This window comes from Amborella trichopoda, chromosome 5, assembly GCF_054954075.1.
Source record: "Amborella trichopoda isolate Santa Cruz 75 chromosome 5, AtrichopodaSantaCruz75HAP2 v2.0, whole genome shotgun sequence".
Lineage (NCBI taxonomy): Eukaryota > Viridiplantae > Streptophyta > Magnoliopsida > Amborellales > Amborellaceae > Amborella > Amborella trichopoda.
In genome coordinates, this window is record NC_142340.1 from 9,184,764 (window position 1) to 9,256,852 (window position 72,089).

At 34.3% G+C, this 72,089-nt stretch overlaps 3 protein-coding genes across 3 annotated transcripts; 1 reads left to right on the forward strand and 2 right to left on the reverse strand.

The window, feature by feature from the left end:
* Positions 1–7,190: 7,190 nt before the first annotated feature.
* LOC18443711 (uncharacterized) lies at positions 7,191–20,226 on the reverse strand. The gene is given in 9 exon segments (XM_020673227.2): positions 7,191–8,516; positions 8,518–9,072; positions 12,146–12,237; positions 12,452–12,538; positions 13,657–14,232; positions 14,342–15,637; positions 15,760–16,032; positions 16,191–17,304; positions 19,678–20,226. Coding segments are annotated over 9 exon segments (4,953 nt in total). The 5' UTR covers positions 20,133–20,226; the 3' UTR covers positions 7,191–8,011.
* Positions 20,227–27,574: 7,348 nt separating this feature from the next.
* On the reverse strand, positions 27,575–36,721 carry LOC18443710 (TMV resistance protein N). Its single transcript, XM_020673150.2, is given in 6 exon segments — positions 27,575–28,026; positions 28,843–29,394; positions 29,501–30,740; positions 30,864–31,145; positions 31,297–31,751; positions 31,754–36,721. Coding segments are annotated over 4 exon segments (2,382 nt in total). The 5' UTR covers positions 32,253–36,721; the 3' UTR covers positions 27,575–28,026; positions 28,843–29,394; positions 29,501–29,594.
* Positions 36,722–55,807: 19,086 nt separating this feature from the next.
* Positions 55,808–61,205, forward strand: LOC18443709 (protein NRT1/ PTR FAMILY 5.2). The gene is made up of 4 exons (XM_006853891.4): positions 55,808–56,270; positions 56,766–56,983; positions 59,120–59,697; positions 60,142–61,205. Exons 1-4 carry the CDS (start codon positions 56,132–56,134, stop codon positions 61,028–61,030), a joined length of 1,824 nt encoding a protein of 607 aa, XP_006853953.1. The 5' UTR covers positions 55,808–56,131; the 3' UTR covers positions 61,031–61,205.
* The last annotated feature ends 10,884 nt before the right edge of the window (positions 61,206–72,089 follow it).

Here is a 72,089-nt window from a genome sequence, read left to right on the forward strand (position 1 = left end):
TCAAAGACCGGGACAAGGACACACGGAACTTTCTTTTCTTTTGGGCTTTTCTTTTTCTTATTCATCCTTTTTTTTATTTCTTTTTTGTTTTTGGTTGTTTCGCTACAAAAGTTCCATGGAAGTGCTATCAGTTGAAAGGAAGTAAAGGTCGTGAAGGGTGGCTAGTAAAGCGACTGAGAAGATAAGCAAGTGCATCGAGGGCGTATATGGGCATAAACCAAGGTGTGACATACAAGGCTTGCTCTGAGTGCAGATTGGACATGAGAAAAAGACTGTTCTTGAAGGATGTGTGGATAAACGTGGCACCACTGAAAGAGCAGTTCCCGAGACTATTCACCATCGCACATGACCAAAATGTGGTAGCTGCTGATGTTATTCAAAATTTTGGTAAGAGCCTGGTGTGGTGCCATACTTTACTAGAGGGTTTAAAGCAGTAGGAAATCCATGACTTACTGCACTTGATATCAGTTTTACAGGGGTTATTTACAGATTCAGAAGAGAGGACCCAACGGTCCCCAACAGCAAAGATGAGTTTACAGTCCAAGTGTTTTCAATGGGAGCCTGAATCAATTGCTGACCTGGTAAGGCAATGCCTTACGAGCTACCACAGCTTGGGCTTATACTTTTGAGAGTCTAATCGCCTTCATGTGGGAAGGCCAGCTCTAACTCTATAGAAGGCTTTCTGAAGGCAAAAGACATAGTATCATAAGGCTGAAAGAGAAAATTAAGCCCATGATTATCTCATGGGCCATGAAGAGAAAGTTAATAGGGGCCAATGATTACATAACCAACATAAACGAGAAGTACCTCAGTTTGATGAGTATAAGGACAGTTAAATCATGTGGTCTATGTCTCAGGGCCCTATATGTAATTATTATATTTAATATGGTGGTGGAACAGGATGCTAATGGTATTTTAGTAATTTCTAAACTCTAACTTATACATAGGAGTTCACACAATCAACTTTTTACAGGTAGTTACAGCGGTAGGATTTGGACTTGGGATGCAGTTTTGCAATCATTAAGACAGCAACCAATCAAGCCCAAGCCTAACTCCATTCTTCAACCTGTCATGGGAATCAGTTTCACAGCTTCTATTATATTCTAAAGTCTAGCTTTAAACCCTAGGCATTATAAGCCATAATGCCATTTACTAAAGATCTATTAGTGATCAGTTGGAGCTGAAAATTATAGATCTAAATGGCCAGTTCACTGATCTCCTTCGGTGCAAGCAGTCATCAAGTTCAATTTTGATGCTTGCTTTCTTGGCAACCAGGGCCAGTAGGGATAGGACTATTTTGAGCAGCCAATCATGGGTATTGCTCACCTTTTCAAGTCCCACAAACCCTGTGACTGCTCAGGCCTAAGCACTGCTAGAAGGTCTAAAATTGTTTGATAACAATTGGGGTACTCTATTTTAGTGGAGGGGGGATGCTAGAAATGTTAATCTTGGCCTGAATTCCGATTTTGGCTTCCTGACAACTTCAACCCCTTCCAACTGAATCCTAGCAATCATCAGCCCAGTGCATGTCTCTTTTAAACACGTTAGATAGAGGCTAACAGGAACACGGACGGTTTGGCAAACAGGCTGTGGTAAGTTCTCAGATCGAAGTCCGAAGGCCTCACTTGGAGGCCCAAAGCTGAGCCTTTCTTCTTCATGGGATCTTGGCAAAAGCATAAGGCGGGATCCAAAAGCTGGGTGCAGTGGGCATGGCAGATGGCACCTCATTGATTCCAGCGTCTCTCTCTCTCTCTCTCTCATACATGCAAACAGCTCCACCAAGTGATGTGTTCAGGGAACGTGTAAAAGCAGGGTATGTTAGGGAATACAGATGGTTGTTTCATGGTTTACATTACAACCAGAAGATCCAAATGTGTTCCCAACTGCCCCTCTTCCCCCATCATATGCACCCCATTGTCTCTCTTATTCGTACTCCCTCTCACTTTCTCTCCTCAAACAACATCTCGCTAAGATTTGTTTCAGGGTAGTGTGAAAAGAGTTCTCATAGTTTTGTGTAGGAATCACTGAATCGATAAATCCCCTATCTCTCTGTTTAGAACTACCTCCTAACCCAACTCTCGGTCCTTACTTTTCTCTTACATGTCATTGTTAACAGCATGCATCTCTGCCAAAGCATTTGTACAAACAGCAGCATTTTGTAAGCAGTAACTTTCAATATTAATTAAATACAATGCAATCAGCTATTCTCCATAAATTAGGAAAAAAATATCTCTATGTCCTATCTATTTTGACAAGAAGTATCTGACAATAAAGGTATGCAATTTATGTAGTCACACAAAGACCTCAAACACCTAAATGAAGTTAGGGTTTTATTACTTCACTTATGATGAATCAGTTTTTACCCAGTTTGATCACTTCGACACCAACATACCAAGGTTTTTTGGAAACCTCTACTTGGTAGAAATCTTCACACAGTCCATGGAACATGTACGACAGCAACGAAACATGCACAAAGAGGTTGATCTCATTAGTCTTCCCCATTGAAGCCGTACAATTATATCTTGGGCATAGAAAGTACTTATCTTATTTTGTCTATTAACAAAAGGTTTTCCCAGCCCTAATCCTCATTTGATGCAGTTATGGTTGCACCAATAACATCTTGTTGAGTCCAAAGGTTATATTATATTCAGTTTCCACAAGTTATTTGTGTTCTGGATTGCTCCGGAATACAAATTTCATAGTTTTTTGGGTAACTTACATGTTTCAAGTTTTTGAACTTGTTCAGTGGATCTATTTCTGTGGAGCCAACCCACCCTCAAGCTGAATGGTGCTTTTACATGTGCCCAACAGAAATTTTATCATGTCCATGTTGATCATACATATGTCTCTAACTGGCACGGAATCCTAGTGTGAAAATATATTTTTCATGTGCCCAACATTTTTCAACTTGCACCTTTCTCTATCCCCCTTTCAATAATTTGCAAACTTTTGAATCCTGACACAATTCACTTTTGAAAGTGAAAAGAAGTAACATGTTGTTCACTGGCATGCAATACCAAAGCATGTAGACAATGTGTGAACATTTATTAGTAATAATACCATGTCCATGCAATACTTAAAAGACTTGTGCTAGATCTAGGTTGTTACTGACAGTCGCAGGTGAAGACCAGATCTACACACTGCTCCATGTACCCTTCATGGATGCCACAATGAGGGAAACAAGAATTGCACCTCCAATCCAACTAAGTGCCATGATACAACTCCTGCATATCTCTGAAAGCAGTAAGGTTATGGGGAAAGACGAGCTCAGTTCCACGTTTTGGGAAACCTGAAATAGATGCCATTAAAATTCACAGCCATAAAAGCCCCATAACAGGATACCCGCACTTAACAAAAACCAAACTCGTAAGGCATTAAAATGCTGCACCATTTGCATCAATTGTTGATCACAACTGTAAGGCTCTTCAAAATGGTTGTCGAATATCCTAAAATCACAATACCTACAAGGGGTTATCTATGCAAGGGGTTATCTATGCAAGGCATAGATAACCCCTTGTTCATCATTCTCGAGTAGCTCAGATGGATTACAAAATTGCTTCCCACAAAGAATCCATAACTCTCTCAAGGCTAATTCCTAGGTCAATTCAAGGCTTTGTGCACTACAATCTAAACTTTCTGCAGACCTGTATGCAAGGAGCAGATCCAGGTCTTTATTCTTAACAATATGTTGATTATTTTCGATAGGAACCTAGAAATTCAAAAATAACAAGCATACTAATTGCTACGATAAATGCACATCATTCTATCAACAATCTTCACATATGAGGTATTTAGATGGAAATTACTCGATTTATCAACTACATATAACGAAGACGAAAATTAGGAACTTGTGAGATTTTTACATATTTGCAGAGAAAATCTACTGGTGGATGAAAACAAAAGAAAGCCTCCTTTTTACTTTTTAATGATTTTTAACTCCTTTTTCCCAACTGTTTTACTTTTGATTTTGATTTCTTAACATTTTCTGGGGTGTATATTACTCAATCGAGTCCACTCAGACTCATTCAGAGTTACACGGGTATGGCCAGGGCTAAGAACCTAGCTGGAAGTGACTAAAAAAACATCGGTTTGGGAAATAGGGTTGTGCATGGACAAGGTTTTACTGCGCCAGAATTTGAATTTAGCAGAAAAACTCTATTTGAATGCCGGAAAAAAAAACGTCGACCTTAATGTTTTGCACTTCCATGATGCCATGACAAATTCAAGTTCATGTATGATGGATCGGCGTCCTTCTATGGCCAACTAACTCTAGTCTCCCTTATCACTCCTCTGTTCTTCCTTTCCTCAACTTATTGGCTTCCTCCCACATCCCATCCCTACAATACACAGTAAACATAAGCGTGAATGTTGCATTGTCTAAAGGCTGCAACTCTAAGGCAGGGTCCATGGCATACATTGTCATCTTCACATCCCCATGCAAGTGGCATGCCCACATGAAACTCCTCCATATGGACACAAAGTTCAATAGGCATGCCATCCATGAATCTCTTGGCCTTATGTAACATCCCAGTCCTACTATATATATCAACCATGAGTGGATAATGGTTGTTCCAAGGTAACATTCCATGTGCATGGACCATCCATTCGAAGATGCGTTCACCATTATCTACCATTCTAGCGTGGAGACAGGTCAATAATAAAGACGTGGGTGTCGCATAATTAGGCATGAGCCCACATCTCTTCATACCACCCTATAGATGCAAGGCATCTCTGCCATGACCACGTTGAGCATACCCATGCATCATGGCGTTCCAGGAGATCAAATCTTAACCCCTATTCTCTCAAACACCCTGTAACAAGATTCTATAACTTGGATCGAGCCCTGGATTTGGCCCTGGCCCGAGCCAAGTTACTCAGCCATGTCCGATCCTCCATTCTCTCAAACATTCTATAACAAGATCCTGTAACTCGGCTCAGGCCCTTGACTCAGCCCTGGCCAGAGCTGAGTTACTCGGCCGAGCCCCACATGAGCGCAAATCATGCCCAAATATCCAAAAATTAAAACTGTAAATATTTGTAGCAATAATGAAAATCAACAAAAACTAAAATAAGTAATAAAAATTATTAAAGGACTATAAAATATGAAAAAAAAAGTATATAGAAAATGCATACTTGAAAAAATTGATTATGGCTTGAATATTATAGAAAAAAAAAAAATTAGAGCCTATTATAAGAAAAGTTCACAAATTGTCACAGAAAAACATAAAGCTCATATAGAAACATATTTCCAAATCATTTATTACTATTCTTTTAACCAATTTTTTGAGCTTTTAATGGTATATAAGTAGGGGGAGTTGGACCCAGAAACTTGCATCAGCAGGGTGTCAAGATCCAGCTACTCAGCCAAGTCCAAGTGGACATGGCCGAGCTTTAAAACGCTACTCTGTAACTATCCTCAAGAGCCACATATCTAGCATACATGTCCGAAAGAGGGCTAACACAGGCTCATGCATGATCACATTCTTTATGTCATATCCATTGGTCCATCTCCCTTGCCTAAGTGAAGCTAAGCCTGCACATGCGCTCAAAATGCTGGACATGTTTTCTTCCCTATCATTTGCATCTCTAAAAAACTCCAATGCCTTTTTATTGAAACCCAAATGAGAGAAACCCGCTATCATTTGTTACATTTCATGCATCATCTCAAAAACTATTTCTGCGTCTATTTTACCTCCACCTTTAATCAAGGCATCTATAAGAGCGATTTGTAGCATTAGATCCAATCCAAACCCTATTTAATCACTTGGACATACACCACTTTCATTTTTTTATGTAAACCCTTAAGAATTACAAGCATTCAAGAAAGCCATCAAGGTGCCCTGATAGGGTTTAAGGCCCTTGTATGCATATTCTGATAGTGAAAAAGCCTCTCTAGGGTCTCCTCCCTTAACTAACCAACCCATTACCCTTAGATCCGATCCAAACCCATGTTTGATCACTTGGACATGGACCAGTTTCATTTTTCTGTAAACCCTTAAAAACTACAAGCATTCAAGAGAGCCATCAAGGTGCCCAGATAAGGTTTAAGGCCCTTGTATGCATATTCTGATTGTGTAAAAGCCTCTCTAGGGTCCCCTTCCTTAACTAACCTACCCATTATTGAATTACATGATACTGCATTTTTCTCGGTCATTTAATTAGGAAGACTTTCTTGAACAATCCCACATTTTATATACACATCAATCAATAAGAGATGTGCAGGCAATTACATCTGAGTTCAACTCTAGTTTCACAATCAACCCATGATGTGATCCTCCAAAGTTAGATAGCTTGAAGCCACTGCAATCTCTAAGAAAGCCCCAAATGTCGCTCCATTAGGAGCAAACCGAACACCACTCTCTTTCTGAAGAACTGAATCAACGCATTACACAAGGCAATGTCAAGGCCTGAAATTAAAGCCCCATCGAGGGACTTTCTCATGCTCAACATGTCCACAAATTTAATACACACATTGAGAAGAGACCTCCTATAAATCCATTAGAATCCAACCCAATTTAAAATTCAGAAAACTCTGAACCAGTTCCCCTGGTTCTCTTAGCTCGTCAAAGCCCTTTAAGAATTGAACTCAGTGGGCCATAGCACAATCCTTAGAGCCTCCACAAAGAGTAGAAGAGTTCTATCTCCATGAACCAAGTTAAAAAACCAGAATCATGGCATTATATAGCACAATATCACATCTTGAAAATTATTAAAAAACCAAATTTGCGCTCTCCCCAATTTTGAAGTATAAATCAACCATGGATTTTTGCAAAAATAAGTCTGAACTAGAAGTAGAGAAGATCCCCTGTGTGTGAATTTACTTGCCTAGATTTGCAGCTTTGAGGCTTGAACAAGCTATCAAATGGCTCGAGAAGCCAAATTCATATGGTGAGAAGCCATGAATTTGCAACTGGGTTACTAGGATTAAGCAGTTTTGAGGTTGGGTTGAGTGAGAATAAGCAGAAATGATGGTTGAAAATGAGACCAAACTTGGTTCTTGAATTTCATGAAACAACCGTTTGGCATTGTCAACAGGGCCACATTTCACATAACCATCAATTTGATGGTTATATGAGGAGGTTTCAAAGAAATCTTCTCAGAAGGCGATGGATGGTTTTTATAGCTAGTAAAGACCTTTATTCAGCAACAAGTTAAGATCCTAATTTCTGATCCAATAGAAGAGATATGTAAATAGAAGAAGATGATCCTTTCTATATGAAATTTGCTTTCACAAAAATAGTTATTGAATTTGTCAATCACATTATTCTGCCCAAACAAGGAAATAACCAAAAGCATCATGAAAAGTGACAGCTCAACCTCATGCACATACATGTGGGAAACTCATCATCTTTTGCCATATCCAAAAGAACAGCATATTTAAGCAAAACATATTTCTACAAAAATCTTCAGCTATATCAAACCTTAAAAGACTGATAGCAGCTGGCAAGCCCTCTGGCACACGCATGGGAGGAAAGTGAAAGAGAGAGAGAGCTCTAGATTTTTTAGTCCAAGTATAAATCAAGCTGTGCTGCTCAAGATTAAATATTAGCAAGTCTTTGTTCATAGGAGGCATTTGGGAATCAAAAGAGTGAAAGGAAGGAGGCAAAAGAACGTATTTAATTGTAAATCATTGAAGGCCCTCTTCATATGAAAACCTTGGCACTGTGTACGACACAGTTTGCTTCATGTACCAATCTGGACTCTCGATATCCTCAATCGTCCACTTATACATGAACCAATTTGGAACCTTGCTTCCAGGAACACATAACTGTCTCAAGTGTGTAAACATTTCCTTCATATACAAAACAATAAAAAGAAGAAAGAAATTAGCAGTCACAGAGATAGAGGTACCTAGAAAACCAAACAGCAGGAATTCGCGTGGGAAGGAAGCAAGGCACCTTTTGTAGCCTCTGACGCCTCAAAGCCGGAGGGATGCAACCACTCCAAGTGTAACATATTCACGGATTTCAACCCACTGAGGCCCTGTATCTCACTCAGTGGGATTCAATCTTCAAAGTTGAGAAAGGAGAGACAAGTTGAGTATAACTTGCAGCAATGGGCAGTTAGAAGTATCTAAATTCTCCAAAGTGGCCTGGAGATCCTTGATAGCTAACAGCTCACCGCAATCTCTAACCTTCAATGTTTGTAGTTTAGAAAGGTGAGATACCATGGGTAAGGTTTGCAAACTTTTCCATTTGGAAGCATCCAGATGTATCAAGTTGGTGGGAAGATCAGGCATAGCAACCAAATGCTTACCAGTACTTAAAAACAGTTCTGTTAATCTAGAAAGGAGAGATAGCTTGGGCAACGTTTGCAAACTTTTGCAACCGTGAGCAGACAGATATTTCAAACTCTTGGGGAGCTCAGGAATAACTATCAGCTTCTTACAGTGACCTAAATTCACGCTTTCTAGTTGAGAAAGTTGAGATAGCTTGGGCAAGGTTTGCAAACTTTTGCAACCGTGCGCAGACACATATTTCAAACTCGTGGGGAGCTCAGGAATAACTATCAGCTTCTTACAGTGACCTAAATCCACGCTTTCTGTTACTAGCATTTAGGTGTACCAAACTAGTGGGGAGCTCAGGGATAGCTACCAGCAGCTTACAATGACTGATATCCATCTCTTTTAATTGAGAAAGGCCCCTCATGCTACTGGGCAGGCCATGGAAATTGTTCCCACTGAAATCCAATCTTCTCAATGAGGACAACTTTTTAAAGTCATCTGGGATCATCCCCTGCAGGTTACAATAACTTGCATACAATTTCTCCAAGGAGCAAAGACCTGAGAAAGTAGATGGGCGCCTCGACAAACTAGTATTGAATCCTATTTTGAGAGTCCTTAAACTTGTAAGACTTCCCAAGCTTTCTGGGAGCTCTTTCAACTGTCCAAAGATGAACTCAGCCTCCTCGATGCCACAATTCACATCCAACTCCTTGCGTTTCACTAGTGATCCCAACAAATCTCGCAGTTTCTTGAGGCTGGAGCAATGTCGGAGATTGAGATAACTACATCTCGGGTCGGGCCCTTGACTTGGCCCTGGCCTGAACTGAGTGACCCATAAAAGTGCAAATCATGGCCAAACAACCTAAAAATAAAAATGTAAAAGTTTGTAAAAAATTAATGAAAATAAAATAAGTAATAGAAATTATTAAAGGCTTACGAAATATGAAAAAAAAGAGTATATAAAAAATGAATACTTGAAAAAATTGATTCATGGCTTGAATATTACAGAAAAATAAAAAAAATAAAAAACTAGAGCATATAATAAGAAAAATTCACAAATCGTCACAAAAAAACATAAAACTCATATAGAAACATATTTCCAGAGCTATTATTAGCATTCTTTTAACCAAATTTTTTAGTTTTTAATGGTATATAAGAAGGGGGAGTTGGACCCAAAACTTCGCCTCGTTGAAGTCGAGTTACACACTTGAGTCCAAGTGGACACAGCCAAATTTTAAAACACTACCATGTAACTATCCTCAAGAACCTCATATCTAGCCTACATGTCCAGAAGAGGTCTATCTTGAAAGAAATACCTATGTGATTTTTTACGGGAGAGTAATAATTTTTTTTATATTTATTTCACCCCTTTCTTTTTGACAAAAGATCACTTACAGGTGGTCTTTATTACAACAAGATAAATTTTAAAATAAATTCAATATAACAATAAAACCAAGATGTTAACAACTTGATGCCATTGAAAAAACTATACACTATGCTTGAGAATAAAAGATAAGATTGTAAGAACAAAAGGAAGAGTGTCGGAGATTACCTTAATTGGGCTTATTACATCCTATACCGAGTCACCACCATTCGATGGCACGGGATCAACGTTCTAGCTTCAATCTCGAACCGAAAAAGCAAATTTCGGTCAAGCCACACCAATGGAACATGAACCCCTTTGATCACAAACTCAAACCCTAGGTAAATTCTCTTAAGAACCTAGTTCGAGAGAGATGGATTATCTTTTTGCTAACCCTAAAAGCCCTTAGCCATAAATCCATAGTTGAGAGATGAGAGAGAGAAGAACTCTATAACCTAAACCCTTATAGGTTCATTCACAATGTGGGAGAGAGAGAACCTTTTCTTAAGAGAGAGAGAGAGAAATTCTAAGTGGGATATGAGAGAAATATGGAATTAGGTACAAGAGATAAGATTTTGAGTAGAGACAATCTTTTTTTTACATGCTTGAACAATATGAGGGTTTTTTAGGGTTTTCCTTGGCTTGCCTTTTCTTGTAAGATTGAACATGGACCGTCGATCAAGGGTGACTTGTGGGGTGAGAGATTTGAGCCATCCATTCCATAAATGGGTCATCAACATTACAGAATATGCATGGACCATTATCCCCTTTTCTTAACCATTTTTCCATCAATAGAAATTAGATAAATTAAATCTAATTAAAATATTATGCTTTCCATAATCTTTCATAAAATATTCCAAAAATATATCAAGTCAATATACACTTTCAATAGTTGGTCAAAATATTCCATATCTTATTTGACCGCATGTCATAATATAATATTACCAAAACATGAAATAACTTAAACTCCAAGAAAGAATCCAATGAGTGGGGCGTGCCACCCATGTGTGGCACATGTGGGCCCCACCTTCTTGATGCATGGTGGACCCATATGCACAATGGGCCCCCACGATATTTTTTATACATTTTAAATTGATAAAATAATTTTTAAAATATTATTTGAATTTTATACTTTTATAAAATAGATATATTTTTATAAGTCCAAAAGTTCTAAATAAAATATCAAAAGACTCATAAAAATTCAAATAATAATTCTAAAATAATTTCTATCATAAAACAAACATAATTAAATTAACTTGATGGGAAATGGATCACTATGGTTTAAGAATTTAATCTGCAATCATGGGGCACTCCACCTTCAACTGTAGACTACAGACCACACTTGCTTTATCGAACCAACCCAGTATTTCTCATGACCCACAGACCAAGTAAAGACTCATTAGCAGGTCACCAAAGTCTGGTCGATGAGCTAAGGGATCGTAATCCCAGTCTGTGGATCACATGTCCTCCCCTAGAGACAAATCAAGATCACCAAGACCTTATGCGATCATAACTCAATAACGCATAAGGGTATCTCTCGCACATACAAACACTTCACCCTAAAAGGTAGATTTCTGACTTTCCCGAATGATCTATTGATATGCATGTGATGTGATGGTACATGGATGAGGTTTTGGCCCATGTCTCTGTAGGCCACCACCACACACAAAGGTCACACAGTCCCTCTGCTAACTCATCAAAGGCTAACCCATAAACCCTCATCGGTTTGTTCTTCATGCCCAAGTAACATGGGTTTTTTCCAACCGACTGGCCTAGATCGTCAAGCAAGATCGGTATCAGCAAACCATCATTTGCTTAGTATAGTCCACGAAAAACCACACCCCCACTGAGTTCATTTTCCACTATATCATTTCATTTTACAAGCACTCATAAGGCCTTTAAGGGCCACATAAACCCAACATATCTAACATAGGTTCATGCATGATCACACTCTTTATGTCATATCCATAGATACATCTCCCTTGCCTAAGTGAAGCTAAGCCTGCATATGCCCTCAAAATGCTGGACATCATGAAATAGTTCTTTTTCACGCTAACCATTTGCATCTCTAAAAAACTCCAATGCCTTTTTATCAAAATCTGCTATCATTGTTGTCTATGATACAATGCTTCTCTGATGCATCACTTCATAACTATTTCTGCATCTATTTTACTCCACCTTTGATCAAGGCATCTATCAAAGCTATTTGTACCATTAGATCCAATCCAAACCCCTGTTGGATCACTTGGACATGCACTAGTTCCATTTTTTCTGTGAACCCCAAAGAACGACAAACATTCAAGAGAGCCATAAAGCTTTCTGATTGGGTTTAAGGCCCTTGTATGCATATTTTGATAGTGTAAAAGCCTCTCTAGGGTCCCCTTACTTAACTAACCGACCCATTAATTAATTACATGATACTGCATCTTTCTCAGTCATTTAGTTAGGAAGACTTTTTTCAACAATCCCACATTTTATATATGCATCAATCACTAAGAGAAATGCAGGCAATTATATTTGAGTTCCAATGTAGTTTCACAATCAACCCATGATGTGACCTTTCAAAGTTCAATAGCTTGAAGCCACTGCAATCTCTAAGAACAACCCCAAATGTCATTCCATTGGGAGCAAACCGACCACCATTCTCTTTCTGAAGAACTCTCGGGCAAATTCAAAGAGGCCAGTATGAGAGTACCCCAACAATCAACGGATTCCACTAGGCCATGTCAAGGCCTAAGTCCAATTCCCGTTGAGGAACTTTCTCATGCTGGAAATGTCCACATAGTTACTATACATATTGAGAGGAGCACCCCCTGTAAATCCATTAAAATCCAACACAATTTAAAAATTAGAAAACTTTGAACCAGTTCCCCTGGTTCTCTTAGCTCATCAAAGACCTCTAACAGACAAACAAATGTGAACTCAATGGGCCTCAGCACAATCCTTAGAGCCTACACAAAGAGTAGAAGAATTCTATCTCCATGAATAAAGTTCAAAAACCCCACAGTCATGGGCATTATATAGTATAATATCACATCTTGGAAAACCATAAACAACCATTTTGGAGTACAAATCAACCAAGGCCTTTTGGACAAAGGGGTACGAACTAGAAGTAGAGAAGATCATCTGTGTAAATTTACTTGCCTAGATTCGCAGCTTTGAGGCTTGAACAAGCCATCAAATGGCTTGAGAAGCCAAAATCATGCGGTGGAAGCCATGAATTTGCACCTGGGTTACTAGAATTAAGCAGTTTTGAGGTTGGGTTGAGTGAGAATAAGCAAAAATGATGGTTGTAAATGAGACCAAACATGGTTCTAGAATTTCATTGAACAACTGTTAGGCATTATGAACAGGACCACATTTCACATAAGTATAACCATTAATTTAATGGTTATACGAAGAGGTTTCTGAGAGGAATCCTGGTTTTATCAGAAGGTGATGGATGGTTTTTATAGCTAGTAAAGACCTTTATCCTGCAACAAGTTAAGATGCTAATATCTGATCTAATGGAACAGACATGTAAATAGAAGAAGAATGTCCTTTCTATCTGAAATTTCTTTTCACTAAAATAGCTGTTGAATTTCTCAATCACATTACTCTACCCAAACAAGGAAATAACCAAAACTATCATAAAAAGTGACATCTCAACCTTCTGTACATGTGGCAAACACATCATCTTTGCCATACCCAAAAGAACAACAGCGTCTAATGAACTCATATATCTATAAAATTCTTCAGCTATATCAAGCCTTAAAGGACTGATAGCAGCTGGCTCGCCCCCAGGAACACACATGGGAGGAGAGAGAGAACTCTAGATTTTTTTTAGTCCAAGTATAAATCAAGCTGTGCTGGTCAAGATTATATATAAAATTTTTTAGCAAGTCTTTGTTTATAGGAGGCATTTGGGAATCAATAGAATGGAAGGAAGGAGGCAAAAGCGTGCATTTCATTATTGATAAAAAAACAGCTGACATTGAAGTCATTTGTGAATCCATCTGTTAAATAAAAAGAAATTACAGTTTAGTAATCGAAAGTTCTAAACCAAAAATTCTGAGGCTGCAAATTTTCATTGAAGGTACAATGAATTGATGAAATCAGCCAGTTTTTCTGAAATGGAGTCCTTGGTGTCTTCTGGTTTGTATACAAAATGGATCCCTGCCTCCTTCAAAAGAAAGCACAGAGATGTCATCGATGGCCCTAATTCATTTTTGGCTTCAATTTTACCCTTCCAATTTTCCGATTCATTAACGAGTTCAATTTGATCTCCCCCTACCATAGGGTCCAGGAGAGGCATATCACCCCGGCCAAGTTCAACAAGGTGAAAATACATATGATTTCCGTGGCTCCCTGTAAAATTTGTAAACGAAACTCTATAAACTTCTGTACCTTCCCTCTTGAGCGATAACGTAACACGATGCGACGGGTGAGTGAAACGAAAATCACTGGAATAAACAACAAGGCACACCATTATTTGTCTAAAATGAAGGCCTCCTTCTTCTGAAACCCTTGGCACTATGCACGACACAGTTTGCTTCATGTACCAATCTGGATTCTCGGTGGTATCCTGCATCGTCCACTTATGCGTGAACCAATTTGGAACCTTGCTTCCAGGAACACATAACGATCGCAAGGGTGTAAACATTTCCTGTATATACGAAAGAAAAAAGAAAAAAGAACTTAGCGGTCACAGAGGTGAAGGTACCTCAAAAACCAAAGAGCAGAGCAGGAGTTTTCTTGCAAAGGAAGTAACGCACCTTTTCTAGCCTCTGACGCCTCAAAACCTGGGGGTTGCACCCACTCAAGTGCAATGTACTCAAGGATTTCAACCCACTGAGGCCATGTATCTCACTCAGTCTCTTACAGTTTATGAGTTTCAACATATGAAGTTGAGAAAGGTGAGAGAGGTTGGGTATAGTTTGCAGCGATGGGCAGTAGGAAGCATCTAAAGTCTCCAAAGCGATCGGAAGATCCTCGATAGTTAACAGCTCACCACAATCAAAAACTTGTAAACATTTTAAATTAGAAATGTGAGATAGCCTGGGTAAAGTTTGCAAGCATTTCCATTTGATAACACCCAGATACCACAAGTTGGTGGGAAGATCAGGGAAAGCAACTAGATGATTACTAGTACTTAATTGCAGGTCTACTAGTTTAGAAAGGTGAGATAGCTTGGGCAAGGTTTGTAAACGTTTGCAGCCAAAAGCACGCATAATCGTCAAACTAGTTGGAAGCTCAGGGATAGCTATCAATTGCTCACAGTTACATATGACCAGTGCTCTTAATTTAGAAAGATGAGATAGCTTGGGCATGGTTTTCAGATTCACACAACCACTAGCTTCCAGATATTCCACACTGGTGGGGAGCTCAGGGATAGCTACCAATTGCAGACAATTAGATATCCACAGTGTGTGTAATTTAGAAAGATGAGATAGCTTGGGCATGCTTTGCAGATTCACGCAACCAAAAGCATCCAGATGTACCAAACTAGTGGGGAGCTCAGGGATAGTTACCAGCAGTTTACAACCACTTATATCCATGTTTTCTAATTGAGAATGGTCCCTCATCAAGACATTCTCACTGACATTCAAGTTTCTCAATGAGGATAACTTTTCAAAGTCATCTGGGATCATCCCCTGCAGGTTACAAGGTCTTGCATCCAATTCCTCCAAGGAGCAAAGACCTGAGAAAGTAGATGGGAGCCTTGTCAAACTAGTATTGAATCCTATTTTGAGAGTCCTTAAACTTATAAGACTTCCCAAGTTTTTTGGGAGCTCTTTCAACTGTCCATAGTTGTTGCTGTCAAAACTCACATCCAACTCCTCGAGTTTCGTTAGTGAGCCCAACGAATCTGGCAGTTTCTTGAGGCTGGAGCAGTGTTGAAGATTCAGAGAAACTAAATTCCTTAGAACACCTATGGAATCAGGAATCTCAACCAACTTCGAGCAAAATTCGAGAATCATCTTCTCCAAGTTTGGATATAGAGAACAATTGGGAATTCTCTTCAAGTTACGGCAACTTGTAAGTTTAAGAATCTTCAATTTTGGGAAAAGCTGTCCAAAAAAATTGGTTGGCAAGGAAGATATTAGCCATGATAGTTTTTCAATTATGCAAGATAAAAAATAGAGAAAAGAAACAGTACAAGACGATGTTAAATACAAGTTAAGCCCCACACCTGCTTGTTGTTGCCATTTGACAAGTCAAAGACAGCATCACTTTTTGATAAGTCAAGGTAAATAAGCTTTTCAAGCCTAAAATCATCTGGGAGGGACCTCAAAGGACATTTTAGCCACATCAATTCTGATGAAAGATATTTCAAACTTCCAATAAGACATGCGTCACTGATGCTAAGTAGCTTCAGATTGGTCATAGATTTAAATGCTTCAGTTTCCAAACTCTGCTCCTGTCCGTTCCCCTTGAGCATTAGGCTTCGAACTTTACTAGTTCCCTAAGTGACAGCCAAAAATAAAAGTTAGACAAATTCTAAGATGCTAAAATAATGATGTATCTAAATTAATCGCCATTGATAAAATAGAGTCCAATCGTATAATTTGCTAGAAGTTCTACCCAAGAAGAGAAAAATGAGCTTGGTTAGGAAATCCTCACCTTATGATTCTTCAACATATCAAAGATTACATCTTGATCCCACAACCTACTCCGGCTTCCAGGATCATCGAGATTTTCTAGTTCAACAATACATCTGCCCATAGCGTGGATTTGGTCATGCATCCGCAAGCACTTCCCACCATCAATTTTTATAAGACACCTTTGCAAGAGCCTGTTTATGGAATTTGAAGCAGGGAGTCTACAACCTTTCCATATATCGATTGCATAATCTTTGTTCTCTCCAATGAAGAAGCATGCAATATCTAGAAATATTTGCTTCTCTTTTTCATTCAAACCATCATAACTTATTTTAAGCTTTAGCATGACATCATTATTAGGAACTTTTTTCAAATCAGTAACTGTATCTTCCCATGCTTGAATAGTTGTCTGGTCCCATAAGTAACTCCCCAACACTTCAAGAGCCAAGGGAAGCCCACCAAGAGTGGATACCACATCTATTGAGAGCTTGACATATTGCTGCATGGGTTCATCCCTCCTAAATGCATGCCAACTGAAAAGTTGAAGAGATTCTGTGTCATTCAATCCCTCGAGCTTGTAGATATGATGATTACGTACTCTATCATGCACATTCAATACATGCTCATCCCTGGTGGTGATGATGATCCGACTTCCTTGACAGTGCCAATCACGTTTACCAACTAATTTTTCAAGCTGGTTGTGGTCACTGACATCATCCAATACCACAAGTATTTTCTTAGATCCAATTCTACTCTTTATAACATTGATGCCTTTATGAACATCGTTTATGTTTGTATCTTCTTCATTAAACAGATCATTGAGAAGTTGTTTCTGCAAGGTGACAACTCCAGAAATATTTTCTGATTTTTCTCTGATATCTGAGAGGAAACAGCTGCTTGTGAAGCTCGATTTAATATGGTTGAAAACTGCCTTGGCAAGAGTGGTCTTGCCGATGCCACCCATGCCATGGATCCCAATCATTTGAGTATCATTGGTATTAAGATCTAAGAGTCTCATCACATCAGCAACCCGGGAATCAAGCCCAATAGGGTGATCAGCGACATGTAGTGGTGTTTTGCGCACTACCTCCATAGAAACATGCTTAACAATTTTGTTTACCAATTTTGCTTCAGTCCTATAGAATATCCTTCCTCATCAGGCAATTTAGAAAAAAAAAAAAATTTGAAAGGGCTCTTTTATGAAAAGTAATTGAGCAAAAGATATTTAATGCAACATAGACATTGATAACCATGTTCCCTAACAATATTTCCTAGCTAATAAGATGGATGTATTTAAGTCCAAAGAAGTTTTCATGTTAATGAAGTCCAAACAGCACATCAGTCCCCATTTCATATATATAAATAATTGAAACAACTCATTTCAACGGCTCAGTACCATGAATGCTTTCCGTGCGATATCTAATCGGTAAAACCAAATAAATGGTACTCAAAACCGGACCAGTTGACTGGTCAAAGCACCGACCGTGCTTTGGCCAATCCACTCTAAAGCAAAACCTATGGTCTAACGCCAATCAAAATTAATACTCGACCGGTTTTGGCCCGTCTGTCTGCGCTTCTACTCCATATGTTTAGAATTAAATGTCGTAGAAGGCATCTATCATGAAATATTCTTTTACATTATTTGAAATAACAAATATTTCATATAAAAATACGATATAAATCCTCTATCAATTTAATATTGCATTTTATAAATTTATAACTTCTTTAAAATTAGAAAACTTCAAGTAAAGTGTGCTTCTAAATTTTTTTGGAAGTAAGTTTTTGGGGTAAAAAACCATGCGATGGCTTGAAAGTCCATGTTCAAACCTAAATTCAAATTTTAAATTCTAAAAATGGGACAAATTGAGCATATTATAAACATTTTAAAATCTTGAAAATACAAGGTTTGGAATACTTGTTACAAGATAAATAATTTTTAGGACTTTAAATTCTTTTTCTTTTTTCTTTATAACATACATCTTGGAACTTCAAAACACTCTTTTCTTATGGATATTTGATGCGCAACTTACTTCTATAGTATTAAGTTACAACGTTATATAAACGTTTCTCTTTCTTAAAAGGGTAACGCATGTATAAGTTGCCCACCTCTATACAAGTAAGGCGCATCTCTACATTTTGTCGAAAGATGTATATCTAATTCAAAAAACATACAAGGGCTTTAAACTCCACGTCAAACCGGAATTATGAAATTTAAAAATCTAAAAAAGATACAGATTAGGCAAATCAATAAATATTTGAAAATATTGAAAAATAGAAAGTATAGATAACTTGTTACAATATGTATTTAAAATTATCTTTTTCCTTTATGTCGGCAATAAACCTTGTATAAAAGTTTTCCTTAAAAGGTTTAAATCGTATAAAAGTTTTCCTTAATAGGTTTAAATTGCATAATGAAACAACATATCCAAATTAGGCAAAACATTTCCCAATCCCATGGGAGTATACTGTCCATCTACACCCCAGGAAAAACTCATGCTAGGAATATTTTCTAAATCCCTAATTTTGGAGATGTAACCTTTAGAACCAATTAAACCATCGTCAAATGGGGGGAAAATTAAATAAATAAATAAATAAATGTAACTCTCCCCCTTTACATGCCTAAAAACAAATGACATCCCAAGATGCCACATGAACTGTCCAAATTTTGGAAGGAAAGATATAGATGTTTAGGAATTCAAGATCCAAATCTTTTCTCTTTGAAAATAGTTATCTAGCTATATTTAAATAGATCCCAAAATTTCTTATTAAAAACAATTCCCAAGTAAATGCTTTTCTCAAGGGAGTAAATATAGAGTATGGTGTATCTGCTCTCTAATATATTTAATTAGAAAAATTTCAACTAATGTGTTTAGATGTCAACTCTTAACAGATTTTTCAACTAATAGGTTTAAATGTCAGTGTGCATCAGACTGCTCAATGAATAAATAAATAAATAAACAGAGAAACAAAAATTAACAAGTGATCGAATTTTTGAAATACTAGGCTGGGACCTAGTTTCTATGCGGCCAAGCCCGCGCATATGAAGAAATACAGGATTATTAATAAATCTATTTTTGAGGTTGATTTTTTGACTTAATTTTTTAGCACATGTAATCCCTGACTTGGAGATCATGAATATGAAAAAATAAATAAATTTTAAAAACTAAAAATAATAATTCTAGTAAAAAAACATTTTGATCCTTGGTTTTCATTGTTTTTTTTGACGGATGCTTTGCATTTTTTTTTGGACCGCATATGTAGTCATGCGGTACACGAGACAATTTTCCTTTTTATAATACATACATATGTCTGTATTTTTTATTTTTCTTCCTTTAAGTTCTATAGGCTGTGGTGCACGAGACAATTTTCCTTTTTATAATGCATACATATGTCTGTATTTTTTATATTTCTTCCTTTAGGTTCTATAGGCTGTGCAGAGAGAGAGAGAGAGAGAGAGATTTCTTTCTTTCTTTCTTTTTACTCAAGAAATCCATGATAATTGGTTGTACCTGAAGTCCTTCATATTCCAACCATTAAAATCCGCAACTTCTTTCAAAGAACTTCTCCACTTCTGCATTATCTCCTCAGCTAACCCACTCTTAATTTTGTGATCTACAAAAGCTTCCTCGAAGGGCCCCATTTGCCAGCGGACATGCGAAGGCTCCACGGTATAGAACACAGGAAGGATAAGCCTCTCTCTCTTAGACAAACTGAGTAAATAAGAGAGGTGGTCAAGGCAGAAGAAAGAGGAAGCATAGTTGCGGGAAAAGACGGCTATAAAAACATCGCACCCTTCAATGGCTCTCTGTATATCACTAGGCTGATGTTGTTGCTGTGTGGGTAAGAAGGTGGAGATACCGGAATCAGTGAGAGCTTTGTTGAGATGGCCTGTGAAGTTCTTTCCTGTGCCTTCATCACAGAAGTTCAGGAAAACTTCCATGGATTTATTGTCAAAAACTGCCATGGATTTGATTTGGGTTCTCTCTCTCTCTCTCTCTCTCTCTCTCTAGCAGGTGAGGCAAGTGGTACTGAGTTTATACAATGTTTTTCAGCAACACTGTGTGGTCACAACAATTTGCTTACTTTTGACCCATGAAGTTTAGTCTTTAAGAGATTTCGTAAGAGGGAGTGTTTTCCATGCTCCCGCTGGATCATTTTGTTCACTTAGTTCCTCATTCAAAAGGGACCGACCTTCGGTATTTTTTTTCAATATAGTTTTAAATTAAGATATGATTTTGGATTTTGAAGTTTTGAGTGCTTAGATAAGACCATCCAAAAAATTGATAATTTCCATTTAATCAGACTTTGTAATTTGTTTCAAGCACGTAAGGAGTGCTTTAAAATTTAATTTTCTTTTTTTGTGTTTTTTCACTAGGTTGAAAAGGCTACCCCTCAAAATTTAAGGGACTGAAAGTACTCTTAGAGTGGAATTTTTTTGAAATCAGTTACTATGTTTTAAAGCAATTTTATGAGGAAAGTACTCTTAGAGTGGATTTTGCACGAGAGAATTTATGGCGGATTATAAAATCTTTTTCGAAAAAAATTAAAGGTTAAAAAAAGATTAAGGGTCTAAAAGCGTACTCCTCGATTGGATTTTACTAGTGGGCGAATGGAGCAAATGGCGAATCCCCGATCATATAATATTTCCAGCTAGAAACAAAAAAAAAATAATTTCTGATGACATGCGAAGAACCAAAATGATGGTTGAAAAAAATAAAATACATGATTTTCAGAGTGAAATTTCAATTTTCTTCCTGTGCCTAGTCATTGATGATAGAGATTATGGACTTGTGAAAGTTTATATCCAAAATCGGTGTAGGTGCAATAATAAGATGCAAACTCATAAGAATAGAGTGGTTCAGCAGAGTCACATAAACGTTGCGTAAAAAGATTTCATCTCCTCTATCCAACACGGCTGTCGTGTTCACATAAATTTTTCAACAAAGGCAATAGAATGGGAAATACTTTCCCAAGTATTATAACAAAAAAGAAGGCAAATGTGAACATGGAGCATCTTCTTTTTTAAAAGAAAAAAAAAAGGAGCCGGGAAAAGTTTATATAGAGCCAGGCTCTAAACGTGAACGATTTGAGCCTACCTCAAAACGTTCACCGGTTGTTTTGATGCTCAAATATCTTCAAATTGATCATCTCGACAACAAGATGCATAGACATGAAAAAAAAAAAAGATTTCAAATTTTAAAAATAGTGTATTTTGTAACACATTTTTTAACAGTTAATTTTCAAATTTTCATAAATCTATCGATCCACACTATTTTTGAAGCTTCAAACTTCATAAATAAATATAAAAATATATTTTAAACCTATCACAAAAATTTAGTCAATACAAACCGCACCCAAATTCAAAAAGTTAAAATCACTTTAGAAAACCGTTGATGTGCCTAGTCAATCAATATACGCAAAAGAGAAAAGAAAAGTATTCTTCTTTTGAAAAAAAGGGAAAATATAATATTAAAATAGTAATTTTTTTTTGAAGAAGTGATTGAAGTATACCAACCAATAAAACTTAGAGAAGTATTTGATAAGTTATTTGTGGGCCTCCTTCAAAATTCATCACAAACATTGATTTTGAATCTAAAATTTTATAATTTGTTATGAATCTCTAATTTCTCTTTTTGAGAAATAAAAATTAGTTCTTTTAAATTTTGTATCGCCGTCAATTTTCGCTTTTTAGTAGGGATATCAGTTCCAACTTAGAGATGGATATTTGATTCTTAAAAGAACGCATAACAATGGATGGCACCTGACTCTCCCTAACCACATCCAAGATATAATTTTCATATGTACCCTTTTGAAATACCGTTAAAAGGAAATACCATTATCTAGAAAATTCCCTTTACACTTATTCATGTAATTCATGAAGAGATTTACAGAATTATGAGAAATACCGTTAAAGGAAATACCATTATCTAGAAAATCCCCTTTACACTTATTCATGTCATTCATGAAGAGATTTACAGAATTGTGATAAGACATTAGTGATCAAGGGAGAGAACAAAGCAAGATAACATTTTTTTGTTCTTTTTGTCGATAACTGGGAAAAAGTTTCGTATTCGTGGTAAGAATGTAATCAAAGACGTTATGTTGTGACACCCACAGCCTGACCACCCATGCCTTGCCTTGAGTCCGTTCTGAAAAACCAAAGAAATGCTCAATAAGGAAAATAAAGAGCAAAAAGGGATGGCGATGAGAAAGAACTTGAGTGAGGGAAAGATTGAAACAGAAGAGAGGGGGATGAAAGTAGATAGAGGATAAACATAGTAGGTTGAAAAGATTGTGAGAGAGATTTGATGGGAAGGAAAAAGATAAAAGAATTTTGTTCAGAGATTGATCAAGAGAGACAAAAATAGAGTACACAAAAGAATTACTTTCTTCTTTTTTGTATTCTAGTCCAAAAAGAAAAATAGTTATTTTTCTTTTACCAGTAAAGAGAGGGGGAGTGAAGGAGCTCGGGATAGAGAAACCAAAAGGGATGAACATAAAACAATAAATAATTAAATAAATAAAGGGGGTGATTGAGAAAGAACGAGGGGAGTTAGAAAGATAAAGAGGCCAAAGAAAGAAACAAAAGGCTTCACACTTTAGTTTTATTGTTTGAGAGACTTGATTTTTTTTGGCAGAAATTTTTGTTCTCTTACTATTTCACCATCAAGGGATTGTATGCTATAAGACAAGGAGATCACAATAACTTTTAGCTCTTAGATGTGAAATATATTAAAATGTATCGTAATATTTGAGTAAATTTAATTTTGGATTTTGTGCCTAGACGAACACATCTTTTCTTTTCTTTTTTTTCTTTTCTAAAATACGCTTGATTCAAATTCCAACTTCTAAATAAGGGTACAAATCTGCTAGTGAAATTCTAAACTACTTGTTTGGTTTAAGTTTGTACTTGTACGGTCGTTTAATACATGGAGCTCCTCACTCTTGGACGCATGTGTCAGTTAAATTGAAAAGGGTGTGGTTTGTATAGAGCCGAAGCTCTCAACAATCAAACTTGCTCCCACTTTCAAATAGTGTCAAAAAATATAGTTTCAATATTTGGAATTTTTGTGATAGGCTGATAGCTCTAAATTATATTTTCATCTTTAGTTGTAAAATTTAAATATTAAAAAATAGTGTAGATCGAGTAGATCTATAAAAACTTAAAAATTGACAGTAAAAAAATGTGTTACAAGATACATTATTTTGAAAACTTGAAATCCATTATTTTCTCATGTCCATGTATCTTGATGTCAAAATGATAAATTTGATGATATTTGAGCATCAAAACAACATCTTCTAGTGAAAGTTTTAAGCTAAGCTCTAATTTGATTATTTAGAGCCTAGGCTCTATATAAACTTTTCGTCATTATAAGGATTTTCTAAAATTACGAACTCCTAGCAAGATAGAGCATCCTCCTCTTTCTTTTTTTATAAGGTTAATGCTTTATGGTTTTTCAGAAGAGATCGTTTACAAAAATACCATTTTGCTTTTGTACATAAAACTGACAATTATTCTCATTCATTAGATGTTAAATTGGATGGCTTGGGATAAGACACGAAGACCAAAAATTTTTTTTGGAATTTGTGTATATTCAATGGAATCTTACAACCACCCATTATGAAATTTAAAGGACAAGAATGATCGTAACCTCCATATACAAAAGATAAATTGTCTCTTTGTAGAAAATCATTTTTCATAATTATATAAGAGAAAAGCTGCAGTTAGCACACTAGTTAACGCTACAATCTTAGCCCAATGGCAATGGTCACAATTTTATTTCATATTTTAATCTTCTTTTTTTTTTTTTTAAATCTAAATCATTTGAAATTTTGAGCAGGTATTCTTTTAAAATTAGAAGAATCTAATAAAAATATTAAAAAATCATTTATAAAAAAAATATATTGATCAAAATACCTTTCAAATGTCTCAAGGGTATGTTTATTAATTTATATTTTGTGTATTATTTTTTTAATATTTTTATTAGGTGCGTCTTTAATGCAAAGAATGGACTTCTAAAATTTCATTTGATTTGGATTTGTAGAAAAAATACTAAAATTATATTATGAAATGAAGTCGTGGCTATTAGATCGACTCAGATTCAATCTAAGCTGTTGAACTAACATTGTAGTTGTTAACTAATTGGCTAACCACAACTTTTCCTATATATATAATTATGAAAAGGGACTGTCTACAAAGAGACCATTTAAATATATGGTGTCAATCTAAAAGTGTAAAAGGTGCACCCTAGATTTCGATCTAAAAGGATTATTTCAATATAAAAAAATCATACATTTCATCATTAAAATTTATACCATCAATTCTTGAAAATTGTAAGTATTTATAGTTCTGCTTTATCTATGTCATTTTGAGAACTATAAATATTATAATTAGAGGTGAGGGTTTTCGCCACCAAAATGAGATGTTTTAGTAATATTAGAATTGACCTTTATTTTGATTGGGTAAGGCTGACACCTTGTGCAAACTACACCCTTTCCATAAAAGGTGGGTGCAATTTGCACAAGGTGTTGGCTTTAAATAATCAAAATAAGGTGCACTCCAAAATTCATTATATGGTGTAAAGTTATAATAAAAAATATTTGCATCGCTTGAGAATCCATTTTTTTAGCTAACTATAAAATTCTAAACTCGACATAGTATTCAAAAAATTAGATTTACAATATATGAAAATCTTGAAAATAGACGATCTAAATAATGCTTTGCAAGATTCGTTATTCTTGGACTCAATTTTTTTTTTCCCTTTTCATACATTTCAATGTTGAGATGATCATTTAGAGGATTTTTCACCATTAAAGTGGCCTTTTTCCATGAATTTTTTAGGTGCACCTTAGTTATATATTCTAAGGTGATAATAGTAAGATATTAAAATTTTCATTTCTTATATGCGATTCGTTAATTTTCCCCAATAATTTATTAAAGCGACAGTGTTGATTCCCCTATTGGAAACATCCGTTTTTGGCGGGCTCCAATTTTTGTGTAAGGAGACATTTTTGTGGAAGACATGGCTTCCAATGCTGCGTTTTCCACAAATCAAACATAAAAAATGAAACCTGTGACCCATAAAAAAAAAAAAAAAATGGCCTACCATTAAGAGTACGTATCAAACAAATCTTTAACTCTAGGATTATCTGGGAGATCATATGTCATGCAAAATTATATCTAGATGTTGAAAGAGAAAATTGCCCATCAAGTGGGGGAAACCACACATTACAATCACAAAAAGGATTCCTGCTAAGTGGATTAAAGCTATTAGAAAAGTGGAGCATTTTGGTATTTTAGTACAAAAGAACACAGCCAATACTCTCTCTCTCCACCCCTCTATCTCACATAGGTAAAATTGGAGAGATCCAAAGATTGATTGTAGTACGTATTTTTTTTTTTTTTTTTTTTTGGAAATGGCCAAAGAATTAAGATATGGTTTTGGATTTTGAGTGATTTGATTTGACCATCTAAAATTTAGATGCTTTTTATTTAGGGCAATATTTCTATGTTTTTCTTACCACATGAAACTTATATACTTCTCCTTATCCAACCGCCCATTCTGAATGGAAGGCTAAGATTGCCTCAATCACAACATCACGTCTCTTTACTATTTTATTTTAAATTTTTTTTCTATAAACTATTTTGACAACAAAGTTTGGATGTCCAATCCTCTATTAAACTCGTACTAGTGAAAAATATAAAAAAATAATATTTTCAATAAAATAAAATGATTAAAATACCTCTAAAATTTTCAAGAAGTATTTTGGTCCTTATATTTTATCAAAAAATTATTTTTAATAATTTTTATAGGTGCGCCCCAATGAGAAGATGGCACATTTCATATTCATACTATTTGTATTAAAAAACCAAAAATAAAATACTTTGAGACTTCAGATCTAATATCAAACGATAAGTGGCTATCTTGATCAAAATTGAACGGCTGGATGGTAGAGGAAACATAGATCTTCTGTGTTGTAGGGGAAGTATAGAAACATTTCCTTTTTATTTTATCTTATAGTGTTATTTCAAGCACATAAGAAGCGCTTTGTATTTCTTTATTGAGATTCTCACTAGGTTGAAAAGGCTCCCTAAATTTAAGGGTAAAAAATTGTAGTCCTAACTTCGGTTCAAGCTCGATCATATAATATTTCCACATAATATTGAAATTGTTCTAATTTAAAGAATAAAAAGTGTATTGTGGAAATGAAGAAGTTCGAATTAATTGCAGCTGGAAAATTAAAGAAGTTCCTACGGCATGCCAATAATCAAAACGAGTGTGTTAACTCGCCTCATCCAAACGACTCGGCCGTTGGTCACGGTGAGTCACTAGACCAAATCGTACATGGACCAAAGGCCCTAAATAAATTTAGAAAAAGGAAATTTTAAAAAAATAAAAAAATTAGTAAAAGTAAAATAAACAAAAAGCAGCTTTAGAAGTTAAAATAAGCTTAAAGGAGTAGAGAAACAAGGGATTTAAAAAAATTCAAAAACAAAAAATATAGAAATCCAATCATATTTTAAAAAAATTATATAACATTTATAAGTTTTTACAATTTTTAAATTTACATTTTATATGCCCGGAGTGGTATATACAACTCGGAATAGGGTGATGTTAAGTTACTTGCCTGCCCTACTCGGAGTGCACACGGGTGAGTTCGGTCACCTGATTAAATGAATGGTTGAAATAAAAAACCTAAAATACACTATTTTAATATTGAAATTTCTTCATATAGATAATCATTGGTAGTAGAGATTATGGACTAGTGAAACTTTATATCCAAAATCAGAATACGTGCAATAATAAGGTGCGGACTCACAAGAATACAGTGGTTGAGCACAGGCACTAAAACATTTACCTTCCAAATAAATAAACAAAGGCCTCATTTCTTCAGTCTTTGGCACACAGAAAGTAAAAAAGTGATCTTCTATCAAAGATTTGATAATTGCTATGTTCACATAAAGTTTTCCCAAGAAAAAATTGACAAGTGTTCATTTTTGACTGAAGTGATAACGCAAATTGTTCTTTTGGAAAAAGTAAGAAGAGGGCATGTTATCAAAAATTTATAACACTGAAACATCCAAAAAAAAAAAAAATTTACAACCGTGAAATCATCAATACCAGTGGATCAAAGTGTGATGATGCATGTAGATATGAAGATGAATAAATTTTATAAAATTACGGTTCTTATGGGTCATAGGTATTAGGTTTTTAGGAGTTTTCAGTTAAATATTTGAAGAAATTTTTGGATTGTTGACTTTTATCTTTTTTGGAGGAACCACCATTGTACATCTATCTTCAGAATAGATGAGTGATGCCTTGGGGGATGTCAAGACTTGACATATCCACAAATTCGAAGAGGCCATTATGAGACTACCCTACAATTAACCATTCCACAAGGCCATGTCGAAACCCCATTGAGGCAATTTCTCTTACTTGACATATCCACAAATTTACTATGCATATTGAGAAGAGCAACCCCCATAAATCCATTACAAACCAACCCAATATAAAAAAAACCCTGAACCAGTTCCCCTGATTCTCTTAGCACAATCCTTAGAGCCCAAAGAGTAGAACAGTTATATCTCCATGAACGAAGTTCAAAAACTCCACGATCATGGCATTATATAGCACAATATCACATCTTGGAAATTCATAAAAAACACAATTTGCGTTCTCCCGAATTTTGCAGTATAAATCAAGCATGGCTTTTTGGACAAAGGGGTTTGAACTAGAAGTAGAGAAGATCACCTGTATGTGAATTTACTTGCCTAGAGTTGCAGCTTTGAGGCTTGAACAAGCCATCAAATGGCTCAAGAAGCCAAATTCATATGGTAAGAAGCCATGAATTTGCAGCTGCGTTACAAGAATTAAGCAGTTTTGAGGTTGGGTTGAGTGAGAATAAGCAAAAATAATGGTTGTAAATGAGACGAAACTTGGTTCTGGAATTTCATCGAACAACTGTTTGGCATATGAACAGGACCACATTTCACATAAGCATAACAATTAATTTAATGGTTAATGAGGAGGTTTCTGAGAGGAATCCTGGTTTTATCAGAAGGCGATGGATGGGTTTTATAGCTAGTAAAGACCTTTATCCTGCAACAAGTTAAGATGCTAATCTCTGATCTAATAGAACAGACATGTAAATAGAAGAAGATCCTTTCTATTTGAAAGTTGTTTTCACTAAAATTGTTGTTGAATTTCTCAATCAAATTACTCCACCCAAACGAGGAAATAACCAAAAGCGTCATAAAAAGTGACAGCTCAACCTTCTGTACATTTGGCAAACTCATCATCTTTGCCATACCCAAAAGAACAACTGCATGTTTAATGAACTCATATATCTATAAAATTCTTCAGCTATATCAAGCTGGCACGCCCCCAGGCAGACACATGGGAGGAGAGAGAGAGCTATAGATTTTCTTTAGTCCAAGTATAAATCAAGCTGTGCTGCTCAAGATTAACTATAATTTTTTTTTAGCAAGTCTTTTGTTTATAGGAGGCATTTGGGAATCAATAGAATGATAGGAAGGAGGCAAAAGCACGTATTTCATTGAAACTCATTGATAAAAACACAGCTGACATTGAAGTCATTTGTGAATCCATCTGTTATATAAAAAGAAAGTACAATTTAGTAATCGAAAGTTCGAAACCAAAAATTATTGGTACCTTATGAAATGCTGAGGCTGCAAATTTTCATCGAAGATACAATGAATTGAAGAAATCAGCCAGTTTTTCAAAAATGGAATCCTCGGTGTCTTCTGGTTTGTATATAAAATGGATCCCTGCCGCCTTCAAAAGAATGCTCGGCGATGTCATCGATGGCCCTAATTCATTTGTGGCTTCAATTTCACAAACGAGTTCAATTTGATCTCCCCCCTACCATATGGTCCACTCGACTCACACTATTCCAGCTAGCTCGAATAAGGAAAAAAATAATAATATTTTCGTGGTTTCCCTGTATCAACTGATAACGAACTTATATAAAGTACCATACCTTCCCTCTTGAGAGATATCTTAACATCATGCGGCGAGTGAGTGCAACCAACATCATGGGAATGAACAACAAGGCACACCATTTCTCTAATATGAAGGCCTTTTTCAGAGGCACTATGCACGACACAGTTTGCTTCCTGTACCAATCTGGATTCTCGATATCCTGAACCAATTTGGAACCTTGCTTCCAGTAACTCTTAACCATCTCAAGCTTGTAATTATTTCCTACATATACAGAACAATAAAAAGAAAAACAGAACTTAGCGGTCGCAGATGTAATGGTACCTCAAAAACCAAAGAGCACGAATTTCTTGCAAAGGAAGTAACACACCTTTGGTGGCCTCCATGCCTGAGGGTTGCAACCAATCAAGTACAATGTATTCAAGGATTTCAACCCACTGAGGCCATGTATCTCACCCAGTCTCTTACAGTTTATGAGTTTCATCATCAAGTCGAGAAAGGTGAGAGAGGTTTGGTATGATTTGCAGCAATGGGCAGTTGGAAGCATCTAAAGTCCTCAAAGTGGTCGGAAGATCCTCGATAGCTAACAGCTTGCCACAATCTTTAACAGTTAAACTCATTAACTTAGGAAGGTGAGATAGCTTGGGTAAAGTTTGCAAGCTTTTCCATCTGGAAGCATCCAGATATAACAAGTTGGTGGGAAGATCAGGGAAATCAACTAGATGATTACCAAGACTTAATCGCAGCTCTACTAGTTTAGAAAGGTGAGATAGCTTGGGCAAGGTTTGTATACTTTTGCAGTCCCAAGCACCCATATCCCTCAAACTGGTTGGAAGCTCAGGGATAGTTACCAATTGCTCACAATTATCTATGTACAGTGCTTCTAATTTAGAAAGGTGAGATAGCTTGGGTATGCTTTGCAGATTCACACAACTACTAGCATCCAGATGTTGTAATTTAGAAAGTTTAGATAGCTTGGGTATGCTTTGCAGATTCACGCAATCAATAGCATACAGATATTCCAAACTAGTGGGGAGCTCAGGGATAGCTACTAGCAGCTTATAATCACTTATATTCATCTTATTTAATCGAGAAAGGCCCCTCATGCTACTAGGCATGGCTCGGAATTTGTTCCCACTGAGATTCAAGCTTCTCAATGAGGATAACATTTCAAGGTCATCTGGGATCATCCCCTGCAGGTTAAAATATCTTGCATCCAATTTCTCCAAGGAGCAAAGACCTGAGAAAGTAGATGGGAGCCTTGTCAAACTAGTATTGAATCCTATTTTGAGAGTCCTTAAACTTGTAAGACTTCCCAAGCTTTCTGGGAGCTCTTTCAACTGTCCATAGTGCTTGTAGTCACAACTCACATCCAACTCCTCGAGTTTCGCTAGTGAGCCCAACGAATCTGGCAGTTTCTTGAGGCTGGAGCAGCGTTTAAGATCCAGATAGACTAAATTCCTTAGAACACCTATGGAATCAGGAACCTCAACCAACTTCGAGCAAAATTCAAGAATCAGTATCTCCAAGTTTGGGTATAGAGAACAATTGGGAATTCTCTCCAAGTTACCGCAACTTGTGAGTTTAAGAATCTTCAATTTTGGGAAAAGCTGTCCAAAAACAGATGGTTGGCAAGGAAGATATTAGCCATGATAGTTTTTCAATTATGCAAGATAAAAAGTAGAAAAACGAAACAGTACAAGACGATGTTAAATACAAGTTAAGCTCCCCACCTGCTTGTTGTTGCCATTTGACAAGTCAAAGACAGCATCACTTTTTGACAAGTCAAGGTGAATAAGATTTTCAGGCCTAAAATCATCAGGGAGGGACCGCAAAGGAAATCGTAGCCATTTTAGCCACATCAATTCTGATGAAAGATATTTCAAACTTCCAATAAGACATGTGTCACTGATGCTAAGTAGCTTCAGATTGGTCATAGATTTAAATGCTTCGGTTTCCAAACTCTGCTCCTGTCCGTTCCCCTTGAGCATTAGGCTTCGAACTTTACTAGTTCCCTAAGTGACAACAAAAATAAAAGTTAGACAAATTCTAAGATGCTAAAATAATGATGTATCTAAATTAATCGCCATTGATAAAATAGAGTCCAATGGATAGAAGAAGTTCTACCCAAGAAGAGAAAAACGAGCTTGGTTAGGAAATCCTCACCTTGTGATTCTTCAACATATCAAAGATTTCATCTTGATCCCACAACCTACTACGGCTTCCAGGATCATCGAGATTTTCTAGTTCAACAATACATCTGCCCATAGCACGGATTTGGTCATGCATCCGCAAGCAATTCCCACCATCAATTTTTATAAGACACCTTTGCAAGGGCCTGTTTATGGAAATTGAAGCAGGGAGTCCACAACCTTTCCATATATCGATTGTATAATCTTTGTTCTCTCCAATGAAGAAGCATACAATGTCGAGAAATATTTTCTTCTCTTTTTCATTCAAATCATCATAACTTATTTTAAGCTTTTGCATGATATCTTCTTTTGGAATTTTTTTCAACTCAGTTACTGTATCTTCCCATTCTTGAATAGTTTTCTTGTCACATAAGTAACTTCCCAACACTTCAAGAGCCAAGGGAAGCCCATCAAGAGTGGATACCACAACCCAAATGCATGCCAACTGAAAAGTTGAAGAGATTGTGTGTTATTCAATCCCTCAAGCTTGTAGATATGATGATTATGTACTCTATTACGCACATTCAATACATGCTCATCCCTGGTGGTGATGATGATCCGACTTCCTCGACAGTGCCAATCACTTTCACCAACTAATTTTTCAAGCTGCTTGTGGTCACTGACATCATCCAATACCACAAGTGTTTTCTTAAAACCAATTCTACTCTTAATAACATTGATGCCTTTATCAACAACATGTATGTTTGTATCTTCTTCATTAAACAGATCCTTGAGAAGATGTTTCTGCAAGGTGACAACTCCAGCATTTGTTCGTGATTCTTCTCTAATATCTGAGAGGAAGCAGCTGCTTCTGAACCTAGATTTTATACGGTTGAAAACTTCCTTGGCAAGAGTGGTCTTGCCAATGCCACCCATGCCGCGGATTGCAATCATCCGAACATCATTACAATGAACATTTAGGAGTCTCATCACATCAGCAACCCCGGAATCGAGCCCAATAGGGTGATCAGCGACATGTAGTGGTGTTTTGTGCACCAACTTCTTAGAAACATGCTCAACAATTTCATCTACCAAATTTGCTTCAGTCCTATAGAATATCCGTCCTAATTTGGTAATTTAGAAGAATTTTTTTTTTTTCTTTTTTTTGAAAGGGCTCTTTTATGAAAAGTAATTGAGCAAAAAGATAAGTGATGGAACATAGATATTGATTCCTAACACTATTCCGTAGCTAATAAGTTGGACGTATTTAAGTCCAAAGAAGTATTTCATGCTAATGAAGCCCAAACAGCACATCAGTCTCCATTTCATATATCTATATAAATAATCGAAACAACACATTAAAAGGGCTCAGTCCCATGAATGCTTTCCGTGGGATATCTAAAACCAAATAAATGGTACTTAACGTAGTAATCAAAACCGGACCAGTTGACTGGTCAAAGCTCCAACCGTGCTTTGACCAAATCCAGTCTAAAGCAAAAACCTATGGTCCAAAGCCAATCAAAATCAGTACTCGACTGGTTTTGACTGGTCCGACTGTGGCTTTACTCCATATGTTTGGCATTAAATGTCATAGAAGGTATCTATCATGAAATATTCTTTTACATTGTTTGAAATAACAAATCCTTCATATAAAAATATGATATACTCGTCTATCAATTTAATAATGTATTTTATAAATTTATAACTTCTTTAAAATTAGAAAAATTTTAAAGCGTGAGGTTTGTGTAAGGTACCATCTTATACTATACAAGTAAAGTGTGCTTCTAAATTTTTTTGGAAGATGTAGTTTTTGGGTCAAAAACCTTACGATGGCTTGAAAGTCCATGTTCACCCTAAATTCGAATTTTAAATTCTAAAAATGGGAAAATTTGAGCATATCTATAAACATTTTAAAATCTTGAAAATAGCTTGTTACAAGACAAATAATTTGTAGGACTTTAAATTCTTTCTTTTTTTTCTTTATAACATACATATTCTTTTTATTTTTTCTTTATAACATATATCTTGGAACTTCAAACTGCTCTTTTCTTCTGGATATTTGATGCGCAACTTACTTCTATAGTATTAAGTTACAACGTTATATAAACTTTTCTCTTTTTTAAAAGGGTAATGCATGTATAAGTTGCCCATCTCAATACAAGTAAGGCTCATCTCTACATTTTTTAGAAAGATGAATATCTAATTCATAAAATAGACAATGGCTTTAAAATCCACGTCGAACCGTAAGAATGAAATTTAAAATTCTAAAAAAGATGCAGATTGGGTAAATCAATAAATACTTGAAACTCTTGAATAATAGAAGGTATAGATAATTTGTTATAAGATGTACTTAAAATTATCTTTTTCCTTTGTATCCGTACATGTATATCAACCTCATATAAAAGTTTTCCTTGAGAGGTTTAAATTGTATAAGGAAACAACATGTGGCAAAACATTTCCCAATCCCATAGGAGTGTATTGTCCATCTACATCCCACGAAAAACTCATACTACAAATATTTTCTAAATCCCCAATTTGGAGATGTAACCTCTAGAACCAATTAACCTTCGTTAAATGAGGAAAATAAAAAATAAAAATGTAACCAATTATGTATTTTGAGACTTGAGACATTCAGGATGACTCCATTTTATGCTCTCTCTGAGCTGCGCAGGCGAAGTTTCAAATAAATTTCTTGACTTTAAAATTGAGAGGTTAAAATTGGTAGGGAGGGAATGAGCAAGTTGCAACGTATAATAAGCAGTCTAGACAAGGTACCTACCCAATAATATAAGGAAGTCAGCAGTCAATCTAATAATTTAGATGAGGAAATGGTTATCGTCAACTGGTTTCGGCTCTATTAGGTAAAGAGCATAGCTTTAAAGTTCAGAAAATGAAAAATTGTAAATAAAAATGGGAAATGACCATGTGAGACCGTACCACACCCACATGTGTAGGACTTTCAAGGATCACCATTAAATCTGACACAAATTTATAAAAATGTCAAATCCCACATATAACTTTTCTAAAGATTTGTGCCAAATTTAATGGTGATCTTTTGAAATCCTACACAAATAAGTGTGTGTGGGAGAGTCTCATAGGATAATTACTCAAATAAAATATATAAACTTTAGCTAACATAGATCATTCAAAAAAACTTTATATAAGGTGTCAACCTTTATTCTGTACAAGTAAGGTGCACCTAAAAAACCAAGAAGGTTGTTCCATTCTGGAAACTCGACCTTGAGATTCATAGATATGAAAAAAAAAAGAATTTCTAGTCCTAAAAATGGTTGTCTTCTTCCACATTATCTGGACTGTCCAATTTCAAGATTTTCAATTGATTATTAATCTGCTTGATCATCACCATTTGTAAACTTTAAATTTCATAAATAGAGGCAACAATAGATTTTCATATCATTACAAGGCTTTACGACACCAAAATTGTACTTTTAACATAGTTTTGAGATACACCTAACTTCAATAGTATAAGATTGAGAGCTTGTATAAATCTCATCCAAAGCACCACTTTTGCACATGGGTGCGGTTTGTATAGATCCGAGGCTCTAAATAATCAAAGTAAAGCATACCTTCAAACAGTGTCGAGAAAATGTAGTTTCAATGTTGGAAATCTTTGTGATAGCCTCAAAATATGGGTGAGGTTTGTATAAGGTTGCAACCTTAAACAATCCAATTAAAGTGTACCTCCAAAATTGAAATTCTAGTGTAAAAAATTCTCAAGATTATCTAAAAATCTATTTTCATATTTAATTATAAAATTTTAATTCCAAAAATGGTTAAAATCAAGTAGATCTATAAACATATGAAAATCTTGAAAATGGACGGTCGAGATAATGTGTTGCAAGATGCATTGTTTCTAGGACTCAAAATCTTTCGTATTTTTTTCTATATTCACACATTTCGATGTCGAGATTATCAATTAGTTTCAACATCAAAACAACATTTTTTGATGGATTTTTGAGGTGCATTTTTAATTTTACATTTTAAGGTTGCAACCTTATGCAAACTTTTTCCTTAAAATATACTTTCATCTCGAATTATAAAATTTAAAGCTTCAAAAATAGTATAGATTGGGCAGATCTATAAAAACTTAAAAATCTAAAAATTGACGGTCCAAAAATGTGTTAGATGATGCACTATTTCCAAAACTTGAAATGTAATTTTTTTTTTCTCATATCCAAGCATCTTGATATCTAGATGATCAATTTGAGAATATTTGAGCATCAAAGCAACCTTTTCTAGAAAAAATTTTAAGGTGGGCTCTAATTTGATTGTTTAAAGCCTCCTCTCTATATAAACTATTTCCTTTGCACATTGGGTCCAAAATTTTCCACAGCATATCGTCTGGTCTCTCATTTTCATAAATAGTTGGGCAGTATGGCAAAAGAGAATACGCGAAGAAGTTCATTCAATGTTGAGCACGTATACAATGCTACCAAGGTAGCATAGGTTACTTCTACTCCTCAATTCGATGACTTGGAAGATTTTTGCAATATAAAATTTTGGAAATTATTTAAAAATTATTAAATGATTATTTTTAAAAATAAATTTACACTTGAGTTTTTAACACTTAGATCTTACTATCTAAATATTGGAACGTCTCTAATTCAATTGGGAGACATTGTTTCTTTCAAATGCAAAAACATAGTACTAAGATTTTTTTTATTACGGTTAATCTATGGGTCAAAGAAGTTACATCCCCGAAATTTGGGGTCCTAAAATTAATTCTAGATAGGGTATTACCCATGGGAGTAAATGAAATCCTTTGCACGTCACAAAAAAACCAAGCAAATACTCTGAAAAATGAAATAAACAAAACTAGCCAATACGCAGAAAAATTATGGGAAAAAAACCAAAAAAGGGATAACCCCATGAAAATTCCTGAAACCGATGAAGCTGATAAATAAAAAGAAGAAAATAAAAATAAAAATAAAAAAAACGGAGGGAGAGACTTGAAGCTTGTGAATAATGGCCTCCACCCTTAAGCTGTGGAGACCGATTGCTTTCAATGCGTCCTCGCAACGAGTAAGGAAGGGGATGAAGAAGTTTTGTTAACATAAAAAATAGAAAATAAACAAAAAAATTACTGTTGACTTTAGGGTACATTGCATTGCATTATATAAGGTGGGGAGCATAGGCATCTGAAATATTTTAAAGAAGAAATTCTAATGGTTATATCTAAGTACTCATAGTTCAATTTTTTCTAAATAAACGATCATACGGTAATAACTAGTTGGATCCCAAATATTCAGTTTGAAATTATTTTCCCAAGTATCTCTTCTTCCTGAAGAAATATTATAGTATGGTACCTCGAGAGCATGGTATCCCATTCAATGTATAGGGTGTATTGCTTTATTTGAGGTGGGCCATAAGCATTAGCATTATTTAAGGTGGATCCTAAGCATTTAAATGTATAGGGTGCATGACTACCTTCTTTCTTTTCTTTTTTTTTTTCTTCCTTTTTTTTTTTAATTGTCAAAAAAAAAGAAGACAAACTAACTCGCAGGGATAGTTGTCACCCTCATATTTGCCCCAATTGCTTTGTAGCTGCAAATATTTGAAGGTTTTGGACATGAGGTTCAGGTTGAGTGCCTACCAAATAGAGTAGGAAACTGAGTTCATTTACTGTACCGTGGATTAAGAGACAAAGGAGTCAAGGGAAATCTCAAAAATGGAAAGTCCAATGTATTTGAGCGTTGGTCTCAGTTATCATAGGAATCGTTTGAGGGTTCAAATGGAGTACAAGATTTTGCTAAAGGAAAAAATAGTTTATATAATGATGCAACTTTATAATGTAGAGCTAGGGATGCACTTCAAAAGTTCATCAGAAAAAGTAGTTTTAATGTTGAAAAGACCCTTTTATTGATCTTCTCCTCGATGCCGATGACTATAAAAAATAAAAATATTTAAAGTCTAAAAAATAATGTATTTTACAACATATTATCTATATGGTTCATTTTTAAGATTTTCATATGTGTATAGATCTACTTGATTTTAATTATTTTTTAAATTTAAAATTTTATAATTAGATATAAAAATAGATTTTGAGATAACCCTAACAACATTTTACATCAAAATTATATACCATGATAAAATTTGAAGGTGCACCGTACTGCTACACTTACCTATGCATCCGTATGCCAACTGCACCTTTTGCCAAATCTCCAAATGTTAAAATACATGAGGGGATTCAAACTTAGTTAGAGAATTAGGGTGGTGCCTTGAGCAAATGCGAAAATTAGAAATTGAATTAGAGAATTAGCGTTTTTGTTGTTGTTTCCCAATGAAATGCCCAAAGTAATGTACATCCCTCATTTGATAACAATTTCTACCAGTAAGATCCATTTGAAAACAAAATTCCCCTCTGCATGAGAAGAGGTTTTCTCGCTCCAATTTGAAAAGAAAATAGATATTGTCTATCGTTTTAACATGGAAGATGTATATTGCAATATAAATATTTGAGAAAGATAGATACAATATTTACGATAAGTCTCGATATAATATAAAATTTATTTATATTATTGACATCTATCATTTTTCTATAAAAAATACATCAATAAATTCATTTATTTAATAGAGATTGAGTCTATTCAAAGAAATCTTTACAGTAATCTGAAAATACCCAAGTTCGAGAACACCCATCTCAGGCACCGTTACGAACCTTCTTTGAAATCCCTGAAATCTGATTCGAAACTGTGCCTCTGTAAAACCACCTCCGATAAATATCTGAACCAGTTATCTGAAACTGCCCCTCTAAACTCCGGCATCTGCAGACCTGCTGCCGCTACGATACGTGCATGAGAAAAGGGCCGCCGCCCCCTGTGCATCAGCTTTGATGCCTTAAGTTGATTCCTCTTTTCTGCTTAACCTTCTGTGGTCTGTTTCTTTTTTGTTTGTCAGCTCTCGAGAGAAGGGAGGAGCTCTCTCTCCTTCCTTTAGCTTTGGTGCCTCATGTTGATTCCTCTTTTCTGTTTAGCCTTCTGTGGTCTGTTTCTTTTTTGTTTATCTGCTCGAGAGAGAAGGGAGGTGCTCTCTCTCCTTCCTTTAGCTTTTTGTCTTTTTCTTCTCTGCTTTCTCTATTATTTCTCAGCTGCTCATTCTTTTTCGCAGTTTTGGTTGCCATCACAGTTTTTCTCACTGAGCCCTATATTTTGCAAAAGACGGACCTTTAGAGAAAGGGGTGGTTTGTGGGTGGTCTTGTGTTCCCTAGTGACCATTCCTAGAGAGAGAAGTGGCGTAGAAACGAGAGAGAAGAGAGAGAGGGGTGAGAGACAAGTATGATGGTTGTGTTCCCTTGTTGATTTCTTTTTTCTTTCACCCATGGAATTGTTTTGTCCTTTTTTTTTAAAATTCTGTTTATGTTCCGATGGATCATCCAGTTGTGATGGACCATCAAGTTGGGATCTTTTCTATATCCCCCTCTAAATACGGCATCTAAAAACCGCATGTGAAAACGAACAATCAGCCCCATCTGGAAAAATTGCCTCCGCCTGTTTTTGCCTTTGGATTTTGATCTCTCAGTCCAAATCTCTGTAATCTCCACTATATATGTTTTTGCCTTTGGATTTTGATCTTTCCGTCCAAATCTGTCTGAAATCCCCAGGTATTATACCCTTTCAAACTCGACTATATATATATATATATATATATATATATATATATATATATATATATATATATATATATATGAAAATTTGGTCTAAAAAAAAGAGTAGGTTTAATAAGTTCATCTTCGTGTTGTTTATTTTTATAATCCATTCTATTGTTCTATCGAATCTATCTCAAGTTCTGTTGGCTATTCCATGTGTCATTCTGTTTTTTCAGTTGTCTCGACAGTTTTTCTGTCTCTGGTGAAGGTTTGGAATTATGGAATTTTGTCTGATTGAGGAAGTCTACTGTAAGCCTACTCTGATATAGTCATTTGTTTCTGATGCTTGATAATATGTTGCTAGTCGTATCTGCTCTATTTGAACCTTTTGTTTTTGAGGCTTGTTGATCTGCTGATTCTTTTGTTGATCAAGCAATTTGAGCATAACAACTATTGTTTGTAATGGTCATGCTATGCACCCAAAGATTCAACTGTTCGTTTCCACAATTAGTGTTCGACCTCCCCCACTATCTCTCACAACATCTTGAGAGTTTGAAGGGGAGTGTGAAAAAAAAGTATTATCATATTAATATGGAAGGTGTGTGTTGTAATCTATATATTTGGGAAGGGTAGATCAATATCTCGTATTTATGGTAAGTTTGGGTATAGTAGGATTTATTTTTATTATTATCATCTTTAATTTGTCTATAAAAGACATGTACATACATTCATAAATTTAATGGACACTGAGTCTCTTCAGAGAAACCTGAGACTCTCACGTCTAGAACATTATCTAATTTTCAGGGCATACTTTGCATTTTTATTTTCAAGGCATACTTTGCCATTTTTGCTTGTACTTAGCATGTTGTTTAATACGTAACTGTGATGAAAAGATAAAGAAAAGAGCAATCTTTATGATGAATCAGAAAAATTCTCTTAAACTCAATGGTATTATCTCTGCACTATTAGCCCATGGTTCTAACTTTTTCTTTTTATTGACTTATAAACAATCATTCTCAAAACTAGTATTTTTGCATGGTTTTTGTATGTTTACTTTGACGTGTTGTTTGAGCATAATAACTCAGAGATTACACTCTTTGTGATGGAAGAGAACAGTAGCTGGTTGAAGTGTTTGAAAACTCATCCGAGTACTGAGTACTCGGGTTCTTCCCCCTGGCGAGTCCGAGTAACCTCGAGTTGGGGATTCTAACTTGGGGATCTCAAAATAAATTCAAAAAATCCTAAAAAATACCAGGGAATGTCTTTATAACATGTGTTTTCATGTGTTTCAATATTTTGGCAAAGATTGGAAAGTGTTTTGGCCACCAATACTTAATTTGATATTTTCTTTTTTTTAAGATTATTTCTAAAATGCTGTCAGTGACAAATTGATTTTTTGAAAATCTATTTTTCACTAGTTTTTTAAAACTCATTTTGTTGTGTTTTGCTTAATTTTACTTCGAAAAAATATTCCCTATATTTTTTGGCTGCTACAGTACTCGACCCAACTCAGGCCAAGTAGTCGGTTCGAGCATTGGCCATGTACCGTGCCCGAGTTGCAGTTTCGAACAATGTCTGGTTGATGCTATCAAATATTGTTACCCATTCGTAATTTTGTGGTAGTTATTCAGTTACGGGCTTATACTTTTCTAGAGTAAGAAGTCATCGTAGATTTCTTTGAGTTTTTGCAGCCAAAGACATAGGAACTATAATAATTTAGTTTTGGTCTATAAGCTCATTAATCTTATTCTTGGTCTTGAAAACCAACAAAGTACAGGCAAGACATTGGATCTTATATTTATATGCCGTGATTTTCTATTTTCCCATTTTTTGAATACTTCTGAATTGTTTCTTGCTGTTAATCTATTTTTTTATAAGAGTAACGATACTATGAGATCCTCCCACACCCATATGAGTAAGACCCTAAAGGATCACCATTAAATTTTGACACAGATATCTAGAAAAGTTATCAATAAACCCATTCACCCAAGTCCTACACCTATGTGATAACTGTTTTAGAGATCTGTGTCAAAATTTAATAGTGATCCCTTGGGGTCCTACTCACATGGGTGTGAGAGGGTCTCATAGTGTCATTACTCTTTTTATAATCCATTTTTCTATATAATTTGTTTCTATCTTTTAGAGACTTTTAATGATGTTTATAACTTTTACGTTTTACTTGTTTTCACTTATTTTAAACTTTTTTGTGCATTTTTTTGGGTAATCTAAGCTGTTTCTGGGCTCGTGCATGATTCCAATGAGTGCACTTGAACTCGTTAGAGTTATTGGGCTCAAGCAGGGGCAAATCTTGGGCCCGAGCCACGTTTTTTAACATTGATAATAACCGATGATCTTTAGGATATTCTTAAACCATCTCATATAATTTACAATGTTATGGACTTGTGACATGGGCTTGAATATCACATTAGGATCTTTGGGGAATTCATAAACTATATTGTATAATTCACATTGCTATGACATGGGCTTTAACATCACATGAGAAGTCATTTTTAGTATTACTATTACATATATATCTCATGGTTGCAACAACATAAAACTTCTAATTGAGCCCGGATATGTTTGACTTTTATTTAAAACTCTCTCATATAACTAAAATGGGTTTCTTCTAAGCAAAGCTTGCTCTAGAACATTGTTTGACTGCATGTTGTGCAACTTAAGGTATTGTCTTTTCATAGAAAATACATGCAATTTGAGCAAAATAATAATACCAAACATAGGATTATTGACCTTTTATAGTGAGATTCACCACATTTATCTGGTCCTATGCAGCCACCAAGTGTGTGGAATGCCGCCTTCTTTAGCCAATGAAACTCTCCCTGAAATGAAAGCTGGGATGGGTTTTTTTCCTGGTGCTGGAGTTTTGGATATGGAAAGGCCAGGTTTTCCTGTTCTCGGAGCCCCAGGCGCTGGAGCATCAAAGATTGATCCAAACCAAAATCTGTGCCCCCGTCCTCATCGATTTTGTTTGACACCCATACTAATAGTCAAGCCAAATCTCCCACCTGTATGCTTTTAGTTATCTCTGCATAATTTATATACATGATATTTGATTTGGGCGTAGGCTTGTCTATACTATGCATTGTTATGGATTTATATGATTGATAAATTTCTCATTTTTCATATTCTACCATAATGCGTAAAACTTTTCATGCAATAACCAAGGCTGTTTCTCATATTGCGCAATCCAACTGAGACTTGATTACTTCTCTTCTTTCTGAAATCTGCTGCAACTAATTATATTTACTATGGAAATTGCAGTGCACACTACATAAGTACCATTTACTAGGCAAGTTATTGGTGCTAGTTGAATTATGTCGAGTGAGAGAGTTAATTAATCAATCTTATTTAATCTTATCCTTTGTTTTTCTATGTAGCTGTTCTGCATCGGATGGGTTGCCATTACCTATATAATTTTTTAATTAACATAATAATTTCTCTTGTCTAAATTTTTTCCATAGCTTCCATGCAATGTTGATCTTTTGATGATGTCAAAGCATGCGATCGGCTTTGATGGTTCAACCATTGGCTCTTCATCACCCCTTTGAGGACCGATCCAAGTATGTTTCCCTTCCCTTCTTTGTTGTTTCTCCATTCATGAGATGTAACACACTTCAGATAATTTTTTCTTCCTGGAGATTGCTATTACTGAATACTGATCAACACTCATGAGAATTGTCAAAAATGCTAAAATAGCATAAACACTTCCCAGTGTTATCTCAATGGACTGTTCTGCTGATTATTGGAAGTTTGGGCTCTAAACATTCATTTTGGTTTTAATGCATGGTTCTAAGGAACAAGAACTTCATCTTCAGCATACCATTAGAGTTATTGGCTAGAAAGAAAAAAAAAAGAATCTGTATCTTATCCTATCTCAAAACACTCCCTTGGCACCTGCTTTGTAAATTCACCTTTCCAAGTGTCAACTATCCTACATGGTTTGGTGTTAATCTCCTGCCTCCTCCATTACCTGATTCTTTGTTGTGCCATGTTGCTTGTCGAGTTACTGATCTCCTACCTCTTGCATTACCTGATTCTTTCTTGAGACATGTTGCTTGTCTACTTACCCTTTTAATGCCTTCATCGCTTGTCACCTGTGAAGGAAATGATAGGCACAGTTAAAAGGAAAATGTTTATATAAGGTGCCAATTTCGAACAAAAAAGTATGACACATAAAAAAACTACTGGAAAAATGTTGTTCTGCAGCCAAAAAACCTACAATTGATTATCTTGACCTCCAGACATAAAGAAATCAAAGAAAAAATATTTTCAGTCCTAAAAATAGTGCATTTTGTATTACATTGTAAAATATTTTCGATCGTCTACTCAATTTACACTATTTTTAGAGCTTTCAATTTTACAATTACGATTGACAATAGATTTATTGTAGGGCTTTTGGGCATTGGAACTACAGCTTCCAGCAAAGTTCGGACGTGCATCTTCCTTTGATTATTTAATGTTACACCCATGACTAAATTCCCTAACAAATCAATCGCCCAAGATGAGGAAAGCTGATCAAGTCCTAAAATGAGCCTGATTCATTTGTTTATTTCGCAAGTTCTATTATGACAGTTGCATGATAATTTAGGGACCCTATACAATTTCTACAATTTCTCCCAGAGTACGAAACTGTTAAGAACATACTACCTAGTTGGATGTGAAGTGAATTATTCCTTCTGCACAAATTCAAGAAAATCTTTCTCAAACTTTTGAGCAGTCGATAGATTTTGGTTGTCCGATTTCACATTGGATTGCTTGGAGTGAGAACTCCACATCTGACATGGGTATTTTTAACCTTGTTCTAGTAATGTAAGTAGTCTCATTGAATAATGCCCCTATGTTATATGCTCTTCGTCTTCAAGCATGGTCAATGATAGACCCTGGCTTTTTTATTTTACATTTGACCTCTATTGCTTTTGACATTTTTGTATCAAAGGTAAATGGTCTCATTGCATATTTCCCTTAATTTAAATGCTCTTGTCATTCATCCATTGGAGATACAAATGTCAACACAGGGTTGCCCTAATTTAAGCAATTGGTGAGACACACATCAGCTGATTCAATCAGTAATTTACCACAAAGATGTCACTTAAAGAGGGGCAATATATTTGAAACAATTTCAAGCTTTATCATTGTATTTCTCACAAGTAGTACCGTTATCAATTGTACAAATGTACTTGTGTGTATAGGATGTAATATCTCATTATCAATAAGAGAATCTCATGACAACTATTCAATCTCAGAATATCAGCAACCAACGGATAGATCCACAACAGAGATATTTATTGTTATAAATTCATAATTACTTATTTTTTCTCTCTATCTAACAAGGTCAACAACCAACAGAGACATTTATGGTTACAATATCAATTTGTCAAGAGTTTTGGTGAATTTTACCTTCTCGAATTTCTCTATGTTCTAAATGTTGGAGTTAACAACACAATTACTTATATATACATTATGAACTCATTGGGGAACCCTTTGATACTTTGTATATTGATAGAACAAGGGAAACTCATTCTATGTCAGGAAAAATTGCCCGAATCAACTTGAGACGTTTAGCAGGCGAGATTACAAGTGAGAAACTCGGAATGAATCTGAGTTCTTTGTTTATACATAATTTTCTTCTTTTTCTTAATATAGAAAAGGTGTTTCCTTTTGTTGCAAATTGTTGTATGACCTAATAACTAGATGTTTTCAAATCCCATTACAAATACTTTAAGCACAACATAATAACTAGGTGGTCTCAAATCCCATTAAAATACTTTTAAATTCTTATCAATTTTTTCACACAAAAAGTTTGACAAACTTGTGAAGATTTGTCAACTTGGTTTCTGATGATGACTGTCGGCCACTGAATTTCATCTTTTCAACACTGGGCAAGACTAATAAGCCACAGAGACATTGGAGTCATTTTTTCTCCCTATATTGGTATGTAGGCCTCAAAGGCCTTTCTAATCAATCTTAACACAGTATCAAGCTACAACCCAAAAGAAGAGAAACTCACCTCATAATATCACATTAGTTATTGGACGGCCCAAATGCCCATCATCCCAGACCCAACAGGAACATAACTTGAGCAAGATTTTGAACCAGGTCATATTTTGATAACAAGAGCATGCACCATCGGAGGTTTAAGAATTCAACAAATTAAGCATGTTGTGCATGCCAACCATAAAAACAAAGACTCACTTCAATTCAAAGATAAACTACAGGTTTGTAGAAATACAGTACATGGAAACAATCATTCGAAGAAACAGAGACATTCATGATATCGAAATCTAACTCACATGTTAATGGAATAATGACATATAGCAAGTTAGTGTCATGCTATATCTTACAAAGAATAGATTATGAATACAATACGAAAGCAGTGGGGAATCAAGGACCCTACAAGTTTTTGGTAAAATTATCAGTGACTAACCTTAGCAATGACAGCGCAGAAGCCATTGGAAATTTATCTAAATACATCAGTAAATTTTTCTGTCATATCTGTTTTAGAGAATATGCATTTTCTGCTTAAGAGAATACACTGAAAGGGTTGGAAGTATTATTCTATAAACTAGACTAAAGTTCCACATACTTGTTAAAATTTTCCCGAAATCATGTTTGATGGAGGTCAAAAACTTCAAGCATAACATGCACCAAAAAAATCCAGAGTCAGAACTACATGAAACAATAATGTTTTGGAATATTCATCAGCTTCTGAGATTTCTTGATTGATAACTTTTGAGGATCATGAATAAATAAATCACCTTTTGCCAACAGTTATTACATAGGTGATCCAAAAAATGGAACTACAAAACCAATCATAAGGGAATATTTTACAGGATAGATGTGAACACTTGAAATTATCCTGGACTAAAAGCAGTCTGAGTAAAACACCAATCACAAATTACCTTCAACCAACCATGTCTGGAAAGAGAAAGGCAAAGTTTTGCACTAAGAGAATTAAAAAATAGTAAACTACATGAACTTGAGCAGAGTAGTTGTGCTCAAAAACAAGGAAGAATGTCTAGCATTATGTCATTTCTGATTTTAGCAATAAAAAGCTATTCATAAGTAAACTTTAGCAATACAAAGTTATTCATAAGTAAAAAAAAGAAAAAGAAAATGGAAAGCGACTGAAAAACATAGTAAATAAGCAACGTACACAGTAGTGATTCTATGGTGGGAGCAATAAATAACCGACAGTTAAAAAGATAACAAATCCCAGCAAATACTTATCAGTCATCTGGATGATGAATCCTCCAGAAACATTTTCTTACAAATTCCAACTGAACTAGGAATATAAAAAACCGTTCATACACGACGGATTTCCGCATGCTCATAAACTCTGACCGTATAACATGGTAAATGGAAAATACAAGTGATAGTCATCATTTTTAATCCAATATATCACAATCAAGGTCAATACAACCAGTTTAATTTTCACTAGGCGATCATTATTGCCTGCGGCTTCAGCTTTACTCATGGGTTTCAGTGAAGCAACAAAAGTCTATGAAGTTGATGAAAATAAAGCACTTCTACGAATCCACGAATCACACATAACAAAATTAATTAACAGAAATGCAGACCCCATAAGTTGAAGTTCCATAATCAAACTTGGCACACTCATGGACCTTAATATGGAGGACCATGACCACATCATATTGGAAACATTTCATTTCAACATCTGCCCATATGTTAAGTGGTTGTGGGGTCATACGCTTCAGAAAGTCTAAACAATTTTTATCAGAGCATATTTAACCTTTCTGACATTGCTGGAACCACCTTTGTGACCTACAAGAAGTAGAATTTAAAAGTGAGTAATGCTTTTGGAAAATTTTAACCGATTGGGGAAATGAAAAATGGCCCAGTTAAACTTTACCTCCTGTCTATAAGGTCCAATTTCTCTAGACTTCATGAATGAGGGAATTTATAACTGAATTAGGATCAGTGGCAACCACTTTGAATGCTCTTTCAAGCATGCTCTTTCTAAAAACTAATCAGGATATATTTACATATGCAAACAATTTACACGAAAAAATTACTCAAGCATGGTCTTTCTAAAAACTTGAAATTTTAGAAAAAGTTGGAAAGAAGGAGAGGTCACAATAAATTTGAAATTTTAGGATAGTTTCACTCTCTAAATTTTTTGAAATAATTTCTCTAAAATTTATTATGTGATATAGTTTTTCTCACTAAAACTTTGAAATTTAAGATGGCTTTTCTCTCTAAAAATTTTTAGATAGTTTTTCTCTCTAAAAAATTTGAGATAGTTTCTCCCTCTAAAAATTCATAGGTATTTTCTCTCTCTAAAATTTGATATTTTTTTATCTAAAATTTTAAAATATCTTATCTCTATAAAACCTAAAATTTGTGATATTTTATCTCTCTAAAAATGTTTGGGTATGTTTTCTCTAAAATTTGACGGGGTTTATTATCTATAATGTTAAGATACTTCTCTCTCTCTAAGACTTAAAATTTGAGATAGTTTCTTTCTCTAAAACTTTTGAGATATTTTCACTCTTTAAAGATCTTTAAGTAGTTTTTCTCTCTAAAATTTGATATAATTTATCTCTCTAAAATTTTAATATATTTTCTTTCATTAAAATTTAAAATTTGAAATAGTTTCCCTTTAAAAAAAATTTGAGATAGTTTCTTTGTCTAAAAATTTTCAGGTACTTTCTCTCTCTAAAATTTGATATCGTGTCTATCCCCAAGATTTTAAGATACTCCCTCTAAAACTTAAAATTTGATATTGTTACTCCCTCTAAAAGTTTTGAGATAGGGTCACTCTCTAAAAAATTTAAGATAGTTCTTTGCTCTAAAATTTTAAGATATTTTCTCTCTCTAAACTTTATAATTTGAGATAGTTTCTATCTCTAATTCTTAGGGATGTTTGGCGAAATTAATTGCAATTATAAAGTAAGTGACTCCGGTGTGTGCAAATAAACCCGTGAATGTAGTTTCCCACGTCTAGAAATGTGGTTATATTTTCAAATGAATTGGTCCAATTTGTAGTAAACAATTTTACCTTCGTACTCTATGAGATCTAATCTCCTATTGTTTCTGAGTAGCTCAGTGGTCGAGCGGTTGGCCGTTAACTGATTGGTCGTAGTTAAAAATGAACGCGTCAGAAAATTACCTCAATTGGACTTGATACACTCCTATCTGAAAAGGTTTATCTCAAATCTTATAAATATAGGAACCTTAAGGCTATGCACTCTTCAATCACAAAGATCAATGTGGGGCCTCAAAATAACTATATCGGGCATGCTTACTCTATGCTTAAGGAATTGGGGCGTGCCCTCTCTTTTTTCTTTTACCAATTTTTTTTTTTTTTAAAAAAAAAATAAATAAAGCCTCACCTTATAACTCATCGAAAATTGCTATTCAAGTATTGAAAAATATTTATATTTATCATGTTGTATAAAAAAATTAGGATTTCACACTCTAAAAATAGTGTATATCGTAACAAATTATCTAGACCGTCTATTTCGCCCTAAAAATAATTGTTCATAGATTCTTAATATCTATATCATTTTTAGTTTTAAATTTCTTTGTCGGTATTGGAAATTGATTTTAGAACTATCTTGGAGATTTCCATTGTATTAGACGAGGCTTTATTTTATTTTTAATTACATAAAGCCTTGGCCTTATAGAAACAGCATTTTTTATGACGCACTATAGATAGAGAGGAAGTAATATTGTATGGGACAACTGAGAATTGCATTGTCCCATACAATATTTGTAATTTTTGTAAATACAGTGTTCAAACCGTGCACAAAATCTTTCTAAATTTTATACCAATGACTAATTTAGATTAAGAAATGTCAAGGTTGAAAACAAGACATAGATTAATAAATGTCATCTAGACTTTATGGGCCTTTCACTTTGCTTTGTCTTTATAATTTTTATATCATAACTTGGAAAAAGACATTATCCCTATTTTTTGAGCTTGGAACTAAGCAAGTCATAGAGAACCGAGTCGTTCCATGTAACAAGTATCAACGAATCCTGGCAAATAAGTGAAGGCCCAATTAAATATATCAAACGCTTAATCCAATTTAAAGTCTAAAGAATTTGCCCTTTTCGACTGAAAGAGTCTGTTAGATTTCCAAATCTTCTCTATCTTAACAAAGAAAGTAAAGTTTAAAAAGATGGAAATATACACGTAACCCATTTTACTTTTGATATTAGGAGGTCACAATCATCACTGAATGTTAGATTTGAACTCGGGTGGTTGAGAATGTGTCGTTGTTTAGGTACAAAGTTCAAAATAAAATTTTTCGAATGTTGTGACATATTATTATCTAATATTTAAAAAAACAAATTGGTGACTCGAATCGGTCACACTCATACCTGTGTCGGATTGGAGGATCGGTGGATCGGATAAGAAGAATCAACGAAATTAGTAATTTTTTCCCAATTATTAAAAGAAATAATTCAAGAAAGAACTGATCAACCTTTTTTTTTTTTTTTTCTTTTTCGCTTGACTCAGTGAAGAATTGGTCGGACTCGGTATAAGAATCGTTAGAATCGGCAGTTCAGCAAAAAAATCAACGAGTCTACTATTCTGAATTGGCCGAATCCCGGCTTTTTACCGGATCTAGGACGGTCATGGCGAATCCCGATCCGAATCGCCCGACACCAGATCAGGGCATCGATTTTTAAATCACTGCTTTCATTTATTAGATTTTACATCCAATTGCTAAAAAATAATCGTGACCTTATTATATCAAAAATAAATTGTGTTAGTATACAAACTCTAAAGAGATATATGTAAGCTTTTAACTGGGTAACGTTCAAAATCAAAGTTTAACTAAACTCTCTCTCTAGCAACATCATGTCTCAAAAAAAAAAAAAAAAATGTGGGGTAGACTTGTTTGGTATGTGATTATAACATATTCAAAATAGAAGGGCATTAGAATATTTGTGGGGACACAAAATGGCAGGAGTATCTCTAGAAGCTAGAATCTTGAATTTTGAAGGATTCCATGTTATTTGATTTCAGCTGCTTTGGGTAAAGTTTAGGGGAATTGGGGGTTCTAAGGCCTTTATCAGTATTCCAAATAACTTCTTTTTTAATGTTGACTTCCTTTAAATATGGAAGTTAAGGCCTAGGTGCTATGAAAACAAAGTAACGTTTCACCTTAAATCCTTTTTTGGAATGTACGAAATATCCATGATAGATCTAAAACCAATTTTCAACACCGATTCTAAAATTTGAAGCTCAAAAAATGTTAATCATGATGATCTGTGAACGTTTAAGGTGAAATGGATAGTCTAGATAATATATTTATTATATATATTTATGTGTGTGTGTGTGTGGGGCTTGTATAAGGTTGCAATTTAAGCAATCAAAATAAGACGATGGCCTGAAAATCAATTTTCATATTTAATATAAATTTTTAAACTCCAAAACGGGTTCAAATCAAGCAGATCTGTAAACCTATAAAAATCTTGAAAATAAATGGTCTAGATAGTCAGTTGCAAGATGTACCATCTTTGAGACTTGAAACCTCTTTTTGTTCTTTCTTTTTTTTACCTTTTTTTTACTATCCCAAGCCAAAATCAAACATAGGCATTATGAAATTAAACTAAAACATTTGAGTAAAATGTTAAATAGTTAATATTAATTTTTGACAAATTCCCTTGAATTAAAGGGTGCGGTTTCTATAAGGATGCACCCTTAAACAGTCCAATTAAGGTGCACCTTAAAATTTTATCGTAACATGTAATTTTGTTATAAAATTCTTATTAATATTTTAAAATCTATTTTCATACCTAATTAGAAAATTTTTAACTCAAAAAATAGTTAAAATCAAATAGATCTGTAAGTTTATGAAAGTCTTGAAAATGGACGGTCTAGATAATGTGTTGTAAGATGTACTATTTCCAGGACTCAAAAACATTTTTTTTACATATTCATACATCTCAATGTCAAGATGATCGATTAGAGGGTTTATTCAACATTAAAACAACATTTCCAGTAGATTTTTGAGGTGCATCTGTGATTCTACATTTTAGGGTTGCCACCTTATATAAACTTTTCCCTAGATTAAATACCTGGTAATTAGATTTCCCATATTTTATTTGTCATTTATTAAGAATAGATGGATCCCATTATTCTTCCCTCTATTGTTCGTGTTAGGTGTTCAATTGGGATTATCATGCCTTAACCCCTGGGTCAAGGATTCTAAGCCCATTAATCTTCAATACGTTGTACTGTATGTTAATTTAGTCTTAGTGTTTTTAACGCGTTGAGCATATTATATTAAAAATCAATGCTATAATTTAAGTCGTCAATTAGTGACCTTTTTGTTTTTTGGTACGTTAGTCAATTAGTGACCTATTGGTGGATATACAACCCGAGGAGAGAGAGAGAGACCTCCTCAAATCAATCTCCTCTCCCCATGTTCATTTACTTTATGAATATATGTGAAACCCATGGAAAATGAAATTTAAAAAAAAAAAAAAGAAAAAAAAGAAGAAGAAGAGGTTCATCAAAATATATTAAGGAGGGAGACTCTCTAAGATTTTATTATTAAACAACTATGAGAGATGAACTGTCTAATATTTTATCTATTCACAACTATTTCAACTCAAGAGTCAATACTATGAGGGCTACTTTGAAATTCAATAAAAAATGTGAGATATCGTGTTAAATTGTTTATCTCTTATAGAGTATACAGTAAAAAAAAAGTATACAATGAGACCATTAGTCTCTAGTACAAAGTAGTCGCAATTAATCTAAGATCATTGGGTATACGATTAGGTGGCTGCATTTATTTCTATTGACCAAGCTCAAATTTCAAAAGAATTTTTTTTTAATTTTGTTACACACACAAGCTATTAGGTTTCACATTCGATGGTTGTAAGTAATTGTGACATCCTTGCATTAAAAATAAATGGTCTCATTGTATACAATCTATATAATAATTTGTCTTTGCTATTACGTAGGTTACATTTTTCAAAATCCATGAAGGAAGAGTATAAGATGTCACAGGAGTAATTTGTTATTGAATTAGTGTACTATGAGACCGTTCATCTTTGTTACAAGGAGATCACAATTGTACCTAACCATTAGATGTTAAATTGGATGGCTTGGGGTATGTTGTGAAGTTCGAAGAATTTTTTTTCGAACTTTGAGTCTAGTCAACGATACATTTGTAACCACCCGATTTGAAATCTTACGAACAATAGTAATTGTAACATCTTTGTACTAAAATTAAGTTGTCTCTTTGCATATGTTTCCTTTTCTATTTTACGCCTTCATCATTAACAAAAAAAAAAAAAAAAGGTTTGGTGGGGCTTCAGCCCTATCAAAATGAGTAAAGCTTCACCTCATAATTCATCCAAAATTACAATTCAAGCATTGGAAAACCTTTACATCGATCATCTTGACTTGAACATTATGGTCGTGAAAAAATTTCAGATTGCAAGCTCTAAAAATAGTGTATATTGTAACAAATTATCTAGACCGCCTATTTTGCCCAAAAATAAATGTCACATAACCGCAAGATATGTACTATTTTTTAATATCAAAACTTTAATTGTTGATGTTGAAAATTGATTTTAGAACTACCATGGAGATTCTTTTGCCAAACGTGCTTTATAGACTAGTACATAAAATGGTAATAACCAGTGATATTGGTATATTTCAATGGGTGACGTAATGAGATACTGGTATTGGTATATTTCAATGGGTGACGTAATGAGAAATTAATGTTTAAAAATATCAATATCTCAGTGGACGACTTTTTGGTGAGATATTTTAGCATACAAAATGGTAATATCCAGTTAGGTGTGTGGTGTGAGACAATGTCTTTGGAAACATCAATATCGTTTAAAAATTAATGGCATGAGGTATTGATATTCAACTACCAATGTCTTTAAGAATGATTTTGTGAGATAGTGATTCGTAAAAACGTTAATATCATAATAATTCATAATTGATAATATCTCATAAGGTATTGAGTGTCTCCTATGGGTGGTTTTCTTTAAAGGGAAAACTTGAAAACTGACCTGACAATAATTTCTTATACATTATCTATCCATAAAGAAATGTGCCCTCTAGAACGTTTGAAAATAAGATTGGAAATTTGGATGCCATGATAAATAGTGCATCTCTTGACGATTGTTCGATAAATTTCTCCTAAGAAGAGGGAAGAAAAGAAAGCGTATTTAGAAATCAATGTTTACAGTTTTGTCTAACCCAATTTGAGGTGGACCTGAGTAAGTTATTGGGATGCCTGACTGAATGTCATATTGTTTCGTTATTAAGACCATTTTCTCTCTTTTATATATATATATATATATATATATATATATATATATATATATATATATATATATATATATATATATATATATATATATATATATATATATATATATATATATATATATAAAAGTATCTCACTAAAATAAATGACCTATATTATTAATTAGATTAAAAAAACAGTTTCTAAAGTGTGTTTACAAATTTTGCTTTTATGATTGTTCATTAAGTAAATTTGCAATAATCTAGACTGCACATTTTGATAGTTAAGTTTTGGTATTATACTTACCCAAAAAAAAAGTTTTGGTATTATCTTTATATGTTAAATTTACCTAGTTCAACCAAATAGCAAATGACCCAATCTACAATTTCTTATACAATTTTAGATGCATGACCCAAATTTTGAAAATACTATTCCTTTATATATAGTTTTTACAATACTTCAAGTCTTAAAAGACACTTCTATAAAAAAAAATGTTTTGGGCATCTCTCTTTCTCTCACCTATATGTTTTTTTACTTAAGGGGTTGTATGTTTTTTTACTTAAGGGGTTGTATGTTTTTTTACTTAAGGGGTTGTGTGTTACGTGTAAAAATTTGATTGGAAAATACTTATAGGAACAATATTTATATATGCAAACAATTTACACGAAAAAATTACTCAAGCATGCTCTTTCTAAAAACTCGAAATTTTAGAAAAAGTTGGAAAGAAGGAGAGAACACAATAAACTTGAAATTTTAAGATAGTTTCTCTCTCTAAATATTTTGAAATAGTTTCTCTAAAATTTATAATTTGATATAGTTTGTTTCTCTAACACTTTGAAATTTGAGATGGCTTTCCCCTCTAAAAATTTTTAGATAGTTTCTCTCTCTACAAAATTTGAGATAGTTTCTCCCTTTAAAAATTTATAAGTGCTTTCTCTCTTTAAAATTTGATATAGTTTTTCTATCTAAAATTTTAAAATATCATATCTCCATAAAACCTAAAATTTGTGATATTTTATCTCTCTATAAATGTTCAGATACATTCTCTCTAAAATTTGACAGAGTTTATTATCTATAATGTTAACATAATTTCTCTCTCTAAAACTTAAAATTTGAGATAATTTCTCTCTCTAAAATTTTTGAGATAGTTTCACTCTCTAAAGATCTTTAGGTAGTTTTTCTCTCGAAAATTTGATATAATTTATCTCTCTAAAATTTTAATATATTTTCTTTCTCTAAAATTTGAAGTTTGAAATAGTTTCCCTTTAAAATATTTTGAGATAGTTTCTCTGTATAAAACTTTTCAAATACTTTCTCTCTCTAAAATTTGATATAGTGTATCTCTCCAAGATTTTAAGATACTCCCTCTAAAACTTAAAAATTGATATTGTTACTCCCTCTAAAAATTTTGAGATAGGGTCACTCTAAAAAATTTCAGGTAGTTTTTTGTTCTAAAATTTTAAGATATTTTCTCTCTCTAAACCTTATAATTTGAGATAGTTTCTATCTCTAATTCTTGGGGATGTTTGGTGAAATTAATTGCATCTGATAAAGTGAGTGGCTCCGGTGTGTGAAAATAAACCCGTGAATGTACTTTCCCACGTCTAGAGATGTGGTTATATTTTCACATGAATTGGACCAATTTGTACTAAAAAATTTTACCTTCGTACTCTATGAGATCTAATCTCCCATTGTTCCTCGGTAGCTCACTGATCGAGTGGTCGGCCTTTAACTGATTGGTCGTAGATTCGAATCCTAGGTGGGAGATGTGATTCATTAAATATCCGAATTACTCTAACCATTAGGGGGTCGTTCGGATACTTCGAAATATATTGTCGGTGAAATATATTATTGGCGTAATACATTACATGTAAATGAATTGTTACTATTTGGGTAGTATTTAGATGCAACCTCTGCGTAATACATTACTTGTAAATGAATTGTTGCTGTTTGGGTAATATTTAGATGCAACTTGGGAAATACATTGCTATTGTTTGGGTTTGTCTGAAACAAATATGGGAAATGCATTATCAACACTTTACCGACACTTGCCTATAAACTGTCATTTCTTTCTATTTTATCACAAAATTCCGCTTAAATGCGGAATTGAAGTCATCATTGCACCATTTCAAAATGGGTGGTTGTACTAGTGTCATTGAATAAATACAAAAATTTTTTTAAAAAAATTCTCCTCATGCCTCACCTCAAGCCATCTAATTTGATATATAATATTTGAGAATGATTGTGACATCCATTCACAAACGATAAATGATCTCTTTATAGAAATTCCTATCTAATATTGGAATGCATGTGTATAGATAAGATGACTATACCATGCTTATCGTGACTCAAAGAATAAATAATGTGAATTAATATTGGTCATAAATATTTGGTGACTTATTTTAGTTACAACCTTTAAATATGATTAAAAAGTACAGGTAATATATTGCAGATAATTTATCACTTTTTTATATGTACCTAATCCTTAATCCCAAAAAATCTTTTTTTTGTTTTTAAAGATTAATCATTATAATTTATCTATATATATATATATATATATATATATATATTCAAAAGATTTAGATTCAAAATGAGGGTTTATAATTGTAGTTTAGAGAGAGTAGGTAGAAATGGATATACACATGAGATAGGGAGAATAGTGGGAGAATAGATACGTAAATAAAAAGGAAAATAACGGTAGATAGAGGATTTTGTTATTTCAGCGCTAATTAGATTAGATTAGCGGTGTAATTTATTTCCATTTCTTTACCGTTACAGTGTACTATGATAAATCTCATATTTTTGTAATATGTTTTTCCCGTAATAGATTTTCAGATACGAAACGGCCCTAGGAGTAGGTAACCCGTTCCTTGTTCTTGGGAAAATATAATTGTGGCATTAATGTGTGGTTTTGATATAAAAATATTTTCAAACATGCTCTGAAGGTGAACTCAATATAAAAGTGGGGTGAACCAGTTCCTTCCCAAACCCAAATGGCAAACAGCTCAGAAATGGAGAATGGAGATGGATGGAAGAAAGATGATTTCACAAAAGATGGGTCAGTGGATCTGAAGGGACGCCCAGTTCTCCATTCCAAAACTGGAAGATGGACCGGCTGCTCTTTCATCGTTGGTAAGCAACCCCAAACCTTTTATTTTCTCATATTAAAATTTCCTTATAATTAAAGTAGCGTTCAGAAAATCATCAGGCCTTGGCTGTGGTGATTTACTCGAGGGAGAGATTCCATGAAAAATTGGTGGCAATAATTACTTTTAAAAGCAAACATGGGCGGTTTAGGAAAATGAGGAGGAACCATGAATCATTATTTTGAATTTTTGAGAATTAAGGTGCTGTGTTGGATATTTGTAAAGAAAAAAATAAAATAAAAAATTGTATGGTTAAGGGAGAGGGATGCTGCTTTTTATCTTTGCCAGCTAGAATTGTTCCTTTATGTTAGACAGAGAGTCATGGCAAGTAGCTATCATTAATGACTTGCAGTTTTGCAAATTATGAACAGGTACATGATTATTAGGATAATCGCAAATTACACTAACTAAATTCATAATCTCTTTCCGTTTATCCTATAGTAATTTTGTTGCTTTAATTTTCTTACTTTTATGGTTGTAGGGTATGAGATATTTGAGAGGATGGCTTATTATGGAATATCTTCAAATTTGGTGCTGTATTTAACAAATAAGCTACATGAGGGTACGGTGGCATCTTCAAGGAACGTGACAAACTGGGTTGGCACCGTTTGGATGACTCCCATCATTGGTGCCTACATTGCTGACGCCCACTTGGGACGTTACTGGACTTTCCTCATCTCCTCTGCCATTTATCTCTCTGTAATCTTCTCCTCCCATTATAATATCCATTTACATTTTTATCTCATACTAAATATTAATAATTATAAAGGACGAAATTTATATAAGACCTAGGTTTTATGAAAGCCAAATAATTATATAAGACCTAGGTTTTATGAAAGCCAAATAATGCCACACCTCAAATCCTGATCAACTGAAATTTCTTTCCATGATGGCTACAAAATCAATTTCTGATACCTATAATAAAATTTGAAACTCAAAAGATCGTATAGATCTTGCGGATCTTTAAACACTCATTTTTGGGTGAAATGGATAGTCTAGAAAATTTGTTAAAAAATAAACTATTTTTAATACTTGAAATCTTAATTTTTTTCCACAACCATAATGTTCAAGCTGAGATGATCGATTTAAAAGTTTTTCAATACTTGAAAGAAAAGTATACAATGAGACTATTTAACTTTGGTATAAGGTGGTCACAATTAATCTTGACTATTAGATGTGAAATTGGGTTGCTATATTTATTTCATTGACCAAGCTCAAAGTTCAAAATAAATTTTCTTGACACATCCAAGCTATCAAATTTTACAGTGGATGGTTATAAATAATTGTGAATGTCTTGTATCAAAGGTAAATCGTCTCATTGTATATAATCCCGTACTTGAATTGTAATTTTCGATGAGTTATGAAGTGAGGCTTTACTTATTTTGATAGGGTTGCAACCATATCAAACTATTTTTCATAATTAAAATATATTTATCCTTTAAAGGATATTTTTGAATAGTCAAAACTGCTTAGTTGATTGAATAAATAAGTTATAACTAGACGAATTATAATAATAAATAACATACTGTACCAAATCAATAATAATAATAATGACAACAACAATAACAATATATATAAATGCTACTTAAATCTAAATAATATGGAAAATAATTTAAAAAATTACTCAACCAGAATATAATGATTTGTTCTAGGATTTAAGACTCTTAACTGCAAAAAGAGTAACTGGGGTGCTCTCTTTTGATAGCTTAGATACTTTGCACAATTAAATGCACGCAAAAAGTACATTTAGAGGCAAAATATTGGAGTTTGGGAATATTGGGTGCGGCAGATGATCTTGCAAAACAGGGTATCTCCCTCTTAAATCTGGTGGTATCTGATGGTGGTTAGGGATGTTTGATATGGCACAATTCCTATCTTTAGTTAATAAAATATCATGACTGAAATAAAAAATAAGAAGTGAAATTGCAATACATTAACAGACTTATAATAATGCTTATTATAGACAAATGTTATGCTTATATGTCTATTATATATCAAGCTGTGCCAATGTCTATTATATATTTTTTAAAAAATGGATTTTGAGAGAGAGAGACCCCTCAAAATAGGAGATAGATAATAATAAATAGAAGAGAGAGTCATCTTAAAATAGGATAAATTTATATTTACGACAATTTATGAAAAATCTCTGACTTTTAACCGAATTTTAAATGCTTTTAACTAATGTTTTTTTTTTTTTTTTGGTTGAATTTTTGGAATTTAATATTTTATAATTATTTACATATTAAAAAGTTTTGACTAATTGGACTACCGATTAGACCGGTTTTTAAGTTGACCAAGCGCCTAGCCGGTTCGAGCACCAGTCCAATCCTGATAACAATAGTTCTAAGAATGTAAATGGGCCTTGCCCGTGTGTGGGCCAGCCTGATGGGACACAAAAGCCCGACCCTTCATGGGGTCCATCGGACAATTCAGGCCGGCAAGCTTAACGGGCCGGGACTTGGGCTTACTATTAAGGCCTATTAACATCAGACCCTTCACAGTGTTTGATGGGCCAGAGTGGCCTTTAAGGCTCGTTAATCCCTTACCTGGAACTAGCCCAAATCAGGTAGGACTTCATGAAATCAGACAAGTGTGTGCGTGTGTGAGAGCCTTCACTGTCCTAGAACCAACACAAATCTCTCTCTCACACCCACACAAAGAGCCATGCTTTTCCCAGTAATTGCTGGAATTTCGTGGTACTAGATGAAATTTCAAACAATTCTTTACTGCTACTGATCTCTCTCTCTCAGATTCACGGCTTCAATAAATAGTAGCTCAAATGCCTTTGCACTAGCTAAAATTCCAAAGTGGTGCTCACCCTCCCTCATGTCACAGGGAATGTGTCTGCTCACGCTTGTGGTCTCGCTCCCCTCGCTCCGCCCGCCGTCCTGCAACAGAAACAATCAAGACTGCACTGCAGGCTCCGTCCCACGTGCCTCTACATTCCAAATTGGGATCTTCTACTTCGCGCTATACGTCCTTGCTGTCGGCACAGGGGGCACCAAGCCTAACATCTCCACCATGGGAGCTGACCAATTCGACGAATCCCATCCTAAAGAGAGGAAGCAAAAGCTCTCCTTCTTCAACTGGTGGATGTTTAGTATCTTCTTTGGGACCTTGTTTGCCAATACCTTCCTTGTATACATTCAGGATAATGTTGGATGGACTCTGGGCTATGGTATACCAACAGCGGGACTCTTGGTATCTATCTGTATATTTGTCATCGGGACGCCGTTTTATAGGCATAAGTTGCCTTCTGGGAGCCCATTTACCCGAATGCTTCGCGTTTTGGTGGCTGCTGCTCGAAAATGGAATGTCAAGGCCCCTGATGACAGCAGAGAGCTCCATGAGTTGGATGCTGCATATTATGTTGCCAAGGGCTCATGCAGGATCGATCCAACACCAGAGCTCAGGTCTGTGAGAGTTTGGTGTGTGTCCATGACAAGGGTTAAAGTGAGAGCCATTGTCATAGGAATGCTTGATTTTGTTAAAATTTTACTAGGATGTCCAGAGTCTATTACTAACTGAGAACAAAACATTAGGGAACGAATGGCAAGTTCTTGTACTATTTATTTAAGATTTTAAAATCTTCACTTTGGTAAAGATTTTAAATAACACACAAGCACTTTTACTTACCAAAGACAAAAGTTTGAAATAATGATTTGACAATGGTTTTTAAAGTAAAAGTTCTGTTGTATACTTGATTAGTAGGATCGGCTCATAAGAAAAGAATAAGAAACCAAAACTTATACTTCAGTAAAGATGTGATGCCCATTTGGAAAAATAATAATTTCTTAATGTCTCTCTAATGTTCTAAATTCCAGTACTTAATAACATTCATGACCTATTGTTTGCAGGTTTATTGACAAAGCTGCAGTAAAGAGTGGCCCTGAAACTCCTTGGATGCTTTGCACAGCGACTCAAGTTGAAGAGACAAAGCAGATGATAAAAATGATCCCATTTCTGATTGCCTCATTTGTGCCTAGCATAATGGTAGCTCAATCCAATACCCTTTTTGTGAAACAAGGAACCACCCTAAATAGAAGCATGGGTCCTCATTTCAAGGTCCCTCCTGCAAGCTTGATAGGTTTTATCACCATTTCTATGTTGGTTAGCCTAGTGATTTACGACCGGGTCTTTGTCCCTGTAATGAGGAGATATACAAAGAATCCGAGAGGAATATCACTGCTACAGCGTATGGGAATTGGCCTTGCTCTACACATTATCATAATGACAGTCGCTTCCTTGATCGAAAGAAAGAGACTGAGTGTTGCGAGGGAACATGACCTAGTAGAACACGAGGGGACGATCCCTCTCACCATTTTCATACTACTCCCACAATTTGCTATCCTGGGAGTGGCTGATACCTTTTTAGAAGTTGCAAAGATAGAATTCTTCTATGATCAAGCACCAGAGAGCATGAAAAGTCTTGGAACTTCATATTTCTCAACTACTTTGGGTATTGGGAACTTCCTTAGCAGTTTCCTTCTCACAATTGTGCATAATGTCACAGGAAGGCATGGTAAAAAGAGTTGGATTCTCAATAATTTGAACGATTCTCATCTCGACTACTACTATGCATTTTTTGCAATCCTAAACTTGGTGAATTTCTTGTTCTTCTTAGTAGTGGCCAGATTTTATGTCTATAGAGCAGAAGGACTTGGTATGCAGAAAATTCAAGAGAAGGCACTAAAGACATCGGCCGTAGAGGACGGCGGTCTGGTTGAGGATATGAGACCAGGATAATTTATGATATCTGAATATTTACATGTTTGTATAGTAAAGAATGAAATTCATGCAGGTTTGAAATTCGAATGTTGATAACAGATATTCTTGCTTCTTTTTGAGAAGGAAGTCTCCTGTAATATCCTCTATACTTGCTTTGAAGTATATGAATTGTACCAATGTAATTTTAGGCCTCTGTGAAAATGGGCAATATTCTTAACTTTGTAATCAGCCTATCAGCGAGTACAGTAGGAGGCCGAGCCAAGGCCCGCGCCAAGTTGGGGCAAGTTCCAAGGCAACTTGAACAGTCCCAAAAGAAGATGCAGAAAATATAAAAAATTTTAAAAGAAGAAGGTAAATGCTAATATATTAGTTAGAAATATGTTCTTAGATGATTTTGATAGTTTTTAAGATGAGTTGGAGCTTTCATATTTTTTTATTTTCTTAATTTTTATGAAATATTCTAGGTCTAAATCAAAATTCTTCATAATCCATCTTTTATAGATTCTTTTCATCTTCTTTAGTCTTCTAACAATTTCTATTGCCTCTTTTAATATTTTCTTATTTTTAACTATTTTATAATTCCAATTTTGTTTTTTAGATTTTACTTTTCTTGGGGTATAAATAACTTGGTCAAGTCCACTCGGACTCAGCCAAGTTACTCTCGGCTAAGACCTGAGTACTTTTGCCGATGTGAGTTCTGCTACATCGGTATCAGCATTTTCACGTATCATTTTTTGGCTAATTCAGTAGAGTAGGAATTGAACTTGTCATGTAGTGTTGCAATGGTCAACATCTAACAAATCAAGCAAGTCCAACTCGGGGGGAATTTACTTCACCTCACACTTTTCCACTGCTCAAAATGTTGCACACGGGTCTTCATAGGGAAAGAAATGAAGTGCTTCACATAGTTTGCCCTACACCTCATGCATAAAGCAAGTGATTCTCTCCCACTGAAATACTATTTTACTTTGGATCTACTATATCTGTCACAAGTTGAGATCATTGAGATTACAATAAAGAGAATTCAACACACACCCTGATATTGAAGCCATTGAAAATTCTACTGGTAATTGTCCAAAAAGACCATGGAGTCTCTATTCATTGAAGAATTTTTGTAAATAAAGGAGTATGAAAGGTTATGTAATAAGAGATATATGATGAATTTCTGAGTCCAAAATGTTCTCATTGAAAATCCTAAAAATATCTGAGATAGTCCAAAGAAATCTATGTTGTTTTAAGGGTTATTTAGTGATTAACCCTTCAGATTTATTTGTTGGGTGAGTGTGGCCATTAAAGGCTTTATGAGTGCTTGTAAAATTGAATGATATAGTGGAATATGAACTTAATGGGAGTGTGATCCCTCGTAGACCATACTAAACAACAATGTTTACTAATACCGGACTGTGCTTGACGGTCTAGGCAACGTCAATTGGGAAAAACTTATGTTACCTGGCCATAGAGTATAAACCGATAAGGGTTCTAATGGGTTATTCCTTGATAAGTCGGAGTATACCCTGATGAGTGAGCCAAGGGATTGTGTGACCCTTTTGTGTGATGGTGACCTTCAGAGACGAGGGCCAAAGCCTCATCCATGTACCATCATACGACATGCATATTGATAAATCGTATGATGGTACATGGATGAGGCTTTGGCCCTCGTCTCTGAAGGTCACCATCACACAAAAGGGTCACATAAGCCAATGTCACATAGATCCAAGCGTATGCATATGTAAGAGATACCTTTATGCGCCATAGAAGCTGTGGTCGCATTGGATCTATGTGACATTGGCTCGTATCTAGTGGAGAACCTGAAATCCACAGATTGGGATTGCGACCCCTTGGCTCATCGGGAAGACTTTGGTGATCCACTAATGAGCTCCTGCATAGATTGTGAGGCATGAGAAACACTAGATCGGTTTGATAAAGCAAGTGTGGTCCGTAGTCCACAGTGGAAGGTGGAATGCCTCAGATTATTTATTCCTAGACCATATAGATCTTTATCTCATCTAATGAATTTAATTGTATTTATTTTATGATGATATGATTTTAGAATTACTATTTGAATTTTTCTAGATCTTTGGATATTTTATTTATAAAATTTGGATTTATACAAACGGAGATATTGATTTTTAATGTTTTAAATATTCAAGTTAGTTCTAAAATAATTTATTGATTTTTAAATATTTAAAAATAGCATTGGGGCATTATGCACATGGGACACCATGCCCTAAATTGGTGGGGGCAACAAAACCCACCACATGGGCATGCCCCAATTTTTGGGGCTTCCTATCCCATGGGGTGGCACACTCCACTTTTATAGGTTTCCTATTTTTTATGGGATAAGTGGTTAAAGAAGATTTTGATTGAATCTTTTAAAAAGCTTGATAAGGCTTGTTGAATAAAACACAATATTATGATTAGTAAGGGACAAAAGTTTTAGCACATTCGATAATGTGGATGACCCATCTATAGAATAATGACTCAAATCTCTCATCCCACAAGTCACTGAAGATCAATGGTTCATATTCAGTCTCACAAAAAAAGAAGCAAAAAAAAACCTAAGAAACCTTAATATTGTTTAAATTTTATAAAAAGATATTGTCTCTACTCAAAATCTCTACACCTTGTCTTTCTACTTCTCTTTTAAAGAAAGTTTTTCTATTTCCCTCTTAAGAAAGTTTCTCTCATATGAAAGTCAACTCTTCCACATTGTAAAAAGGGCTCTCTTATGAAAGCCCTCTCTCTCCCTCCCACATTGTAAAAAATGGCTCTCTTATGAAAGCCCTCTCTCTCCCACATTGTAAAAAGGGGCTAAGAGTGTAAGCTATGAGGTTCTTCTCTCTCTCGTCTCTGGATTTATGACTAAGGGTTTTAAGGTATAGCAAACAGAGAATCCATCTCTTTCAAACAAAGTTACTAAGAAAATACCTAAGGTTTGAGGTAATCTTCAGGACTCTCTTTTTGTTTCTTGTCATATCCAGGAGTCTATTTTTGTTTGTTGTCATATTTAATTATATTGTCTTTATATTCCCAAGCATAAAAATCGTGGATTTTTTTTTTGTTTAAAGAAAATTGGTTTAATGACATAAAGTTTTTTAAAGATCTTGGATTTATTAGTTTTATTTTCTTTGAAGCAAGATTGATTGTAATGAGACTACTTGTAAGTGATCTTTGCCAAAAAAAATAAAATAAAATAGAATAAAAAGTGGTAAAAAGAAGAAAAAAAAAAAAAAAAATTTTCCTGACAAGATAGCATTAACCATATATACTGATCACATATATACCTTCTATATGAACCTGATAGACAATAATAAGTAATATATACTTTCTTTTCACATAAGTAAACTTGACCAACTCGCAACTCCGGTCTTTATTGAGTCATAGTAGGGACTCTTAACATAACGGTAAGGTTTAGGGTGAGACTCCTGTTGCAAGGCGTAAGGTTAGAAGTTGGTACCATACGACAATGTAGATAGACAAGGTTAGAGAGACAGATCTTTGTAATCTGATGCTCTTGAAGGATAGCTTTAATAAAAGTTTATAGCATTTGTAAAAAGGATAGAGAGAAGGAGACATGAGTCAGAGTCAGTGCTTTAAAACACAGATTTGCTAGCCAAACCGATCGCCTGGTGGATTGGTCTACATCGAGAACCTTGTTAGAGTCGGACCGATTCTCACGTGTAGTTCTCATGTAAAAGAATAATTTCATATACAAAGAAAAACTAAAAAATTAAACCAAAACAGAATTAAATTACTGGTTTCTTCTTTATTTAAAAATAAATTTGGATCTCTTGAAATTAATCTGATGTTTATTTAGAAAAAGGATTTAAAATGGAATTGAGAAAACCCAAAGAAATCCAAGAAAAATAGTGCAAAAACCATAAAAACTACATGGAAAATGGGAACCTATAAAATCAGCAATGAAAAAAATCAATTTTTTTTTCTAAATCGTGCATAATGCTTTATTCGCGAAAATTCCCAACTAGATCCACCAGTAATTATATAAAACATATAATCATTTTTGAGAGTCCAAGGCTTTTTAGAAATCTCGAACCATAAAAAAAAAAATTTATAAAAAAAAAAAAAAAAAAATTATGCTTTAGATCAGGAAATAGCTTTGGTGGATGAACATCAAGAGATAAGGTCCTCAAAGAAATCATGGATGAGAGCAGAGGAATCCGCATATCCAAGCTCAAAATTTCAAAAATACTTGGAGCTTTCCGCTCTTGATCTATTCAATTCTGACCGGAATATAGAAAATCGACCTGGTTAAAGTACTCAGCCCTTGGCCGAGCCGAGTAACTCAGACTCAGCCAAATCATGCATATGGCTGAAAAGCCCTCAACAAATTGAAAAAAAAACGAAAAAAAAAAAAAATTCAAATAGATAAGGAAAATGTATTGAAAGAAAAATAAAATATAAAAACAACCTAAAGAGCCCAAATAAGCTTAAAAAAGAATTGAAATAATAGATTAGGAAACAACAGATTTATAATTTGAGGCATTTTTAAAAAAAATATCCAAAAAAAGGTAAAATATCAAAATAGATATTTATGGAAAATATTAATCACCAATCTTTGCCAAAAGTATATAAATCATACAGAAAACAGAAATGATAAATCAATCACACATTTTTATGATTTTAGAAAAAAAAAAATTTATTTTTAATATCCTCGAATTGTAAACATAAGGTGAAACTCGATGGCTGAGTCCTGGTACACTGATTTTGTCGTTAGATTGAAGAACTATCGTACATGTCCAAAAAAGAGTTAAAAAAACAATGATTTTGACAGAAAAGTCGGAAAAAAAAAAAAAAAAGGAGAAACAACAGGAAAAAAATGAAAAAAATGGAAAAATTGGGGACTCTTTTTTTCAAAAAAGGAAAAAGAAGTAAAAAAGAATTATGCTTCGTATAATATGGCCAATCTGACTCAGCATCACCTAGTTCTCTAACCTTGTTCCTCTTGAACCCAATTTTAGTAATTTGATTTTCCAAACACCCTTTGATATTTTAGGTGTATTTTGATAAATGAATAAGACATTAAATAATGGAAAATTTTAGTATAGAACCCTAATTTTTCATATTATTTCATAGTAGACTCTTCTTCCTTTTTTTTTTTTCAAGCAGCATAAAAGCATCTAAATATTTCACCATACCCCGTCACCTCTTATCTCTCTCTTTTATTGACTTTTGATCATAAAAATTAGCATCAACAAAATTTTTATACCATTTCAACCCAAAAACTTTTTAATAGGTGAAAAGGGAATTCTTCATATTATTTCATGATAGACCCTCCGTCCGTTTCGCTAAAGATGTGACCGTAGCCCCTCATCTCTTATCTCTCTATTTTATTGACTTTTGATCATAAAAATTAGCATCAACAAATCTTTTTATACTATTTCAACCCAAAAGTTTTTACACAATTTCAATTCAAAAACGTTTTTAATGGGTGAAAAAGGAAAAAGATGGTTAAAAACATTTTTTGGATGAAATGGTATAAAAAGATTTATTGGGGCTAATTTTTATAGTAAAAATTTAATAAAAGAAGGAGACAAGAGATGAAGGAGTACGGTGAAATCTTTAAGGATTTTTTTATTCCGCTTTAAAGAAAAACGGAACAAAGTCAACCATAAAATAATATGAAAAATTAAAATTCTACACAAAATTTTTCCTTAAATAGTAATTAAAATTTTGGACAAATTTGACAAATTTCCCTTATTTGCCTCTATAGTCATATCACCGTTATTAAACAACCACCTCTCCTTCTCTTTTATACATGCATGGGCTCCTGGAATGAAGACGAACACTCTCTTTCTCATGCATGGGCACTAGCCATTAGACGACCTCTCTCTCTCTCTCTCTCTCTCTCTCTCAGATGTGTTCTCTCAATCTCTTATAAATGGGCTCGTCAAATGATCAAATGAAGACTCTCTCTCTCTCATCGATCGATGTTGGACGTTAGATTTACTAGATGTGTTGCCCTGTTTGGACCTTACAGAATAGATATACGTTCTATTTTTCTCCCAACGTACCACAAAAATAGAAAAATTGGATACAAATAGGAAAATTGTTTTATGCCGCTGGATTGTATGACTGCATATGCGGTTCGAAAAGTATAAAGCATCCCTCTTAAAGAAGGATGATTATTTCTAGTTTTTAAAATTTATTTATTTTATCATATTCATGATCTCTATGTTAAAAATTACATGTCCTAACATCCCAAAAATAGATTTTATTAATAGGCCCGGGCTTCTTGGGCTTCAGCTAGAGAACACATATCAATAGAATAAGAAGAACCTTTCAAGCTGACATTTTCTTTGACTATAACTACTTATTAATCTCTAAATTATATTAACTCATTCAAAGAAGGAAATAACCAAAATCATCAGAAAAAGCGACGACTCACGTTCTCCAGCGGATGGCAATTCATCATCTTTTCCCATGCCCAAAAGAACAACAACATGCAGAAAAATTTCAAACCTCCATAAAATTCTGTCAACTATATCATGACATGAGGACACGACCAAAGACAGAGAGAGAGAGTCCCATAAGAGTTCTTTAATACAATAAAAGCTGCCCACTTTATATTTAAATATAAATCAGACTATTCCGCTCAAGGTTCACTATAAATGAAGTGCAAAAAGATACAAATTTTCCTTAAAAATCATTGAATAAAAAGGCAGATGATACTGATGTCCTTTGTGAATCCATCTATAAAAACATAAAGCACAACTTAGCAGTCTGAAAATAAAGATTATCAGTACCTTAAGAGATAGCGAGGCTGCAAATTGTCATTGAACATATAATGAATTGAAGAAGTCAAGCCAGTTTTGAAATTGAATCGTCGGAATCTTCTGATTTATGTATAAAATGGACCGCTACCTTCTTCAAATGGATGCAGGGAAATCTCAGGGATGGCCTCGATTCATCTATGTCTTCAGGTCGGGCTTTGCATTGTGTCGATTCATTCGCAACTTCAATTTGATCTCCACATTTCAAGAAGAATCTTTCAAACCCATATATCATTCAAACGTTTCAAAGTGGTGGAAAGATCCTCAATAGCTAAGTTAGTGCACCCGCAGAGATCAAAGAGCTTCAACTTCAGGAAGCACTGTCCAAAATCCAACATCTTGTGTACAATGAGTCAATGAGTCAATGCGTACAAGGAAGCTTCGGGAAACTTGCTGTGTATTTATATGCATCATGGCAGGAAGGGTACAGTGGTGGAGGAGGACGTTGTTTGAGGCTGGGTGGAAGGGTTTTTTACTTACGGCTTCCGGCTTTCCGAGAGGCAAAAATAGAGATGGACGGTATGGAACGATGAAGTGTTTATGCCTTATAAGTATGGGTGCGGTTTGTATAGTGGGAGGCTCTAACCAATCAAATTAGAGCCCACCTTCAAATATTATCAAGAAATGTGGTTTTAATATTGTAAATTTTTATAATAGCCTTAAAATATCTTTTCATCTTTAGTTATAAAATTTAAAACTTCAAAAATAGTGTATATTGAGCAGATCTATGAAAATCTTGAAAATTAACGGTAAAAAAATGTATTATAATATTGCTCTATTTCCAAAACTTGAAATCCATTTTTTTCTCATGTCCATGCATCTTGATGTCAAGATGATCAATTTGATGATATTTGGAAATCAACATAATCTCTTGTAGTGAAATTTTTGAGGTAGGCTCTAATTAGATTGTATGTGTACGTATAATATACTCCCTCCGGAGCATACTATACATTTACTCCCTTGGACAATATACTAATTTAGGAGTTTTTTCTATTTATTTTTAATTTGAAGTTTCAGGATCCATCTAACTATAACTAGAAAATTATTTTCACAAGAAAAAAATTTGGATTTTGATTGCGAAACACCTAGATTATTCCCTCAAAAAATTGGACAGCTAAAGTTGCGAAACATCTTGGGATGATTTTTTTTTTTTTAGGCATATAGAGAATGACAATTAAATTTTTTTTTCTTTGAAGTCGTTTGCTGGATTCTAGAGATTACATCCCCAAAATCTGAGATAAAAAAAGTTTTCTTCAGAGTAAGTTTTGCCCAAGGGAGTAAATGGATAGTATACTCCCATGGGAGTATGAAATCTTTTCACTTCTTACGTATCGACTCTTTTTTGTCCATTTATTATCATCTAGGTTCATTTTTTATCAAAATTACGATAAGCACCCCTCCACCCAATACGGATTTTCTTTTCCCCAAAATTGCACATATGTTTATCGATTACAACACCGGAGAGGTGACAACCCCACATGCTGCTTAAATGGATTACGGTTAAATTAAAAAAAGAGAATGTACCTCGGAAAATATAGTAAAGGTTTGTTTACTCCCTCCGTAAAAAAAAAACTATTTGAGAGGATTTTTTTTTTTTTTTTTTTTTAATTTTTGAGAACCACTTAATAATCACTAGATGATTATTTTTACAAGTTAAAATTTGAAATTTGAGTTTTTTAATACTTAGATATCACCTTCAAAAAATTAGACGGTCTCTATTCAACCTTGAGACAATATTTTTCTCAAGTGTATAGAGGGCACAATTAGAAAACTTTTTTTTTATTTAGACAATATTTTTTTTTTAATACTTAGATATCACCTTTTTTTTATATATTTTTTAATCCTAGGTGTGAGAATAGCATACTCCTAAAGAAGTATAATAGCTTTTGATAAGGCTGCGCAAGGGGTTTAAAACGAAATAACCTACCAAGGTGTTTAAAAGGAAAGAACCCACCAAGCAATCATGCAAAAAGGCCCAACCAAAAAAAAAAAAACCCTATAGACAAAAGATGTCACAGGTGCTTTTTTTTTAAGGCAAAAGTTTATATAGAGCCGAGGCTCTAAACAATCAAATTAGAACCCACCTCAAAAAATTCATTAGAAAAGGTTGTTTTGATGCCCAAGTATCTTTAAATTGATCATCTCGACATCAAGATGCATGTACATGAGAAAACAATGGATTTTAAGTCTTGAAAATCATGCATCTTGTAGCACGTTTTTGGACCATCAATTTTCAAGTTGTAATAGATCTTCTCGATCTACACTATTTATTAAGCTTTAAATTTTATAATTAAAGATGAAAATATATTTTAAGGCTATCACAAAAATTTTTCGTGTTGAAACTACTTTTCTCAACACTATTTGAAGATAGGCTCCAATTTGATTGTTTAGAACCTGAGCTCTATACAAACCGGACCCTTTTTTAATTACCAAAGTAATTTATACTCCTTTGGGAGTATACTGTTCATTTACTCGCTCATGTAAAACCACACCTAAGGTCTTCAACGTCAATGAAAAATTTCCAAATTAGACCCTATACAAACTTGAAAAAATATTGTTTCAAGATTGACAGAGACTGTTCAACTTTTAGAGGATGAGATCTAAGTGATAGAAAACTCCAATATAAAATTTTAACTTTCAAAAATAATCATCCAGTATAAGGTGTTTTAAAAACTTTTAAATTTAAAAAATCCTCCCAAATAAGTCTTTGTGCTCAGAAGTAAACGTATATTATACTCCTACAGGAGTGTGTCCTTTTTTTTATTTAACCACCACGAGTATGTGAGATTTATGATGGGACACGTGGGCAGCTCAAGACAAAAAAAAAGAAAGAAGAAAGGGCCACGGATGGAAGGATGTTCCTTGTAATTTTTGGTAAAAAAAGAACCCATATGATAATAAATGGGCACAAAAAGGTGGCTATACGTAATTTTCTCCATTGTACATGATTATTTTGGCTATGCGATGGATGTGTGTGGGGCTCCACTGTAGAGTGGATATTCTCAAGGATGCTATAAAATCTCTCTCAACTATGTCAGCCGTCTCTCTCTCTCACACGCAAATACAAAATACCAAAAAAATATATAAAAGATGATGAAAAACTTCTTAGAGAAAATACTACAAAAAAAAGAAAGGTATCTCTTACCAGATCTGGCAAAAATTATTGCATTTATGTGGTTTTTAAAGGCCTTATGAGAGTTTGCATGAGCATTTTATATAGTGAAACATAAACTTAGTGTGAGTGTGGTCCTCTTGTGGACTATACTAGGCATATATGATTTGCCGATACTCAGACTAGGCTCGACGTACTAAGCCAGTCGAGTTTAGAAAAATCCAATATATTTGGGCATAGGGATCTACCGAGAAGGGTTTAGTGGGTTAGCCCTTGATAAGCTCAGAGTATGCCTAGATGAGAGCCGAGAGACTGTGTGGCCTTTGCTTATGATGAATAGCCTTTAGAGACATGGCTAAAACCTCATCATTATATCATCACACGACATATACATAGATAACCGTTTTAAGATTCGCCAATAATAGTGAAGCGTGTACATGTGTGAGAAATTACCTCTATGCACCATAGAGTCATAGTTGCATCAAGGTCTAAAAGACCATGGATTTTTTATCTTTAGGGGATAAGCTGAAATCCATAAATTAAGATTATTTGTCTCTAAGAGATAACCTAAAATTCATAAACTGGGATTGTGTCTCGTAGTCTATTGGCAGACTTTTGTGGTCCAATCATGAGCTGATGCAATAAACTGTGAGTCATGAGAACTGCTGGGTCAGTTTGAAAAAAAAGCTAGATAGATTATGATCCGCAATTGAAGGTAGAGTGCTCCCGTATATTGATAAATTTTTAGATTTAATGGATCTTATTACCATTAAAATTAATTTTATGATATATGATTTGTTAGAATGTTTATTTAAATTTTGTGAATATTTTGATATCTTATTTTTGTCATTTGAATTTATAAATTAAGATAAATTAATTTTATGATATATGATTTGTTAGAATGTTTATTTAAATTTTGTGAATATTTTGATATCTTATTTTTGTCATTTGAATTTATAAATTAAGATAAATTAATTTTTCTGTTTTAAATAAAATATAAGATTTAAAAATTATAAATACAAAATAAAATATTTTCTAAAATTATAAGGACCTCCATAAATATGGGAGACCAATTTAGAACATGTGGGATTAGGTGGGGCCATGTGTGGCCACCAAAGCCCCACCCCTGGCAACTAACTTGTTCTCCAAGATTGGGTGATAGTTATCCCCTTGT

Coding starts and splice junctions, on each gene's coding strand:
- LOC18443709 (XM_006853891.4), top strand. CDS start 56,132: ATGGCAAACAGCTCAGAAATGGAGAATGGAGATGGATGGAAGAAAGAT. Junction 56,271..56,765: donor CGGCTGCTCTTTCATCGTTG/GTAAGCAACCCC, acceptor TTATGGTTGTAG/GGTATGAGATATTTGAGAGG. Junction 56,984..59,119: donor CCTCTGCCATTTATCTCTCT/GTAATCTTCTCC, acceptor CTCATGTCACAG/GGAATGTGTCTGCTCACGCT.